The 72,089-nt window shown below is 33.7% G+C and overlaps 1 protein-coding gene and 2 pseudogenes across 1 annotated transcript; all 3 read left to right on the forward strand.

The window, feature by feature from the left end:
* Positions 1-7,480: 7,480 nt before the first annotated feature.
* On the forward strand, positions 7,481-8,026 carry LOC120129939 (ethylene-responsive transcription factor ERF021-like). Its single transcript, XM_039147323.1, has one exon. It carries the CDS (start codon positions 7,481-7,483, stop codon positions 8,024-8,026), a length of 546 nt encoding a protein of 181 aa, XP_039003254.1.
* A 1,367-nt stretch (positions 8,027-9,393) lies between these two features.
* Positions 9,394-11,171, forward strand: LOC120130020 (annotated as a pseudogene).
* A 32,145-nt stretch (positions 11,172-43,316) lies between these two features.
* Positions 43,317-43,884, forward strand: LOC120129945 (annotated as a pseudogene).
* Positions 43,885-72,089: the final 28,205 nt, after the last annotated feature.

A 72,089-nucleotide genomic window follows, 5' to 3' on the forward strand; every position in this document is an offset into this window, starting at 1 on the left:
TCTCTGCGACTAAGTAAGCCTTACCCAAGCCTAGTGAAAATGCAAACTCACAAAGGTTGGAACCAAGCACTCAAAGCTTCTAGGATTGCGGAAGCTTTAACACCAACGTGGCTACTCCAAGCCACCAAGGTTGGACTATCGTGTGGAAGTACAAACACAAGTGTGGCTACTTCTGGCAACCAAGATAGGCAACAACACAAAGAAACTTAGGAACAAAGAACACTGAAAGTATAGAGTAAATGCCTCAGAGCTTTATTACTCTCTCAAAGAGAATAAATGGAATGGATTATACAAATGAGGAGAAGAGGCTCTCTATCTCCCTCTCAATCAATGGACCAGATTATTTTACATCAACGCTAAGATCTGCCCAATTAATAACAAATCCCATAAATCAAGGAATTACAACCAAATCCTACCTAATTACATCCATTAGTAGGTTTCTTTCCTTGGATAGGTGTTCATACTGGATATGGTAATATTCTCCCACAATATCTTCCTTATTTTGTTGCTCTTGCCATATTTACCAAGCTTCTGTGATCATCTTCATATATGATGTCACTTTCCTTTTCTGCAAGACCAATGTGGACGGGCTCCACAGCATTCTCCAAGTGATGGGCCAAGTCTGGTGGCCTTGGCAAGCTTGATACTCTATCTTGAGCCTCTCTGTCGAAAATTTGCACCAATGTCTTAGCAAGCCCGATACTCTGTCTAGAACCTCCCTATCGGACACTTGCACCAATGTCTCAGACCCAAGTTCATAGCCCGTGACATTCTCCCCACCAAACTTAATGACGCCCTCGTCGCTGCATTTAACGATCCTGGGCAACATCACCTTCGATACTTTCGACGGCTTGGCTTGTTTCGATCTTCCCATACGAATTGCTTGCCTTGGCTTTTACTGCATGTAACTTCACGATCCCTCGCACCATACTAAACATCAACTTGGTTTCTTTCGGCGCCTCCACTTGCTCACATCCCCTTATAAGAACTCGACCTCCCATAAAGGTTGTGCTTGCTTCAGCTCTTACAGATAAGTGATGAAATAGGCTAACACGCCCACAAGTGCATATCTACCGTAGGAACCCTTTCCTACAAGTCTTGATTTACCTCGGCTTGGACCCTCCTGGTCCTGCGGTAAAGTCTTGGATCCCCTCCAAACTTTGTTTCCTCCGTGTTAAAGGTTAGGTCTTGCTCGACCTACACTCACTTAAAACAGCAAATCAAACTTAAAAGAACACAAGAATTGTGTTGAGATGTACCATCTCCTCTGATTTCGTTGGAATTTACTCAAAATTGTGCAAAGTCTGATGCCCCTTCTTGCCTCCTCCCTTCTAACACGAAGGTTGGAACTCACTTTCCACCTAGCAAATGGGTAGCTTCTCCATGGTTGCCTTGTCCCTCAACGTCTTGGCCCCTTTGACTCTTGTCTACCAGTCTTTGAATGATTGTTCTTCACCTGAACATCCTCGGTAAGCACCTCCTTCGACCCTTCTCTTATGATGGTCTTTGAAGCCATATTCTCTACATGAACATGCTCGGTAAACTCCTTGGACACGGACAACGCTTCCTGAACTTGGCTCCCCTTCGCCTTGGTAGAAACAAACCTTATTGAGCCAAGTCTCAACGCCTCTTAGACCCTGGGTTTTTCCTCTTCTCTAGACAACTCAATCATGGGCTCATCCATTACCTTGGATGACTCGGCTCCCCTCGGGTAATCTTGCAACACTTCTGGCATCTTAAGTTGGTTCTCATTCATTTGCTCGACTCTTACCCTCAGCTTAGCATCTTTGACACTTGAACTTGTGCCAAGTCTGCACATATATTCCCTAGACTCACCATCTGGTTCATCATTGAGTGGACTTTCTCTGTCACTCGAGGAACAACATTCTTCATCCTTTGACTTGCCTTCATCACAGATTCTCTTACCGTTACCCTCGACTTTCGATTTTGCTTTGGAAGTCTTGCTCTTCTTGACTCCAAATTCTTTGATGGACTCAGCGGTTGTCAAGGCTTTAGAAAACTCTTTGACTTCCCTTCGCTATATCACTTTCTTCGTCCATGGCTTCAATCCGAATATGAAGGTAAAGAACTCATCTTCTTCAATCAAACTCAGGACTTTGAGCATTAGCTTTCTGAATCGGCTCACATACTCTTTAAGTGTCATTTATGCCTGAGACGCCTCAAATTAGACCACGCCTCCATCCTGGTATATTGTGAATGAACTTGTTCACTTTATACCCTCAACTTGACGACTTTATATCTTACTATAGCACTGGGTCCCTTCTTGTGCTCGACTTCTTTGACACCTATAGTCTCATCACGTCTCGATCTTGGATTGACTACTTGAGAACTTATTGTCACACCATGTTTGCTCATTGATTTGGTTACTTTGGAACATGTAGCCTCACCAAGTCATTCTCCTGACTTGATTGCTTTGACATTCGCAATCACATCGGACTTTTCTCTGGGTTCAGCTGCCTCAACATCAACAGTCGCACCTCGTATTATTCATTGCTTGACCGCATTGACCCCATCAATCGAACCAAGTCTTTTTCCTGGTTTGGTAGCTTTAACACTTGCAACCACACCAATTCCCACTATTTCTCATTCTCCCGTCATCTTCATGATGGTTGTAAGGCGACACTTCTCAGAACATCCTCTAATTAAATGAGGACCATCACAGAAGTAGCACTTCAACTTTTCCTTGTGTGCCTTCTTCTTCGCACTGGACTTAGCTTGTCATTCTTTCTCGATGGATTTCCTTGGTTACGAACAGTCGATGGCTCACCTTGGCCATTCGAAGAGCCTTTCTCTACTATCTCCCAGCTGCACCTTTTCCCGATCTCCCCCACTATTGCCACTATTCTTGGGCATGGGCCTCGATGACACAACGCTAGCTGGCTTGTCTTCCGCAAGCTCGGCCAACTTTTCGGCTATAGCTATGGCCTTCGAAAGTCTCTGGGCATCATATTGCTCTCCCCCGAGCATCAACCTTGGTCTAAGTCCTTTTAAGAATGTCTTAAGTGTACCCCATTCACTCATTGCTCCCTTGGATATGAGTAGCTCCTTATTGAGCTCATCCACCTCGCTTCTCAAATTCATCACCTCAGCTTCATGGGTATTACTCCCTCGAGCCATCTCCAACTCATTGAGAACTCGTTGCATCTCATCCTTGAACTTATCCTCCATGGACTCCAATTTATCAAGGCGAGACTCCACAACACCTTGGGTCTCCTTGGCCTCATCCTCAGCTTTTTTAAGTCTCCCGACCCTCTTTTCCCACGAAGTTGAGATATGCTCCAACTTGTTGAGCCTCTCCGAGTAGAAAGCCAAACCTTCCATCAAATAAGCCCATTTCTCGTAGACTGCCAGTTCTTCTTCTTGTTCATCAAGACTCATCTCATCTTCATGAGTGAACGTGTTATCTCGCTCGAACATGCCATGAGCTCCACCATCAAGCCTCTCTACCTCGAGATCTAATTCCTCTTTGTGTTCTTTTATCGCCCTAAGGATTTCTTGCGAACCCATTACGACATCACTATGCTTGAACACTGACGATGCTCTCGAGCCCATTGGACTCTCTTATCGTTTCCCACCATGGCACTATTTGCCTTTGCGCGCGGAAACTCCTTTTCTCTTGCGTCCCATCTCGACTAACTTTGCCCCGAACTAGCTCAATTCACCATTGAATAGCTCGAGCGTAAATCTTTGCCAAATCAATTATCAAAGTAAATTGATTGAACAATATGTAAATAAAACTTACCCGGTTTCGCACCTTCCACCAAAAACAGACAAAACGATCGTTGTCTACCCACAACGACTTGCTCTGATACTATTTATCACGTCCTCAGAACCTTAAAGCCCAAATCGTCGGATATCGGATTTAAGGTCTGACAGGTCGTGCGACCTTAGACGCTTCTTGACGCTTATTGATATTCTCTGCAACTAAGTAAACCTTACCCAAGCTTAGTTAGCATTCAAACTCACAAAGGTTAGAACCAAGCCCTCAAGGCTTCTAGGATTGCGGAAGCTTTAACACCAACGTGGCTACTCCAAGCCACCGAGGTTGGACTATCGTGTGGAAGTGCAAACACAAGTGTGGCTACTCCTGGCCACCAAGATAGGCAACAACACAAAGAAACTTAGGAGCAAAGAACACTAAAAGTATAGAGTAAATGCCTCAGAGCTTCATTACTCTCTCAAAGAGAATGAATGGAATGGATTATACAAATGAGGAGAAGAGGCTCTCTATTTATAGTTGAGCTCCCTCTCAATCAATGGCCCAGATTGTTTTACATCAACAACTAAAATCTGCCCAATTAATAACAAATCCCCTAAATCAAGAAATTATAACCAAATCCTACCTAATTACATCCATTAGTAGGTTTCTTTCCTTGGATAGGTGTTCAGACCGGATATGGTAAGATTCTCCTACAATATCTTTATGATTTTGTTATCTCTTGTAATATTTACCGAGTTTCTGTGATCATCTTTAAATATGATGCCACTTTTCTTTTTTGCAAGGCCAATGTGAACGGGCTCCACAACATTCTCCAAGTAATGGGCCAAGTATGGTGGCTTTGGCAAGCCTGATACTCTATCTTGAGCCTCCCTGTCGGACACTTGCACCAATGTCTTGACAAGCCCGATATGTCTTGAACCTCCCTGTCGGACACTTGCACCAATGTCTCATCTATTGTTCCCTTTTATTTTGACCACTGATGTTTTGATTTCATCAATCAAACCATCCAACTATTTAAATGCTTCATTCAAGCCACTAACCTTAACTTTTATTAAAATTTTTAGTATAATCACACATTTGATCCTTGTTACTTACACAAGGTGTCAATTTGATCCTAATTTTAATTTAATTCAATAAATTTATTCCTCTTATTAGATTGTGAAAATAAATTTAATGAATTATATAAATTAAAAATAAATGTAACCATCTAATTAATATTAACACATGTCACAATCTAATTAGAGGATTAAATTTATTGAATTAAATTAAAATTAGGACCAAATTAACACCTTGTGTAAGTAACAGGGACCAAATATGTGATTATACTAAAACATTTAACTTCCATGTAATCTCCTCCATTAAAAGTCAATGGTCAGTGGTTTGATTTAAGCATTTAAATAGTTAGGTGGTTTGATTGAGGATATCAAAACATCAATGGTCAAAATGAAATGTGGCAATAATTAAGTGGTCACCCATGTAGTTTACTAATTTTATTAGGTTTACTGAAAAGTCAAATTAAAAATCATATTGATAGAAATTTTAAATATCAATGATAAAATTAAATTTATTGATTTATTTTTTTTATCAAATTGATAGAATTTTATATAAGTTTTAGGGACTAAAGTTGTTGCTATATTAGATCAAATTATAATTTCTATCAACAATCAAAATTAACAACGAGTGATTAAAATAAAAATAAAATATAACATTAAGTATAATTTTACTTATAAAATAATTAGATAATCAAAATAAAAATACAAAAATATGTGAGATACTAAATAAATAAATAATCTACCCAAAATTTTATTTCAACTTTAACTCCAAATATTGGTTTTAGCTTATTCTTCTTAATAATTATGAATATTTTTATTGACTCTTTTGTATTTAAAGAACTCATTAAATAATATCAGTAGTTAAAAGAAACATATATTTAAACAATTATATTTGTAAAATATATATACGTCATCAATAATTAAAAAAAGTAAAATATATTATCTTATAATTCTTTACTATTAAAAACATTTGAGTTTTCCCTTCATATTCCGACACTTTTATTAAGTTAAACATCCAAAAATGTCTTAAAGGGCAAATCCTTACGCCATCGACCTTAACATTGCGTAGCAAAAATCAATGTTTTGAAAATCAGACTAGACCGGCCGGTTCAACAGGGAACCGTTGTCTAGTCCGGTTTAATATACACCGGTACTAGTGAACTGGCCTGAACCGTTGAACCATTCGAACCGGACCGGTTGAAAATCGGAAAAAACCGAAAAAAAACCCGCTAATTTTGTTTTTTTTTAATTAAACCAAACGAAGTCGTTTGTTAAACGAGCCAAGTCAAACTCGAGTATTGCTGAGCTTGACTCAAACTCACGAGCTAAAAATTATAAAGTTCAACTCAAACTCAAAATATAATATTGAAACTTGAACTCGAAAAGGCTTGAACTCAAAAAAAAAATTAGAAGCTCGATTGAAGCCTAAAATTCGAGCTTGATTGAAGTGAAAGAATAATTCACTTAATGCTCATCAAAAGGCTCCATGATTTTGAATGTCAAATTACCTCTATTATTTATAGAATTTAGTTGAGATGCTCTTCTATGTTTCTTAGTCATGTGGATTGTTTTTAAAAAAAAATTAACCAAATAATATCATTTTGTTATGATTTTTGTAGCCCCAAATTTATTTTTTAATTATAGTTATATAATTATATTTATTATTTAATATGTTTTACTTTAAATATTATGTTGTAGTTAATTTGAATCATTTTGTTTCACTTGATTTTATGGTTTTTAACTTATATATGTTATGACATGCTTTGAATATAACTTGTGATATAAAAAATTATTTTTTATTAAATATTTTTGGTATTTTTATTTAATTTTTTAAATAATTATGACGTCGTCTGATTCTTCCGACCGATCGGACCGATTCGACCGGTTGAACCAATGAACCGATAGCATGATCGGTTCACTAACCGATCCAGTTCTAAAAATCATGGCAAGAATGTAGCTCGACCAACCTTATCTATCAACCAATAGAGCTTGGACAAAAATCAAGTGTTTTAGTCTCGATCAAAACATGTTCAAATCTCGGTTAGATTTGGTAACCTTTAAAGCTGGCTATTTATTTCAAGAAATTGCCTTACTAATTTAACAATTACACATATTATTAACATGAAATGATTATAAGATAATATTTATTAAAAATTTATTTTAATATAAATATTCAAACTCAAAACATAATAGGAGAATAATGTTCGCTTTCACCATTAAGACCACCATGGCAGAGGAAAAGAAAAACAATAAACAAATGAAGCATAGCATACGTAGAGATCATATAATATTTTCTGAGTAATGAAAGCAGAGTAGGATTCATTTTATCAGATTATGGATCAGTGGGTCCAAATCCCTCGCCACCATGGCTAGTCAAACCGCGTCTCGTACAGTAATTTTCTCTGTTAATTCTCTTAGGTTAATACTAAACAATTCCTCAACTATGTCACCTTCTGATTGGTTCCCTCCCACACAAAAAAAACACCTTTTTAAGTTCCAATTTTCAGTTTTCTAGATTCTTGACATGCAAATTTTCGAATTTTTTTTTTTTTTTGCTTTGCGCAGCTGCTTGGAACCTTACTTTGTTAACAGTGATCCCAGCATTTGTATAAATACCCTTGCACTGGATTACTACAATCACCATTCACGAACACGATCCACAAAGAAGAAACCAGTAGCACATAATATGGAAGGGAAGAAGAGTAGCGGCAGCAGCACTACACGGGGAGGCTTACCTTCGAGCTACAGGGGCGTTCGTAAGCGAAAATGGGGGAAATGGGTGTCTGAAATCCGCGAGCCGGGGAAAAAGACGAGAATCTGGTTAGGCAGCTTCGAGACACCCGAAATGGCTGCCGCCGCTTACGACGTAGCCGCGCTACACTTCAGGGGTCGCGAAGCACGTCTTAACTTCCCTGAATGGATCACTTCTCTTCCGAAGCCGGTGAGTTCCAATGCCGACGATATCCGAATGGCAGCCAACGAGGCGGCCTCGCTGGTAAAGACTAATGCGGCGCAGCCAGACGTCGGCAGTTCCAGTGCCGCCGTCGGGCCTGTGACAGTAAGGCTGAGTCAGAGCCAGATTCAGGCCATCAACGAGTCGCCTCTGGACTCTCCCACCATGTGGATGCAAATGTCGGAGGCGTTGATGGTGGATGAGTCGATGATGTTTCCTAATGAGAATGAGACTGATGATTGGGGTGATATGCACGGTGATTCCCTCTGGGATCCTTAGGTAAACCAATAGGCCAATAACATAACGCCATATAATTTTTTTAGATATTCACTAATTATATATTATTGAATTTAAGTATAAATATATAATTTTTTTAAATATAAAAAATGAAATATCACATAATTTGTTACAATATTTTACAAAATGGGTTTTTTTACAAAATAAATTTGATTTGATTTATAAACAGTTTAATATCATTTAACTATTTAAAGTTTAAATCTTTATATATTTAAAAAAATATCCATTAGATTCACTTATCAAAGAACCCGAATAGTCTGGATTAATCAGAACCAACCATATAACATAGAGGAAAAAAAACAACGGTAAGTGGAGACTTAAGTTAGTTTTGGAGATTTGTTGAGGGAAGGCCACGTGTGATACAATAGAGAGGTTTTGGCGGGTCCCATTGTGTCTTACAAAATATCTTTCGTGGCTGAAATTTGTGAAAGAGCCGCCATCTGACAAATATACTACTTTTTTATGACCTATGGATGTCTTTATTGTGATTTGTTTTTATGACCTATGGATGTCTTTGTTGTGATTTGTTTTTATAAATTATAGTATATAATATTCAACTCATGTGACTGAATTGTATTTCTTATTTAACTCAATGTACAATAAAGTTTCATTATTATTTATTTTATTGTAAGTTCAATATTTTTATGTTTTGCTTTATCAAAATAATATGTTTAATTTCCTTTTTGTATTATAATTTCGGTATAACTTAAATAAGGTTAAAACTATTATAACAATAAATTTAATTTTTAATATCTATATATTTTTTAAATTATTTTGTTAAATTAATAATAAAAATTTCAAATAATTTAATCATTTTTAATAAAAATATTTATTAAATTTTAAAATTTTAATGATGTTTATAGCTTAATACGACAATTTTATTCAACTATTCATATGAGTATATATCGTACATAACATGTCAATAATTAATTTAAATTTTATAAAATTATTCAAAATATAAAATAATTTTAAAAAGCATGAAGTACATATAGAATATCATATTGACACGCCATTGTTGTTAAAATTTTAATATTTGAAGTCTTATTTATGTTAATAATAATCCTAATAATTATACTCTTTAAAAGAATTCATAGATAAATTTATTTTTAAAAAAGTTTAAGATTAAATTTAATTAAATTAATAAAAATGACGATTAAATTTATTATTAGTTAATGTTTTTTATGTAAAATTAAATCAATTAATTTTTTAAATTGAAGAAATATAATAAGTAAACCAACCATAGCTCTAATACTAAACCTAATAGTATAACAAGTCACCGATCAGGTATTCGCCCCAATTATAAAAGAAAAGAACAAGAGGCGGTGGTAAAAATATATATCTAGGGTTGAGATCGATTTAAGAGAAGATTTCAGTCTCGGTCTAGCGATCAATGGCGTGCGTGTATATACCGGTTCAAAACTCAGAGGAGGAGGTGCGGGTGGCCCTGGATCATCTTCCCGAATGCTTCTGATATTCTTGATATCCTCAAAGCCGAGCAAGCTCCTCTCGATCTTTGGCTTATCATCGCGAGGGAATACTTTAAGCAAGGGAAGGTCGAACAGTTCCGACAAATTCTGGATGAAGGATTCACTCTTGAAATCGATGAGTATTATGCCGATGTTAGATACGAGAGGATTGCTTTCCTAATTGCTTTAGGGGCTTATCACAGCTACCTCGGAAAAATCGAGACGAGACAAAGAGAAAAAGAGGAACAACTTATTTTGGCTACTTAGTATTACAATAAAGCATCGAGAATCGATATGCACGAGCCTTCAACTTGGGTTAGAAAAGGTCAGCTTCTCCTGGCAAAAGGTGAAGTAGAACAGACATTTTCCGCGTTTAAGATTGTATTGGAAGTAGATGACAATAATGTTCCTGCTCTTCTTGGTCAGGCATGTGTCGGGTTCAATCGTGGTCGTTATTCTGATTCGTTGGAGTTATATAAAAAGACTTTGCAACTGTATCCTAATTGTCCTGGAGCTGTGAGACTCGGGATTGGTCTCTGTCGATATAAATTGGGTCAATTTCAGAAGGCTAGACAGGCATTTCATCGAGTTTTGGAGTTAGCAGAGAATGTTGAAGCTCTTGTTGCATTGGCAATCATGGATTTACAAGCAAATGACGCTGCTGGGATTGAGAAAGGCATGGACAAAATGCTTAGAGCTTCTGAGATATATCCCTATTGTGCAATGGCACTGAACTATCTAGCAAATCACTTTTTCTTCACTGGACAACACTTTTTAGTCGAGCAACCGACTGAAACAGCTCTCGGTGTCACCGATCATGGTCCAATGAAATCGCATTCTTCTACAATCTAGCACGCTCTTATCACAGCAAAGGGGACTTTGAGAAAGCTGGATACTATTACATGGTATCTATTGAGGAAATCAATAATAAGCCTATTGAATTTGTGTTTCCTTACTATGGTTTGGGACAAGTGAAACTTAAGTCGGAAGATTTTAGGAGTGCACTTTCGAACTTTGAAAAAGTTTTAGAGGTTTATCCTGATAGTTGCGAGACATTGAATGCTCTTAGGCTCATATATCTTCAGCTTGGTCAGGTTTAAAAGGCCCAAGAATTTCTCAGAAAGGCTGCGAAAATCGATCCTCGGGATGCTCAGGCATTTCTTGATCCAGGGGAGTTGTTAATTTCATCTGACTCAGGTGCTTCCCTTGATGCCTTCAAAACGGCACGTAATCTTCTGGAAAAGGGAGGTCAAGGCGTCAAGCTGTGCCAGTAGAAGTGCTCAACAATATTGGCGTTCTGCATTTCGAAAGCTCGAGCTCGAGCTCGCCCTGGCAAGTTTCAACAAGGCTCTGGGAGATGGTGTATGACTTGCTTTAACAGGAAATAAGCTAGAGTACTATGTTATTGAAGCTAGTGCATCTATCCTGGACAACAAGGATATGCAAGTATTTCATAGGCTCATAGGCTTGAGGAAAACGGTATTCCTGTGGAACTACCGTTACCGTGGAATAAAGTAACAGTTATATTTAACCTTGCCAGATTACATGAGAAGATTACCTTTGATTTAGGAATTAATTATTTTATTTACTTAGAACTCTTGTGTTATAAATACCTCTTAGATTTAACCTTTAAACTTATAGTAGAATTTATATTTCTTTAGTTATTTATGGAAGTTCTACTTTTCTTTCATTATTTTCTTTTCATTAGGTTAAGCATGATTCAATCCATATTTAGTTAAACTCCACTTAGTTTAAAGCTTTGCGAAGCTCAATTCTAAATCGTGAGAATTGAGTCTTGTTCTTCGTAACTTTGGATAACATTCGTCAGTTCTCTAAAAAGTGGGAGTGACAATAGACCATCCCCTTAAAAGTTACATCTTCACTTCAGACAGTGCATGTTCATTTGAATGTTGCTTTGGCTTACGATGGGAGACAGATCGATTGGTCGTAATTCGGCTTCCTATAAACAAACTTAGTGGTGGCCTATTAAGGGGAATCAAGATTGAGTTTGATTCTCAGAGACACTATAATCCAAGTTGAGCTCTTCCAAAACTCAAGGTTGTTTTGGTGCTAACGGTGATAGACGTGGTTAGACCAATAAAGATCAAATTTCAAAGATAGGCTTGAAAATTTTGATTAACGAGAGAGAAGAGTTAGCTGTGTAGGTTGGGTTCTGCTGATTGTAACCTGCGTGCATCCAGAAGAGAAAATCTATTTCGATGATCGATCGAAATTGAGATTGAACAAAACCTAAGGCTATATCATCTCCATTTAATTCTTCTATTTTATTTACTTATTTACTTTCTCATCATTTATTTTTATTATTTTATTATTTTTATTATTTCTAAATCCCTCGTCTTTATTTTTGTATTTTAAACCAAAAGATCGAAACAAGCTGATTAATCACTTATTCCTTGAGGATCAACCTCTACTTTTCTATATCACTTCCATTATTTATTTATTTGAAAAATTCGATGATTGTCAATAATGAAGCTTTTGATTAACTTCTTTCGAGGGGGCGATGAATATTTCATGGCATCCAACCAACCATTGGACAGAACATCATCGAACTTTGAAGGTTTCTTTCCAGAAATCATCTTATGCTTGTCAGAGGACAAAGATACACCCGATTGTGGATATGAAAGCATATTTGAATGGATGCCTAATCTTGACTTGCTTATCGGAATAGGATCGGTAAGAACAGGAGACGAATGATTGGACTTCAAACCCATTAGCTTCAGATAAATGTTTTTTTAAGAACAAAACCTCAAATCTCCAATCCAATGAACTTATTATCCACCCCTTTTGTCTAGAAAAAACACCTCTTCAATGTTTTCTTATCGTTGATGTTGGCCGATGTGTAGTCCATCAATCGCAGGTTTCCTGAAAATTGATAATCACAAACGCAATGTATCAGAAAAATGCAATAATTGTACAATTTCATGCCATTTTCCTATTTGATATTAACTTTGCTGTTGCTATATCCTTGCAAAGATTTTGAAATTTCGATTATTACTATTAGGTACGATGCAATAACTTTTGGGTATTAAAGTTTCTGCATATTTTTATAATACGAAAATTATTTTTCAATAATCATCTTAATTTATTAATCCAATGCTAACGTGTTTTATATTTGGGTAAAAGATTGGAATTTCTTGGATTGATTATCGTGTCAATTTTTGTGTTTCTCCATCACTATGGTTTCGATGGTTTTGATGAATCCATCATTAAAATAACTTTGGACATAATTTATATTGAAGTTCTTTCTACGACACAAATTTACTTTGTGTTTTTAGTTTTATGAATGTCATAATTCTTATTGGATTATTCATACCGTAGTTGTAATGTTAATCACCATTAGTATATATTTTTTAATTTAGTTTTGGTTTTAGTTTCTTGTATCATGTTTTGGTTTAATAAAGTGAATGCATGATTAAGAAATTTTTGAAAAATAGTTAAAGATTTAGGTTTTCGGTTTTTAATTACGTCATTTAGACAATCTTATTATGGGTTACTTCAAAATCTATGACGTGATTAGAAAATTCAGTTTTTATTTTTGTCTATTATGGATTATAGAATATATATTTAGCATTGATATATTCAATTCAATTTGATTAAAGATTTAATTTATTAGTATGTACTTTGATTTTGACTTTTGGTTAAATATTGATTTTTTGTGATTTATGAAGTTATGAATTAAATGCATGTTTAAGGAATTTTCAGAAACAATCAAATACTTGAGTTTTTCGGTTTCTGATAACATCATTTATGTAACCTCGTTTTGGGTTATTTCGGATATTGTAGTGTAATAAGAAATTTCAATTTTCACCTTTGATTGTTACAGAAATATTAAATTTGAACACTACTATTTATTTTGAGACGACTTAAGTAAAGTAATAAGTCGTTAAAGTGACATCGATTATGGAAAATATTTAATTTTGAAAATATAAAAGTTATGTACATGTAACTAAAGATATGCTGATAGATCCAAAGGAAGAATAATATTTGACATAATTATACGTGCAACTTTGGTAATAAGCATGTGATAATTATTCGGTTTGACATGCGAATAATAAATCAGCTCAAAGGATAATTTTTCTTGACATGTTCTTATTATCAGTGTTTGGTTATCACATCAGTGTTATGCGTATAAACTCCACCAAGTGCAGACAAGGTTGTTGTGTTGCACTGGTATTTTCTGTTATGGTAGTTGGTGCAGTTGAGTTTGCTAGGAGATTGTTAGCGGCCTCAGTTGTGCATTAATTCCATCTCTCTTGCATATATATTGCATGGTTCCTTTTGGAATATTACAGGTTCTATCAATTGGTTTATTTAGTTACTATTTTATCTTTAATTACTCATTGTTTATTAGTTTATGTTACTGATTTGGGCGTTTTAATTCATTTTCTGTCCAGGACGTCGGATTATAGAAATTGCACTAAAAGGGCAAAATTAAAAAGTTTTTTTTTAATTTTGAAGTCAAGTCTAGAATAATGGCATTGACTCTGGGCATGAACGTTTGACGTTGCATCCATTCAGTAGTTTCCAAAAGGTTCAGTCAGCACTTCTAGAAGGACGAATGACTCAGTCTCATTTTAAAATTTGAATTAGGAATTATCTTTTGTTTTTAGGATTTAATTTTAATATTTTCCAAGAATTATCTTTTATCATTTCCATGTCATTTTTAAGGTTTTAGAAAGTTATAAATACGATCTCAGGGTAAGCTTGGAAGACATTCAGAATTACCTTTATTCTTTGCTTTGTTATTTTATAAAGTTTTCTTTTTTTTCTCTCATTTTAATTTTAAAGTTTTTTTTTATTTTAGTTTTTAAAAATGCTAAGTATGATTTCTTTCATACTTAGCTAATTTTTCAATAAGCCAAAGGCTAAAACAATGACTCAATTCCGATCGTGAGAATTGAAAAACACTTAATACTTTGGGTTATATTCTCAATTTTTTGCAAACTAGGATTGACAATCGACATTTCCTTTAAAAATCAAAACGCTTTCATTTCAAAGAGAGCTCATTAGCTTGATTGTTGTTACGATTTAAAATTGAGATGAAGAATCGGCCAGTAGCAAGTTCGACTTCCTGGGAACGCACTTAGCGGCGGTCCGCTAAGTGAAATTGGGATCGATTCGATTCTCATTGAGACAATATAGTCCGAGTCAGGTTTTTCTAGATCTTAAAATTTGAGTTGCCACTAGCGTTGATAGTCGTAGTTAGTCCAAATAAGGACTAAAATTCAAAGATTGATTTTGGATTGTTGGTTTACTAGAGAGAAAAACAAGTCACAGGGGTTGGGCCATTTATACTGTAATCATCATTAATATGAAGTAAAAATATTATTCAATGATCAATTGGAATTGAGGCAAAGCGAAGTCTGAAGTTGTTTTTACCATAGTTGAATTTTCATCTCAATTTACTTTCTTTTTTTTTAAATTAAATTATTTATTTACTTTACAATCTTTCAAACAAATCCCCTATTTTTAGTTACAATTTTACCACACCAGAATCAAAAGCCTTCTATATCAGTAGCTCCAAAGTTTGTAACACCCCCAACCCGTATCCGACCCGGATCCGAATCTGAGGTGTCACATTGACTTTTCAAATCATTTGCTTTTACAAGATAACTGAAAATTCAATTTCATATTTAAAATAAAATCGAATAATTTATATTAAAAAGATATAGTTTTACAAAACCTATCAGAGCATATCCGATTCAAATCTTTAATTACATGCCAACTACATTCAGTATAACAAAATACATACGATTAAATTCTTTTCTGGTCTTCAGAAATGAGATGTTATCCATCCTTGCCCAGCTTTCTCTTCTTCCCACATTGAACCTATGTGTGAAACACTCACACGCTAAGTCATTGACTTAGTGAGACATATAAAGTATATAATAAAACCTTAAATACTTAACACTTGAGCATTTCATACAATAATATTATACAAAAATCATAGAACATTTCATATAACAAAATACATACATGTACATATACCCTCATTATCATCATCAATATCCTTATCTACATCATTATCATTAATCCCTTTAAAATATATTTTTGTACTTAATCTTTGTAAAACATTATATAATACAAAAATCACAATACATTTCACAAAGCAAATCATATAACATTACACCCTTTTTATTCATATTATTTCTTTTAATAGCCCATAGTACATTTCTGAGAACTAAAGATATGTGAGTGCATTGAGGTTGTGCACAAATGCTATCACCATAGCTCGTATAAAATGCACCGAAGTACCACGTAGAAATTACACCGAAGTGTCACATAGAATGTCCCGAAAGACCGCGTGAAATGTCCCGAAGGACCACATAGAACCCTCGAATCTTGGCATGCCAACTATACCCTCAGCTCTCATATCAAATACTATGGGCTTTTCCATTTATATTATTTGTTATATCGTATTTCACATAGACAAGTAATCACGTAGGTTATATCACATAGCTTATATCTTATGTTCATGTAATCACATAGACCATGCCACATAGCTTATACCTTATTCTCATATGTTCACATAGATCACATATCACATAGAATAACATATAACACATAGCTTATGTATAACAATGCATATAACATATAAACTTATGCATGTACTCATGTACACATTTTCATATAGTCTCGTAGATCAATGCCATATAACTTATCTCACATTTTCACATAATCACTTATATTAAATGACATCACTTATATGCTAGTTTCATATATTCACTTAGTTCAGTTTCACATAACTTGTCACATAGGCATATATTCACATATATCATATTCACATAACTTATGTCTTATTTTCATATATCCACACAGATCATGGTCACATAGGATAACATGTCACACATAGCTCATGTATAATGATGCATATAACACGTAGACATATAATTGTATTCATGGAATCATGCAATGAAACATTGGAAATAGACTCGTCAAAAGTCTCATTTCTATAAAACACCATATACGTATTAGTATGCACTCACCTTAGCCTCACTAGTCAAAGCAATACACTTATCTCTCTCTTGATCGATTCTAACTCGTCGATTCTTCCGGAACTTGCTTGTGTTCAATATCTACACAATTATACGATTGGTATAAATATGTAACATCCTCAATACCGGGTTAGTGATTAAAATGTAAGATTTTAAAATTCAATAACCATATTAAATAAATTGAAAAGTGAAGGAACTAATTGAAATGTATTGTGTAGGATGATTTAACAAAGGAATGAGAAGTAAAATGGTAAATGGGTCTTTGAACAAGGAAAATAATTAAAAATTTGGTTGAGGATATTATAATACCCATGTGGAGCATATGTTTGGGAAATCAAGTTTCCAGACTTATCTTCTTCATCTTCTTCTTCTTCTCCAACGTGAAGCCCCAAGTCAATGTGAGTTTGATTTCTTTTAGTTAATCCTTAAAATTTAAGTATGGTTTTGTTTAAGGAATACTTAGGAAACATGAGGGAGATAGAAAAGGTCATAGAAACTCAAGATTTGTAAGTTATAAAGGATTAAAGATAAGAAATGGATAAGTGAAATTTTGAATAAGGATTTATAAATGAATTTAGAAGTTGAATTTGACTTGTCATAGGTGTGAATAAGAAGTTATAAGTGTTAGAAGTAAGTTTGGATTACAAGGAAAATTTAGTATGATTCTTAGTTTTAAGAATCTGAATAAGATTTGGGAGATAATAAGGTGTTGGAATGATATACGTTAGTTAGAATGGTTGTAGTTGAGTTGGGTGATATAAAAAAAAGTTTTATATAAGGAAATTCAGTGAAGAGTTGATGAATTTTGTGGTGAAAAAGCCTATTTTGGGCAGAGTGTATTGGTACCCTATGTATGTGTACCGATACCCTCTTGAACGAAAAATCACATAATGTAATAAGGGTACTGATACCCTAAGGAGTGTATCGATACCCCCTAAAAAAATTGAACATTGTTTTATTAAATTCGTTTAAGCTATTAGTATCAAATTACAAGGTTTAGGCATCTGATAATCATCTTGAAAATTATATTTATGTAGATATTGAGCCTAAACAAGTTCCGGAACAAGTGACAAGTAAGATCGATCTGGGGAAAGACAAAGAGATCTAGGTAAGTGCATATGCATAGCATGATTATAGTAGCATATTCAGTTCTAGACTTGTCATAAGTCTAGTTCCAATATCATTGGTACATGATTACATTCCATCTTATGATACATGACATGAATTCATATTATATGCATTATTTGACAATGTTCTAAGTGAATATGTTTGAAAAGTTATACGAGCCATGTGATAAAGGTAAGAATTTACACTTCTACGAAATATAAACTATGTGAATTATGAAAGCCCGTGTTATGTAGATGAGAACTATATGTATAGTTGGCATGCCAAGAGTAGAGGGTCTATGCGGTCCTTCGTGACAATTCTACGTGGTCCTTCGGGACATATATGTATTCTTTGGAACATGTATGAGGTCTTTTGAGACACCTACTTGATCCTTGGTATATGTATATGATTCTTAAGGAATTTCTATGTGGTCCTTATAGACAATCTTATATAACACTACGGTGCATTTCTACGTGGCACTTCGGTGTATTTCTACGCGGTCCTTTGGGACAAATTCTTCGTGGCACTTCGGTGAAAATTTATACGAGCTATGGTGACAGCATAATGCACAACCTCGCAATACTCACATACCTCAGGTTCTCAGTATTGTATCATGGACTATTGAACTTATTGATGTGAATTCATGATGGATAATTTAATAAGATCATGGGTAAGATACATGGTTATGAGACTTGCATGGACTGAATATATGATTTCATGATAATGCATCTCATTATGACATTCTCAGTATATTTCATTATAATTGTTATTATGCATCACTAAGTCATGACTTAGCGTGTAAGCGTTTTACAATATGTATCGAAAAGCAGAAAGATCCAATATAAGCTCAGTAGAATAACATATCTCCACTTGAAGATCAGATCAGAAGTAAATTATACAGTATGTATTGTTATGTGATAAATAGGTTGGCATGTAAACAAAGTCGTTAAATTAAGTATGTGTGCTCTGATCGAGTTTTGGAATGTTTTAAACGTATCTATGTAAATGGTAAATGTATAGTTATGAAAGTTTAAATTTTAAAAGTTTTATATAAGTGGACCGAAATTACTGTAGCAAGGTATCGGTACCCCTGTAGCATTCTGGAAAATTTGTAGCATCGGTATTATTCACGGTACTGTTCATTACTGTTCACTGTACTATTCATATAATATAGTACTATTCATACAATATAATACTATTCATAAAAACATTTTTTCTTTAAATTTGTTATATCGAACATAATACAACAATATATTATTGTATTTTCTTAATATAAGTCTAAATGCCCTGTTATTTTGTAAGAATATTGTTTTAAAAAATCAATGTGACATCTCGGACTCGTATCCGGGTCGGGTACAGGTTGGGGTGCTACAAAATATTAGAATTCGAATTACTAGAATAGATCCTTGATAACATAATTTAAACAAAGCACTAAATTCACCAATTCTATATGAATAATATCGATACCCAAAGTACAATACCTATACTTTCTTACTATGGTATCAATACTACACTTCAGTATCGATACCCTCTTAACATTTTGGAATTCAGATCTTAAAATGGTACCGATAATTAAACATTTGTATCGATACCCCTGGTACTAATACTACTATTTCAGTATTGATATTGTTTGAAGGATTCATCCACTTTTACCTTATGGTATCAATATTGTTCAACCGGTATCGATACCTAGACCCAATTATCACATATTTTTGCTTTGAAGTATCAGTATTGTTCATCTAGTACAGATACCCCTTGCCCATAATACACTCATTTAACCTGAAAATTTACCAAAATTATATAAACTCCATACTTTGAACTCCTCTCAGTACTTCAAACTCAATTATTCTCACTCAAACCATCTTATATCATTTTAACTCATCTTAACATTCAATAATTAACTAGAACACTTGAAACTAAAAATCTTACCAAATATTCAACTTTGTTATTAACTCTCTCACACCTCTTAAATCTCTTATTCTGACAAATTACAAGTCAAATATGACTTAAAAATCCATTTACAAACTCTCTCTCAACAATTCACATAAAAACCCTTAATTTCAATCTCTCATAACATGCAAATCTTTTAGTTTTTACTTCTCTTTAAACTTCCTTAAGCTTTCCTAACACTTCTAGAATCAAAACCAACTTAAAAATGAAATGAAACATTAACTTGAGACCAATTTACCTTACCAATGGAGTCACAAGAAGAGAAGTAGAGAGCTGAACCAAAGTCTTTAGATATTTCTTTTCCCATTAGTTATTCAATCATGCTCCAAAAAATTCCAAATTAACTCCTTGAACTTTTCAATTTTTTGAAATTAGATATGAAGTTTTAAAATCTTATAATTTGGTCACTAACCCATTATTTGGGATGTTACAAAGATTCTTCTAGATAATTATTTGGCAGTAAAACAACGCTTGTTAAATTGGCACCGTTCTTGGGGACTTCTGGAAAAGTTATTGATAAAGTTTGTTTTTGATTTATGAACAAGAAAAATCTGGGAGCATAAGTAGAATTTTACACTGGAATTCGAAGCCCAAGTTAGGCTAATTCATGGAAAAATACTTCGAGAGAAAAGAAGACGACAACAACAGCATGAACAATCAGATCCAGAATCCAATCCCAAAGCATCATTAGCACCGACACCAATGAGGAACCAATACCCGAAACTATATCAAACACCGATTTCACGCTAGAACTGATGGGTGATCAAATAATTCTCTAGTTGGCCACTTTCCATTCAACAACCATTTGACATCACTTTGTCTCAAAGTGAAACTTCGTATCAACTTAAAATGGGGCTTATTCGTCTTCGCTCTACATTCTATGGACTTTCTAGTAAGAATCCGCATAAAAATCTCACAGAGTTCCATATGGTTTGTTCAAGCATGAAAGCATGAAGAGTATCTGAAGACCAAATTAAATTATGAGCTTTTCCTTTTTCCTTATCTGGTTTAGCTAAATTGTGGTTATTTTACTTACCTCCCAACTCAAATTTTTTTGAAAGGTTTTTCCCAACAGCAAAGGCGAGCGAATTGAGAAGAAGAATCATGGGAATCAAACAAAAAGATGGAGAGTTACTTTACGACTACTGGGAGTGATTTAAGAAGCTTTACGCAAGTTGTTCGCAGCACGGATTATCTAAGCAAACACTTCTCTAGTATTTCTACGAAATATTGATTCTCATGGAAATTAAAATTATTGATGCTGCTAGCGTAGGAGCTCTCGTTAACAAAACCTCGACTATAACTAGAGAATTAATTTCTACAATAGTTAAAAACTCTCAACAGTTTGGCTCTTAAAGTGAACCCAGTTGATGATTTCACGAGTTACTTGAAAACAAAATTGATAAGTTAATTGACGTATTTAATTCACTTGTCACATGAAAAATTGGAGCAGTGATAGCACATGGAATATGCATGATGTCAGATCATCCAACGGACTATTGTTTGATGTTACATGAAGAAATTGCCACACAAGTGAATATTGTGGGGAATTTTTCGAGACCTCCTCAGAGTCCCTACAACCCACACGCTAATATTTATAATCCGAGATGGAGAGACCATCATAACTTAAGCTATGGACAAAACCGAGGCTGAATCAAACCTATCAGTCGAGACTCCCACAACTGTATGAACTATTAAAATCCTCTTTGGAATCTATTATCAAGTTGTTGGCCTTGTCATAAGAGAAGTTTCAGAATTGAAATGAGGCCCATCTATAAGAACTGGATAAGCAAATGAGCCAACTGGCTCAAACCGTGGAAAGATTGGAGTCACAAAGGAAGTTACCTTCTGAAACGGAGTTAAATCTGAGAGAAAATGTTAGTTCCATCACCCTCCAGAGTGGTACAATTATTGCACAACAAATCCTAGAGGATGTTCACGCAAGTTCCCAAAAGAAAGAATAATCAAAATCTCGAAAAGGAGAAGCACGAGTTGACGCAGAATCCCAAAGAGGAAGAGGAATTGACGCAAGATTCCAAAAAAAAAAGGATGAATCACAATCCGATCCCACACCATCTCTCTTTTTCATTACACCTCCTTCCACGAGGTTAGTAAAAAGAGATAAACAAGTTGAGAAAAAGGAAATATCCGAAGTATTTCAAAAAGTGGAAATCAACATACTTCTCCTTGAAATTTTCTGAAAGGTCTCGAGGTATGCTCGATTTTTTAAGGACCTTTGCACAATAAAACGAAGACTTACTAGGAACGAGAAAGTCAATGTTGGAAGTTTCCGCTGTTTTTCAGCGATGGCTTCCACCAAAGTTGAAAGAACAAGGTATGTTTGATATACCTTGTAAAATTGGTAAGGTTTACCTAAAACATCCAATGTGTGATTTAGGCGCTTCTATTAATGTAATGCCACTTTCTGTATACAACTTACTTTCTGTTGAGCCTTTGAAGGATACGAGAGTGACAATATAGATGTATGATCAGTCCGTAATCTATCTAGAAGGATTTTTCGAGAATGTTTTAGTAAAGGTAAACAAACTTATTTTTTGGTGGATTTCTATGTCTTGACAAGGAAAACAACCGAACGAATACTTCTTCAGAAATCCTTCTTGATCGTATCTTTCTTAGTACGGTACATACGAAAATTGATATAAGAATTGAAATTCTTACAATGGAGTTTAACGGTGAGGTTGTTAATTTTAATGTCTACAAAGCAATGAATATCCTGACAATGTTGCTAGTATTAATTTTATTGATATTATTGAATATGTCGTTAATGAAAATATGAAATCTAACTTTGTTGATGATTTATGCATGGATTTGAAAGACTTCGACGAATAAATCAAGGAGTTTGAAAAAATCTTTTCAATTTATTCTGATTCACATCTGGTTCACTCAAAATCTAAAATCCTACATTTTGTTTTGTAGGCTCCTCAAATAGAATTGAAGTAGTTACTGAAACACTTAAAATGTACGTTTATGGGTGAAAGAGATACTTCATCGGTTATTATTTCGGTCAAGCTTTCAAATCTAAAAAATATCTGAAGAAAAGCCTATGAGAATGCCAAATTCTACAAGGAAAAAATAAAAAAAATATGATCATAGAATTTCTCATAAGGAAGTTCTTAGTTGGAAAAATGTATGAAATGGAGAAAGTATTTCTTTCAGAACCTATAACCTAAACTAGGTCATCGAGCTAACTGACGTTAAACAAAGAGCCTTAATGGGAAACAACCCATTTTATTTTATTTTTCGTTCATCTCTTACCTTTTCTCGGGCATATCTCGTCGCGGTCGCGACTGTCATTAGAACGGGGAGTATTTTTATTCCATCTCTTTTTCTTTTATTGACATATTGGGACAATTTGATTAAAGTGAGTGGGTAAAACCTTCATTCATCGAACTTTCTCGTGCTTATTTTTGTTTGAATTTAAGTTCCCTCAGTTGACACATTGAAATATCTCAGTGCTTATCCTGACTCTCACATTATCTTTTTGGTTGCCTTGTGATTTATGATTTTGCTTTTGTTGAACTTAGGATGCATGATAATTATTGACATAACTAGTGATTTTATTTAAAATTTACTTGATATCTCATGCATTTGTTAATTGATATGTTCTTGAGTCAATATATTTTACCCATTCTTGTGAGATTTGAGCTTAACGAGCATATATTTTCATTATTTCTCATTGTTTGATTGAGTGTGCCGAACTCATTTTTGAAATTCTAGAACTCATAATTTAAATGCATATCGAGACTACATGTTGGACTTAATATTTTACTATGATAGGGGCACTTAGGATTAACCACTCTTGTACCCAAATAGACTACCCATTTATATATCCATTAGTGGATCAATTCTGAGCCTTTGTCATTTTCTTTGTTTTCACCACATTATTAAACCCGAGCCTTTTTATTTTTACCTCTCTTTTCTACCATTATTAGGACAAGAATATTAGTTACTTGATGTGTTTTCTTTAGTTTTCTTTTATTTTTTTAAAAAACTAGTTCAAACAGTGCAAAAATCAGAATAGTACAGTGCAGGAAATATAAAAAATAACGAAAAAATAAAAATTATTGGAGAAAAAATGTGATTGATGTTTATTTTATATGTTTCTTGTGGTATTTATTTCATGAAGTTAGGATTTATTTGTAAATATCTTGTCTTGGTATCTAAACCCATGATTATGGCATTTTCCCTACCTTAACCAAAGCCCCACTACACCTTATTTTAAAGACCCCTTGTTATTGCATTATGTTCACTTTTAGTAGTGGAGACTTGATTATTTATGTTGATTAGTTATATTGATTAGTTATGGCTTGAGCAATTTTCTTTTACCCTAAAAATAATTGGGATATCTTGCTTTGCTTAAAATTGTTCCTAGTTGTCCCTCTACTTGATTGTATCTTAATTTCAGCAATTGTTATGATCTTAATTTATTCAGAAGTTTGAGGAATAAAGTAAGATTGAAGATGACAACTTGTGGTTTTGATGTATTGATTGAGGAATACTTGAGGACGGGCATTAAATAAGGGGGAATTTTATAGGTGGTTTATTTGAATACTATTTTATCTTTAATTACTCCTAGTTTATTACTTTATGTTGCCGATTTGGGTGTTTTAATTCATTTTTGTGTAAGACATCGGATTCTAGAAATTGTACTAAAAAAGTGAAGTTCTGCTGTTAATTTATTTATTTTAGAGTCAAGGCTAGAATAGTGGGCATGACTGTGGGCATGAAGCGTTTGACGTGGCACAGTCAACATCTTCTAGAAGGTCCAATTAGCACTTCTAGAAGGACGAACGACTTAGCCGCATTTTAAAATTCAATTTAGGAGTTATCTTTTGCTTTTAGGATATAATTTGAATATTTTCCAAGAATTATACTTTATCATTTCTATGTCATTTTTAGGGTTTTAGAAAGCTATAAATACCCTCTCAGGGTAAGCTTGAAAGACATTTAGTGTAATACCCTCAACTCGTATCTAACCCGGATATGAATCCAAGGTGTCATTGACTTTTCAAATCATTGACTTCTAGACAGTAATTGAAAATTTAAAATTTTTATTTGAAATAAAATGGTGGAACCCTTTCATGAAAGTAAATAGGAAAACTTCAAACTCAAATTGAAAATAAAAACTTAATAATTTACATAAGTACAATAAAGTATGTTTACAAAAACTGATCAGAGCATATGCGATTTAAACATTTAATTACATGCCAACATAATTCAATGTAACAAAATAACATCATGCTTAAATCGTTTCTACTATGATCTTCGGTAGTGATATGTTGTCTTGACTTGTCCTAGCCTTGCTCTTCTGGCTTCTTTGAACCTATGTGTGAAACACTCACATGCTAAGTATTTGACTTAGTGAGGCATAATGTGCATAAATAAAACATTGAAAACAAATAATTTGATTTTAGGCTTTTATAAAAATCATAGAATACAAAAACCATAGTACATTTCATAAAACAAAAACATGTATTACAATGCACTGTTCATTCATGTCATTTCTTTTAATAGCCCATTGTATATTACTGAGAACTCAAGGTACATGAGTACATTGAGGTTGTGCACTGTGTTGCAGTCGAAGCTACCACATATAATTGCACCGAAGTGCCGCGTAGAATATTTACCGAGGTGCCATGTAGAAATTGTCTAAAGGACCACATAGAAATGTCCCGAAAGACCGCGTAGATATGTCACAAAGGACCACGTAGAATTGTCCCAAAGAACTGCGTAGAACCCTCGACTCTTAGCATGCCAATTATACCTTTAGCTCTCATATCACATACTTTTGGGCTTTATCGTTTATACATTTCATAGCTTATATCACATTTTCATATAATCACATGGATCAATAACACATAGTATACAATGTAAACAATGCATGTACTCGTAGTAATAGGATCAAAACCATGTTTATATTCATGTAAACATGTATTCAAAACATTTTTAGCTTTCAAAATATTATTTCAATCAAAACATTGAAAATAGACTCCTCGCAAGTCTTCTTTCCATATAACAATATATTATAGTAGTTTGCACTCACCTTGGCCTCACTCAGTCAAAGCAAAACCTTTATCTCTCCTAGTCAATCTTATAATGCCAAACTGTTCGAAACTTGTCTTCTTTCAATATCTACACAATAATACGATCGAGATGAATACAGAGTTTGTATTACTATTACTCAATCATAACTAACTTAAGCTAAACGAAACACCTAATTCATAATTTCAAGTTGAATAGTATGATACTCCATATCCAGTACAGATACTTCCTCACCATGGTATCGATACTATACTTCAGTATCGATACCCAATCTACATTCTGGAATTTAGTCTCTAAAAATGGTACTGGTACTTATCCATTAGTATCGATACCCTCAGTATCGATGCTACTCCCTCGGTATCCATATTGTTCTATTGATTCATACAATTTCACTTTATGGTATCGATACTGCTCTTCCAGTATTGATACCCAACTTATATTTCATTTATTTTGCTTTGGAGTATCGATACTGTTCATCCAGTACCGATACATTTGCCTAGAAATTACCCATTTTAACTCAAAAATGGATAAAACTCAGCTAAATCTCTCGTTTTAATTTCTTTCAAGCCTTTAAACTCAACTACTCTTATTAAAACCAACTTATATCACTTAAATAAACCTAGACATCAAAAAATCCCACTAAAACACTTAAAACTCAAAATCATACTAATAAATCAACATATCCCAAATCTATTTCCAACACCTTAAACTTCTTATTCTAGCTTATAACAAGTCAAATATAGTTTCAAAATCCATTTATTAATCATTTCTCATAAATTCTCTCAAAAACCCCTTTACTTAATTTTCAATAACTTATCTATCCTTTAGTTTCTACTTCTCTTTAAACTTTCTCAAGCTTCCTAATACCCCAAGAATCAAAACCAATCAAAATTTATAAGAAATAACTTAGTTAAAAATTTATTACCTTAAGTATGAAGACACGGTGGAGAGGAGGAAGAAAAGATGAAGAGAATTCTAGATTTCCTTTTTCTTCATTCATCACGTGTACATAATAAACCACTAAGAAATTTTAAATTTATTTCTTGTCTAAAGACCATTATGCCCTTCCATATTTCAATCATTGCTAAACAAACCTATACCAATAATTTCCAATTAACTCCCTGAACTTTTCAATTTATCAAAATTTAATCACAAAGTTTTAAAATCTTACACTTTAGTCACCAGCCCATTGTTTGGGATGTTACAAATCTCTCCCTTAGAAAATTCGTCCTCGAATTTTCACTGTACAAAGAGATGGGGAAATTGTCTACACATATCATCCTCACATTCCTATGTTTCTTCTGCTACTTTGTGATTCCTCCACAAAACTTTGACTAGTGAAATCGTCTAATTCCTTAGTTGTTTAACTTCATATGCCAAAATCTGCACCATTTCTTTCTATAGGTCAGGTCAGGTTGAACTTCTATTTCTTCTGGTGCTATGATATGATAAGGATCATATATATATCTTCTAAACATGAAAACATGAAAATCATTATGAAATATTCTTTATTTCCGGTGGCAAAGCTAACTGATATGCCATTGGTCCCATTTTTTTAACAATCTCGTATGGGCCAATAAATCTAGGGCTAAGTTTTCGCTTCCGACCAAAATGTAACACTTTCTTCAAAGGAGAGACTTTTAAAAATACTTTATATCCAACTTCGAACTCAATCTCCTTTCTCTTTAAATAAGCATATAACTTATGTCTATCGGCTGCCACTTTAAGATTATGCTGAATCACTTGAACTTTCTCTTCTACCTCCTTGATCAAGTCAAGACAAAGAACGTCATGATCCTTGAGCTCATACCAATTCAATGGTGTACGACACTTTCTCCCGTATAAAGCTTCATAGGGAGCTCGACTGGTAGCTGTTGTTGTAGGCAAATTCTGCAAGTGGCAAATACTTCTCCCAAGATCCTTTGAACTCGATAACACATGCTCTTAGCATATCTTCAAGGATTTAGATAGTCCGCTCGGACTGTCCATCTGTCTGAGGGTGAAAAGCTATACTAAAGTTCAATCGAGTCCCTAAAGCTCCATGTAAAGTCTTCCAAAATCTTGGAGTGAATCATGGATCTCGATCAAAAATTATCGAAGAAGGCACAACATGCAGTCAAACTATCTCTTTAATGTATAATTCTACATACTTGTCATAGAGATATCAGCTCGGACGAAAATAAAATGTGTTGTCTTGGTCAATCGGTCAACTATCACCCAAATTGAGTCTCTTTTGTTTGGAGTTAAAGATAACCCAGTTAAAAATCCATCGTAATACTCTCAATTTCCACTGAGGAATGGAGATTGGTTGCAACAATCCCGAAGGAACCTGATGTTCAACTTTTACTTACTGACACAAACACTTGGACACAAATTTTGTGATCATTCTTTTCATTCCTGGCCACTAATAAAGACTTTTAAGATCAATGTACATCTGTTTCCACCTGGGTGAATAGTCAACGGACTATAATGAGATTCTGACGACAAATCATTCTTCGACTCTTTATCATCTGGAGTAACAAGCATCCCACAATAATACAAATTACCATCGAGCTTAATTTCAAAATCCTTATTCCCTTCATTTTTCACTTGTTCCATTCTTTTTAAATATTTCTAGTATTTATTTTGTAAATATTTAATTCGATCTAGTAACGTCAGTTTAAGCTTTAACTCCGCAAGTAATGCACCATCTCCACTTAATGGCAATCTCGCATCTAAGGCTCGCAAAGCTGAGAACGTCTTCCGACTCAGAGCATCAGCTACCATATTTTCTTTCCAGTGTGAAGATCAATTACCACATCATAATCCTTAAGAAGCTTAATCCATATTCAATGTCTCAAGTTTAGCTATTTTTGAGTCATTAAATACTTCAAACTCTTCTTATTTGTGTAAATGTAGCAACGTTCACATATAAGTAGTGACGCCATATCTTCAGAGCAAACACTACTGCAATCAATTTCAAATCATGTGTCGGATAGTTCTTCTTATGCAGTTTCAATTACATCGATGAATATGCCACTACTTTACCTTCTTACATTAAAACACATCCCAAGACATTATAGGATACGTCACTATAAACCACATAATCCTTACTAGATTTTGGTTGGACTAATACCAGAGCTTCTGTCAAAATTCTCTTCAATGCTTCAAAACTCTTTTGACATTCAGGGGTCCAAGAAAAAGACATGTCTTTCCTTAGCAACTTGGTCAAAGGTAAAGTTATCATCGAAAAGCTATTAACAAACCTTTGATAATAACTTGCAAGACCTAGGAAACTCTGAACTTCTGACACATTCTTAGGAATTCCCAATATAATATAGCTTTTATCTTCTGAGGATCTACCCAAATCCCCCTGCAAATACCACATGTCCTAAAATGCCACTTCAATTAACCAAAACTCACTTCGATAGTTTAGCATAAAGTTTCTTGTCTCAAAGTGTTTGAAGAATCACTCACAAATGAGCGTCATGCTCCTCAATGGACTTTGAATACACCAAGATATCATCAATGAAGACGACCACGAATTGATCAAGATAAAGCTGAAAACACTCTATTCATGAGGTTTATAAACGCATCATGTGCATTAATTAACACAAACGGCATAACTAAAAATTCATAAAGACCATATCTAGTCCAAAAAATCGTCTTTGGAATGTCCATCTCTTGAATCTTCAACTGATGATACCCAGAGCACAAATTAATCTTGGAAAATACCGAAGCTCCCTTTAACTGGTCAAACAAATCGTCAATTCTTGGGAGAGGATATTTGTTCTTTATTTCCACCTTGTTGAGTTGTCGATAATCAATATAAAGACGCATGGAGCCATCTTTTTTCTTTACAAATAACATTAGAGCTCCCCATGGTGACACGCTAGGTCTGATGAATCCTTTATTAACAACTCTTGTAATTGAGTCTTAAACTCATTTAATTCTTTCAGAGCCATTCGATAAGGATCCATTGAAATATGTGTCGTTCCGGGAATTACCTCAATTTGAAACTCGACCTCTCTATTAGGAGGTAATCCTGGAACTTAGCTGAAAATACATATGAAAATTCTCGGACTGTCGGAATATCTTCTAGTCCTCTCTCCTTAACTTGAGTATATATCACATTGGCAATGAAAGCTGACATCCTTGTAACATCAACTTCTTAGCTGATATCACCGATATAACATTATCTAATGGATTAAATCTTTCACTGATCACATTCACTTCTAATCCATCGAGACTTATCAAAGTTACTCTCTTTAGTCTACAGTTGACATTGGCATGATAATGGTACAATTAATCCATTCCCAAGATTACTTCAAACTCATCAAAGGGTAACTCTATCAGATTAGAAGGGAATTCAATTCCCTGAATCTTTATGGGACAACCTTGACACAACTGATTCACCCGAGCACTATGCCCTAATGGTTTAGTCATTATTACATTGTTACTTTTGCTTTAATTGGATTTTCAATTCTCTTACTAATTTACGACTAATATAAGAATAGGTTGATCCCAGATCAATCAAAACCAAAACAATTTTATCAAATAACTGAAACGTACCTGCAATGATTTCTAGATCATCGCGGTCTTTATTGGTCTTAATATTGTAAACACGAGCTGTTGAACGCATCTCAGGTTGAGTGGACAACTCAGAATGATTCTTTACTCGACCTCTTTCTCTACTTCTCAGAGGTATCGTAGCAGATCGCTCAGACTGTGCAACCTCTCCCGTCATCAATGGACAATCCCGGATAAAATGTCCAGTGTCCCCACATTGAAACATCCTCTAGAGACCACTCGACATACTCTGATATGGTTCTTCCCACAATGCTAACACTGCCTCGATTGACATTGATTTGATCTTCCAGCTCCAGACCCTACTGATTGAGTCTATTTTGCTCTTATTGGATTTGATCCTCTGGCAGAGGATGCAGCTGACTTGAATCTAGTATGAGGTAGAAAACCATAACCTCTACCTCTCTTTGATGGTGCTGAGCTTTTTGCTATCCAAACCTCTCATTTTGAGCTCTATCTAGAGCTTTAGCATGATTGACCACTTCTTAAAACGAGGACATATTCAAAACTATTAACAACTCTTTCAATCTAGGGCGCAGCCCTCTATAAACCAATCACATGCATCATTTTCAGTCATAACTAATTCGACAGCAAATCTACTCACCTTATTAAACTCACACTCATACTCATACACAGTGTGATTCCCTTACTTCAAACTCATAAATTCTTGCTTCATTTACCTAATAAACTGATCACCAATGTACTTATTCTTAAACTCTTCTAGAAAAAACAACTATGTCACTTGGTCACTTGATATTCTCATGGTGACATTAGTTCACCATACCCGAGCTTACCCTTGTAGCAACGAGACTACTCCATCTAACTTATCCACTTTCAAACAGTGGAGACCTTCCAACATGATCTTTACATCATTCAGCCAAAGGTATGCAGCAACATGACCTTCCTCAGCTTCACCCTTGAACTCTGGTGCTTCTAACCCTTTCAACTCTTTTGCTATATTTATTCTAGGAGTTGAGGGAGTAGGCGATTGGAAAGGCATTAGAATAACGTCCAACATCCTGAAAAACACTCCCTGATCTTGTAAAGTCACTTCTTGAGGCGCATGTTCTTCACCTTGCCTGGCCAGGGCAGGTGAATTGCTACTATCCTCATGTCCTTCATCTCCCGCTTCACATCAGCAACCCTCGTAGTCAGACATCTAATAAGATATAACCATTTAACTCTATTAGAAATGATAGCATACTCATTACACTATCAAATCAAAAAGTTTCACTTTTTGTTGGCATATATACTTTTTAAAACATAATTGACTTCAGTTTAAGCCTATAATCGACTAAACCATAGCTCTGATACCAACAAATCTAACACCCCCAACCCGTATCCGACCCGGATACGAATCTGAGGTGTCACATTGACTTTTCAAATCATTGACTTCTAACGAGTAGTTGAAAATTTAAAACTTTTATTTAAAATAAAATGGTGGAACCCTTTCATGAAAGTAAATAAGAAAAATTCAAACTCAAATTGAAAATAAAAACTTAATAATTTACATAAATACAATAAATTATGTTTACAAAAAATTATCAGAGCATATGCGATTTAAACATTTAATTGCATGCCAACATAATTCAATGTAACAAAAGAACATACATGCTTAAATAGTTTCTGATCTTATCTTCGGTAGTGATATGATTTGAACATACGCACTAAGTCTTTGACTTACTGAGGCATAATGTGCATAAATAAAACATTGAAAACAAATAATCTTTTCTTAGGATTTTATAAAAATCATAGAATACAGAAACCATAGTACATTTCATTAAAAAAAATATGTATTACCATGCACTATTCATTCATGTCATTTCTTTTAATTGTCCATGGTATATTACTGAGAACACAAGGTATGTGAGTACATTGAGGTTGTGCACTGGGTTGCTGTCGAAACTACCACATAGAATTACACCGAAGTGCCGAGTAGAATATGCACCAAAGTAGAAATTGTCCCGAATGACCACATAGAAATGTCTTGAATGACCGCATAGAACCCTTGACTCTTGGTATGCCAATTATAATTTTAGCTCTCATAGCACATACTTTTGGACTTTATCATTTATACATTTCTATAGCTTATATCGCATTTTCATATAATCACATGGATCAATAACACATAGTATACAATGTAAACAATGCATGTACTCATAGTAATAGGATCAAAACCATGTTTATATTCATGTAAACATGTATTCAAAACATTTAATAGCTTTCAAAATATTATTTCAATAAAAACATTGGAAATAGACTCATCGCAAGTCTTCTTTCCATATAACAATATATTATAATAGTATGCACTCACCTTGGCCTCACTCAATCAAAGCAAAACCTTTATTTCTCTTGGTCAATCTTATAACGTTGAATCATCTAAAACTTACCTTCTTTCAATATCTACACATAATATGATCGAGATGAATATCGGAGTTCGTAATACTATTACTCAATCATCACTAACTTAAGCTAAACGAAACACCTAATTCACAATTTCAAGCTGAATAATATCGCTACTCCATGTCCAATACCGATACTTCCTTACCATGGTATTGATTCTATACTTCAGTATCGATACCCAATCTACATTCTGGAATTTCTTCTTTAAAAATGGCACCGATACTTATCCATTAGTATCGATACCCTCAGTATCAATGTTGATCCCTCAGTATCGATATTGTTCTACTAATTCATACAATTTCACCTTATGGTATCGATACTGCTCTTCCAGTATCGATACCCAACCCATATTTCACTTATTATTGCTTTGGAGTATCAGTATTGTTCATCCAGTACTGATACCCTTCCCATGAATTACCCATTTTAACTCAAAAATGGACTAAAACTTAGTTAAATCTCTTATTTTAATTCCTTTCAAGCCTTTAAACTCAACTACTCTTATTAAAACCAACTTATATCACTTTAACACACCTAAACATCCAAAAATCCCACTAAAATACTTGAAACTCAAAATCATACCAATAAATCAACATATACCAAATCCATTTCCAACACCTTAAACTTCTTATTCTAGCTTATTGTTGGGACCGTCGGCGCACCCCATGGCGCAGCAGAAACAAAACTCGACGGTCTCACTAGCGATCCAAGTACGAAAAATCGAAATCGGGATGAAGAGATGCGAATACTTACAGTGGGTTCCTTGAAAACAGCAAGAACAATAGTGAATACGGTGGTGTAGATCGATTCGAATCGAAAGCCTCCACAAAATCACGTCTCGGCCTCTACTCAGTTCACCCGATTGAGAGCAATATTTGCTTTCCCCAAAACTATTTTGAGAGAAAACGGCTGAAGGGTTTGTGTGTTTCTTAAACGGCTGCTAGACCTAACACACCCTTTTATAGCCAAGTTACCCTAATCATATTAGGGTTTTATTATTTCAAATTAAATAAATCTATATTTAATTAATTGGAATTTAATAATCCTCTTATATCCAAGTTACCCTAATCATATTGGGGATTTTATTATTTCAAATTAATTAAATTTATATTTAATTAATTGAATTAAATATTCGGGATTATTAAAACATATATTTAATTAACTCTATATATATATTTTAGTAAAATACAACAAATTGTACATCTTTTCTCGTTTCAATCCTAGGGTGTGACCTTGTAGGTTCTTGTAACGTTAGCAATAATTATTAGAACAATTCTAATATTACATACAATGAGTGACATCTAGCAATATATCATTGTCACCTAAGTTACAAGAAAATATGATTCGACATATCATCTTGGTGACTACTCTTTTATGTATTACATCCTTATGTCTTTTATATCTAGAATAGGCACAAGTCTTGAAATAGTCACACTTGTATAGCCCATCTATTGTTTCTTGATATCTAGAGTAGACTTTAATTAACGAATAGTTTATGATATCTCATATTAACTTATTCGAGCATGACCATGCGTTTCTAGTCTTACTCAATCAAGTGGCATGTGATATATTTCCTATTATGTAAGAAGGACAAATCTTATCTTAATCATACACACCTACTACATATATTGAGATATATTCAATAACAATCTTTATAGAGCAACCAATTACAGAGCTTGTTTAGCTGCATCAAAACATACAACAATATATGTTGGGATAGGAAGCTAGAAGTTTGTTAAGGGAATCATTTCAAGATCAGAGAATGTTCGTGAAAGCAATTAATCATAGGATCTCTAATTTATAATTATTTTCGTTAAGAGTTAATATCGAAATTATCTGGTTAAAAAATTATGAAAATGTCCTTTAGAGGTAAAATAGTCCGAGTTTACTCTGATGAGAAAGTACTTTAAGGATTCATACTTAACTCAATAAATTACAGATTTAATTATTAAGATCCTGTATTTATACAAAAAATTCCTGATAACATATTAGTAACTTCTGAGAAGACAATTGACCTGAAAATCTCCGAGTTAAGAATAAATTATCGAGGGTGTTCTTCTGTCAAAATTGTTCGAAAGGTCTAGAAAAGATGATACGTTTGAATTAAATAATAAGATCATATGGAAGAAAAGGATTGGAATACACCAGATCTATAAAATGACCAAAATACCCCTAGAATGGAAATAACCCAAGAATATTACCAAGCTCAGGAATGATTGGATATCTTCAAGCTCTGAAATGAATGGAATAAAACGGAGCACCAGAATTACCAAAATACCCTTATGGCCTAGACTAAGTAGATGTTTTGAATTAATTAAGGAATCCAAGTAAATATGGGTGTAGTACTACCCTTAAAAGTTATGGAACACAACTTAAGTGAGCTGATCAACCTTAATCATATGCCAGTACCTGAACAACATAGATATTATTTGAATGTGTGTTCGTCTTCTCAAGTTTGGTTCGATGATAATTTTGGAAATATTCAGCTCAGCAACTCTAGATCGCATTCAGTACTAAGAATTTTATATTTTGTCTACAAATCAACCACGAGACCGAACTGAACTAAAAGGAAGTACAATATGTATCCGAAATTCAGAAACGTCCGGAATTACTCTGGAAAATTCCAAAGTATTGGAATAGACTTGACTGCTAAATGAACTGGGTAACCTCAAGGACTGAGGATTAAGTAAGAGATTGGAATAAGCAAAAACTCGATGAACTTACGTGATGTATTATCCCTATGGATTATAAACCACAAATTAAGTATGTCGGTATTTCCTGATATAGTTGAAACATTAAAATGAAATAAAGACCATTAGAATATCTGTTCGTCTCCTTAAGTTCTGTTCAGTGATAACTCAGAAGGTGATCTATGGATAAGAATATTTGGTATTAAAGAGTAAATACCCTGGAAGGTTAATGAATTTGATAAGTTGACAAGTATTAGTTCTGGGAGCTATTCATATGGAGTTGTTCGATAATCTGATCAATCGACATAGATTGTAAAGGACCTGAATCTTCGCTATTCCTTATCAGCTCAAATCACTCTGGTCATGTATGAAAACATAAGTAACTCATATGTAAAGGATTTTGAATACCCTTCTGATTACGTAGAGCTTCCGATAAATGTCCGAATAAGGTGATAATGATAAGCATATTATGAATAACTGATGATTTTGTCAGTTAACAAACTCTTCTAATAGTGATTCTAATTTCCGTCATTCTATCGGTAAACTGAAGATTTGTGTTTCTCTACCCGATAAGATTATCTTGTATCTCTAAATAATATCTGAAAACTCTAGTGTGTTCCCTACTTATATGAATATTTTATCTGATTTTTTATTTGAATTCTGTTTTGACATCTGATCTGAAATATGTTATGATTCCTAACCTGGATTCTGTTATGATATATGATCTGAATTATGTTTTGATTTCTGATATATCCATTTACCGACGGAGAAATGTTTTATCTGGGGGTTTATTGTTGGAGGAAGATTATCTGGAGACTCCTTGGCTTTGTGCTCAGGGTCTAAATGGCATGTGCGGTTGGGTGTATGGTTCTGGGGAACCTACACATTTATGATGTGAACGGATGGGGGTATATATATATATATATATATATATATATATATTAAAAGATCTGTATCTTTTTACTGGTTTTACGGGAACACACTAGAAAACCTATTCTGATCTCCTGAACCTAGACATCCGAAATATTTCCATCTGAAATGAATATTATCTGTTACTACCTGCAATATCAATGGACCTAAGCTCAGCCTAAAAATTTGTAGATATATGAACCAATAAGGAAATGTATGTTTATCTGTATCTACAAGTTCTTCAGCATCACTGGTAGTTCTGTATTACTGAGCTTTCCGAAGCTCACTCTATTACGCAACTTTGCAGGTTAAAAGAATTGTACAAGTTCAGCTATCGACATCAGTAAGGGAGTTCTTCCAGCGTTGTTGCAGAGTATGGTACATGTGATTAGGGGGCATGTAATTGTATTTTGATTTATATACTAGTCTAAAAATCTGTTTTATTTCTGCATACTGATAAATCATTTTGTAAGTTACATGTTTTGATAAAAAGTTTTAAATTTTCTCTATTTTTACAGTGGGTCGCTCCGGTGGCCCTAATGTGACACTCAAGATCGGATCGGGTTACCGCATCGGTCTGAGGGGGTTACAAAAATCCTCAGGATCTTCTTGCTGCGGCCGGATTAGAAGATTCCAATCTGGAGGATGATTAGGCCGCTGCGCCCTCATCAACTGCAGGAAGACGGAGGCAGGCATGGTCGGAATCTGATGACGATGAACCGTCACAAAGGAGGGTTGAGTCCCGTAAGGGACAACTCGATCGAGCAACAAAAGAGTGAAGGTAATCGTAAGCGAAACGCCGGTGATGCGCTCGATGACGAGGAGGATTGAGATCAAACGGACACGGATTCAAAGCTCATTTTAGTTTGTATTGTGGAAATGTTTGTCATAGACGATGCATGCCTTTTTATTTAAAATCCATGGCCATGTTAGAACACTTATTTGATGTTAAGTGAAACCTTAATCTAACATAAAAATGCATAATGATAAATTTATTTATGTATATTCTTTTTTTTTATCAATTTAACTCTTATTCTTTTTCCAAGTTAAATTTAGCCATCAGTCTTCAAAAATAAAATTTATTTAATATAAGCATTAATTAAAACATCAAATTTGTTAACCATGTTATGATGTTAATGTATCAAGTATCAACCTACATTATAATCCATATATATTTTATATTGATAGATGATTATTTTGTATGTCGCCTCAATTAATTTAAGAACTATAAAAATATTTTAACAACTTAAAAAAATAAAAGTTACTAAAAGAATAAAAAAAATAACTTGAAGCACATATGTACTATACATGAACACTGTGATGTCAATAATATTAAAATTTTAATATTTTTAGTCAACATTTAATTTACAAAATTGAATTGGATATAAAATGTAAATTCAATTAAAAATTACATCAGATTAAATTTATAACTCACGATTTGGGTAGTTATGTTTCAGACGAATTTGATAAATATACTAAATGGATAGAAATCATAGAATGAATTATTAAATCTCTTAATGAGTATATATATCAGACCTTGAGTAGTTATTATGGATGAATTTGTTGAATTTACGGAATCTTAAAAATTGTGAGGTTGAGCTTCCTAATACTCTTAATGATTTCATAGCATTGATTTGAATGGTATATATCAAGATAGACTTAATGAAATAACATACATAAGTGTGAATAACTAACCATCTTTTATGAAAGATGATGGATTATCTTTTAAGAGTACTTGTCATCATCTCAATGTGTATTAGCTAAATTAATTGATCTATCACGGGACTCGACTAGTCGTGTGTTAGAAGCTCACTCATATTTTAACATGCTCAAGATTCCTAAACTTGTTAGGAGAAAATTACTAATTTTACTATTTACTAAGTTAAATATAATAGATAATACTGCTTATGCGGTTAATTTCGTTGCAGCTCTTTTATAGTCTTTAAAATTCTCTAATTAATTAATTAGTGGAAATTGTTAGTAATGAAAATAAAAAAGATGAAAAAGATCTTGTCATATTAGTTCAAATAAGATTTACTTTTAAATTAAGTAGATATTGATGAGAGCTTTAGATTTTTATGGTAATTGTTTCATCTTATTTACAGATTCGTTCCAATTTTTCTATTACAGATATCAAGTTTCAATTCATTATTTTACACGCATGCAATCATATGTTTCTTAATGTTTTTTCTCATATCGTTTTTTTTTCGTCTAAATATTTAAAAGAGCAATCTAAGTGAGTTTCACTTCCTTATTTTAGCTGCACGAAATCTAAAAGAATGTATTAATCTGGAGAACAATTACATTTTCAGAATTACAATAATCAAAATAAAATTACTTCTAAAATAGTGTCACACACTATACAATAAAATTACTTCTAAAATAGTGACCCACACTGTACAATAACTTTATCACACTATTTTTATATATTTATTAGCATTAATATTTTTATTATACAATAATATTTTTTACTAAGAAAATTAAGGCAAAAATAAAATCAGAAACATTAAAGAAAAAAACAAAGAATTGTTGAAATGAAAAAAAGGAGAAAGAAGATGGATAATAATATATGTTAATCTATTTTTAAATCATCATATACTAAAAAATATATTTTATTTTTAACCGTAAAATTATTTATTAATTTATATGGATAATAATATTCACTATTCAACCTTGTACCGTTAGTGCTAAATATTTTCAACCAGAAACGTTAAAATTAAATACATATAATTATTAAAAAAATACATTAAAAGTTGGAGTAAGATTAGGGGATGAGTATGGTCAGATTGAGTTGGATTTTTTGTCAACTTTACTCGATTTAATAAATATATATCCTCCACCGATTCGAAAAATAAACACCGTCACTCGACTTAAACTGATTATTTTTTGAGATAAAATCCGAACTCGACCTGAAATAATATATTTATAAAAATATTATTTTTATTTAATAAAAAATAGATATTTAATTGAAAAAATATATAGATGGCTATTTTTGCAATCACCTCTAAATATATAGATAAAATCATATTTTTGAGTTGTGTCAAATATTTTTCACCATAAATTCAAACTCAACCCAACTCAAATATAATATCTAAAAAACTTGATCTAATCTAACTCGAATTTAATTTTTTTTTAAACTGAACCGATAAAATCAAATCGAATAAGAAGACATCTTATTCTATCTCGTGTCCATCCCCAAGTAATACGCCAAATATGACGAATTAAGGGCTCTACTCTCTAGGGTGCTTCCAAACTCTAAAATATGAAAGTTGTTTCCCGTACCTCATGTATGGACGACAGCGGGCTTTTTCTTTTCCTTCCATATTATATATATGGCGGTGTTTATAAACACAGCCACGTATTTAGCTGTGCTTGCAAAAGGAAAACTGTCGCTTAAAAGTATTTTATTGAATTTAGCAGTCTAAAATTGGTTAATTTATAGTCCAATTAGACCTTTTCTTAAATCTTTAAAAACAAGGAATGCCGCTATGGCGCTAACCCTAGAGAAAGTGTCCACTTGTGTCACAACTTAGCTCATGAATATCGTTCGAGCAAACATATTTAATCGATTAATTAAGTTATTTATTATTTTATATTTTTAAGTTATAACATTTATTTTTTTCTCCTACAATCTTTCATTCCCATCTCTTATAATAAGATTAAGGTTAGATTTAACATTTATTAAAAAAATAAACAAATACAATTGAATTAGCCAACTAATTAATATGTCTAAAATATAAAATATAAACATGGTAAAACTTATCAATAGTATTTTAAAATAAAACATACAAATGAAACAGAAACATTGTATTATCAAAATCGAAATTAAATCACTATAAAACCTAGTAAATATTAGGTATGTAAATGAACTGAACGTTCAGCGAACCGTTCATGAACCGTACGGTGGGAAGTTCGTTTATGTTCGTTTATTTATTAAATGAACGAACATGAACAAGATTTTGTGTCGTTTAATTAAATAAACGAACACAAACAAAGGGTTAGTTCGTTCATTTACGTTCGTGAACGTTCGATTATATGTTCGTTTATTTATGTTCATTTATGTTTGTTCATTTATGTTCGAATATAGGGCAAGTTGAATTTGTTATGAAGATTATTGAAGTTGTTTGGATTTCAAGAATATTGTTTTGTTGAACAAATTAACTTTAAGACTTTATTATGATCATATAACTTATTTATTATTTATGTATGTTTTTGTCGTATTCGAACAAATTAACTCTAAAGTTGCAGGTTATATAATGAATTTTAAATTGTTATTATTGTTGTTTACTTTTTTACATTCATTTGTTCTGTTCGAATAAGTTTATTTTTTGTGGTTGTGTTGTTCGTTTATGTTCGTTCGTTTGTGTTCGTTTATGTTCGTTTATCATTTAAATGAACGAACATGAACCAACATGAACAAGTTATATTCCTTAATGAACGAACATGAACAACAATTTTTTTGTTCGTTTATGTTCGTATTCGTTTATGTTCGTTTATTTATTAAATGAACAAACATGAACATACTTCCGTTCGTGTGTGTTCGATTGGTTTATAGGCCTAGTAAATATAAAGTAATAAAAAATTAATGTTTCCATAACGTGAATACACTAACATGTTAAACATTACAAAAATGAGTTATTAATCTATATAAATTATATATAATTTTATATTGTGAATATAATAAGGCATAATACACACCAATATATATATTTAGATGATAAATAAATTGAAGAACACACTTATAAATCACACTAATATTGAGGAAGGTCAAATAATAATGGGTTTGGAAGTAAGAAGCAAGTGACACGAATGGTAATGGATGACAGTGGGGGCTTTGAAGGATCCAGCCGTTTCACTTAACTGTTTGACTTCCGGTTCGTTTGGTGGTCTGTTACAGTCAATCTCAGGGTTCAATCTGATAGAAAATATATAAGTAAACAAGAAAATAATGTTGTTCCTTTCTAATTTCACAATTGTTTTTTTAAGATTTCTTAGAATCTATCGTTTGCATGCATCCAGTCATCCACATTAAATATGCTTTCAGTTCCTTTCTTACTCTAAAAGCTGACGTGTTTCATTTGGAGATGCCAAAAGCTCATTTGCTTTAAAATAATAAACATCAGAAAAAAAATATTAACCCCTTTTTAATATTTGGATTACTGAAATCTGCTCCTAAAGGATCCGTTTGTTGTAGAAATAAACAAATAGTTATTAAATAATTAAATTGAGCTATAATAATTTAAAAATTCATTATATAAATTGAATATGTGAGTTATTCAAATATAAAATAAAAAAGTTGATAATAAATTTCGAAACACAATAATTATTTTAATTTATAATAAAAATATAATGTTGATGCATATTGAACATCAATTAGATTTAAAAATAAACAAAAAAAAAATCATTGTAAGCAAGAGCACACAAAAACGTCATTAAAAGAAAAATATATGTTTAGTGGTAATTTAGGTCCTCAAACTTTTGGGGAAAAATTAGTGTAGCCCTTAAACGATTTTTGCACTAAATGCAACTCTTAAATTGAAGGAAAAAATAATCTAACCTTTTAACCAACAGAATCAAGTGTTGACCATTACACCGCTTACATGACAATTCACGAAACTTATATGACAATCTACAATATTGATGTTATAGTTCATGATATTGTTATGATATTACACCGTGGACGATTATGTGATAAACGATCTTAGTTATTTTTTGGCTAAGTTTTAAGGCATAATTGTTTTTTTTTAGAAAATTTGAGGACATATTTAATTTAATTTTAAAAAAATAAAATAAAAATTTAATTTTAAAATATAAAATATAAATGATTATTAAGATATTTAATACGTTAAAATATATAAATTATTAAAAGTTCAATTTAAGGATCATATTAAGTGTAAACAAATTAGTGACTATATTGATTTTTTTACAAAAATTTGAGGGTTTTAGATACTACTAAGTCAAAAAAAATTATTAGAAAGATTTGAACTGATGTAAATTAAATTAAAAATTTATATCTCATATTTTTTTATAATCTAAATTTTCAAAACAATTTTAATGAAAACATTGAAAACATATTTTTTATATTTTTATATTTTCACTCATTTTTATTTTCATTCTCCAAAAATTATCTTTTAATTTTACAACCACATACATTTTTTTCTAGGTAAAGAAAAATAAATATATCTTATATTTTCTAAAACCAAATCACAATAATACTTTATTTCCTTTATTTTCTTGTTTCAAATTTAATATATATAAAAAAGCAATAAATCAGTTTTTACTTTACTAACTCCGTAACTCCCCAGTTTCTGTATATGCTTTGGAAAGAGGGATTGGTCAGACAAGTGTCAGTCTAACGCCACGTTTGAGTAAACCGCGTTGTCAACAGAAGCCATTTTATTTATCGAAATTGTTGGCCTTTTTATCTCAATAATAATAATCTTTATAATCATTAACTTATTGATTTAAGATTTAAGAAGATAATATATTAATTTTTTAAAATAAAATTAAAGTTAAATAAATTTAAAGGATCACTCTTCTACCGAATATCTACAATATCAAATCTAAATTAATGGATATTAAACCAGCTCTTCTTAAGATATGGCCACCATGCAAAAATATAAATCTCTCTCCGTATCTTTTGGATTTTTAGTCTTTGATTAATTAAACTCCTAAGTACATTTTAAAGACTATAAATTCCAAGATCCAGTAGGTCTAAAGGCTAAACACAGCTAACTAGGGTTTAGCATTAAAATCATTTTCAAACATTATATACAAATCTATATATGAAAACATAATATACACCTACCATGAAAAGCCATCAAACCTTTAAATATATATTATCGAAAAATAAAATAATAAAAATATATGAAAATAAATAGAGGAAATTTGGATATGATTGCATCATTCGAAACTCAAAACTTTGCCACATGCACGCATGACAGCCTCTGCGCACTCACGTAGCTACTCGGAACCTCGCTTCCTCCATAATATTAATTCAATTCCCCACCCTTCACCGTCACTTCCCTATATATATATATATATATATATATGTATGTATGTATCGACAGCATCAATTCAAACATCACTCTTCTCTCAACTTTGATCAATTCCTTTGTTCTGCAAAAATGGAACATGAGGCAAGAGTTAATCCATCAAGTTACAGAGGTGTGCACCAACGGAAATGGGGAAAATGGGTGTCCGAAATCCGGGAGCCTGGGAAGAGGACCCGAATATGGCTCGGGAGTTACGAGACATCCGAAATGGCAGCGGCGGCCTATGATACCGCGGCATTACACTTCCGAGGACGAGCTGCTCGGCTTAACTTACCGGAGTTGGTCGATACTTGATAGCCTTCCGCGTCCGGCTAGCTCCAGTGCGGAAGACGTTCAAATGGCGGCACAAGAGGCAGCATTGAGGCTCGGTCGAAGACCAAAGTTGAGCTCGGAGGTGGGTACCGAGCTAGCTGGTGGTGGGAAGAGCCTTGGTCCTATTAGGACCGGACTGTCGCCGAGCCAAATTCAGGCTATCAATGAGTTCCCGCTGGATTCTCCCAAGATATGGATGGAACTGGCCGGTGCAGTGTTGTTGGCCGATCCGATGATGTGTGGGGTTGATGATGCCCTGTTTTTCGTGACTACGAAGAAATTCTGGTTGAACCCATATGGGATTAAATATTCTTTTACCAAGTATAGTAAAATACATCCGTAACCTAAAGATTATAACATAACGATTTTTTAAGATAATTATTAAAAATATTATAAAAAATTAACGAATTGCTCGTGAATTTATCGAATAGAGTGAAACTTTGTTACACTCAACTCGTTACGATTTCAAGTCGAATCAACTTAAATCGAACTTTGACCGAGTTTTAATAGAATCAAATTTGAGCTGTACAACTTATTAAATACCTTTAATTTGATATTTTATAAAGATGTGGTATTTGTAATTGTTGTTTGGGAATTAATGCATATTCAAGGCATATTCAAGGCCTGACTAGGGCCTGAATATAATTATACCTTACGGTCATATTCAAGGCATTGGGGTTTCCAGATTTTCTTTTCCTTTTCCTTTGCACGTATAAAATATTTTATAGCACATGCCGCCTCTTTTTTAGGCCGGTAAATAAACTGAATGTTAACCGAACCGTTCATGAATCGTGCGGCGGGAAGTTTGTTTATATTCGTTTATTTATTAAACGAACGAACATGAACAATATTTTGCGTTCGTTTAATTAAATGAACGAACATGAACAAAGGGCTCGTTCGTTCATTTACGTTCGTGAATGTTCGATTATATGTTCGTTTATGTTCGTTCATTTATGTTCATTTATGTTCGAAAAGATGGTAAGTTGAATATGCTACAAAGATTATTGAAGTTGTTTAATTTCAAGAAGATTGTTTTGTTGAACAAATTAACTTTAAGACTTTATTATGTTCATATAGTTTATTTATGATTTATGTATGTTTTTGTCGTATTCGAACAAATTAACTCTAAAGTTTCAGGTTATATTAATGAATTTTAAGTTGTTATTCTTGTTGTTTACTTTTTTTACATTCATTTGTTGTGTTCGAATAAATTTTTTTTTGTGTTTGTGTTGTTCGTTTATATTCGTTTATTGTGTTCGTTTATGTTCGTTTATTATGTTCGTTTATTATGTTCGTTTATGTTTGTTCGTTTGTGTTCGTTTATGTTCGTTTATCATTTAAATGAACGAACATGAACAAGCTATATTCCTTAATGAACGAACATGAACAAAAAAAAATTTGTTAGTTTATGTTCGTGTTCGTTTATGTCTGTTTATTTATTAAATGAACGAACATGAACATACCTCCGTTCGTGCGTTCGGTTCGTTTATAGACCTACTCTTATTCTCCACACGCATATTAACATGTGACCATTTTCTAACTTTAAAAGATTTCATCATTTATATATTAAACAACTCAACAAATATTATAGAAATGGTCATCGATTCAAATCAATTAAGTAAATTCAGTAGTTAAAATGAGTGTTGTTTTCCTTAAGGATCTTAGGTTTAAACAGTTATATTTGTAGGATATGTATGCATTGTCAATGGTTAAAAAAGATTATAAACATATTCACCTCATACTATTCAAAAGAAAAAAAATATTTGATTCTCAAATACTATTTATGATTATTTTATTTAAATATTATATAAAATAATGAAAGGTTTATAATATCATTATAATTATCTCTTTATTAATATTTAAAGAATGTATTGAAGAATTAAATTTATTGAATTAAAGTAAAATTATAACTAAATTAATAGGATGTATAAGTAATGAGAACTAAATATATAATAATATCAATTTTGTAAGTTATCACGTTAGTTCCTCCATCATATGTTAACGTAATGTGGTTTAATTGATATAATTTAAATAGTTAAGTGATTTGATTGACAAAATTAAAAGATCGATGATCATATTAATTTTCTATATAATAATAGTTTTTGAATAATCTAGGGTAATTACAAGATAGCATATATTTAGAATCTTTCTTAATTATTGACAACGCGCACACACCTGTAGACGTAGCTACTCGAGCCTTGAACCTCTAGGGAGAACAACATTCCCTTTAACCACTAATATCATTTAATGGATTCTACATAATTGTAATTTAAATCCAATAATAAATAAACCAAATAATGTCCATCTTAAAATTTAATTTTAAATATTTAATAAATCTTTATAATGTTGAAATTAAATAATTTAATCCTCTTAAGATTTTATATTAATTCTATTAATTGTATGAATCTGAATTCGAATATTTACTTTAAATATAATATTTCTTTACCTAATAAAAATAAAAATATTAAACACATTTAAATAAATAATAAATATAGATACATCTACACATAAGACTCAAATCAAAATCAGAATTAATAAGGGTTGGAGCAAAACAATATACCATTCTATCCTACTGTTGAAATGATGAAAACTCGTTGAATTCTGTAATGGTTTTAGTAGATTGAGAAGAAAATAGACGATAGAAGAGAGGAAGAGATTTCAGAAAAGAAACTTTCATTCATCAAAATGTATAAAAAAATATTATACGGAAGTACATTGTTTTATTTGATTACAGGTACTAAATCTATCATTTTACCAGCTGGTTGTCCTTTCTTATAACAACCTCAACGTCTCTATTCATGTATTTTAGGCTCTGAGTAATAGGTTGTTTGGCAGTTATTTGGACTTTTGCTGGACTCCTTAGTGCGCCTCACGTGCGGGGTAAGTCAAAATTAGCAATTCATCAAACATAATCCCTAACCCTTTTCTTTCAATTCCCAAATTCTTCTCATCGAACCGCCCTTCCTCTTCTCTAACCTTGACAATATCCTCCCTTCGAAATGATCATCGACCCCAAGGATCAAATTCTGCAAACTTAGCTTGAAGGACAGTGAAGCCTTCTTAGGTGTCGTGAGAAGCATCAAAATTCATCCATTGCAACAACAACTTAGTGACTGGTTTGTTCTGTCTTTTAATAATTCTCTTACCCATTATCATCGAGGGAAATATCTTGAATTGACCATTATCTTGTAGTACAGGAGGTGCATTGGAAGGAACAATGGAGTCCCTGATTCTCTTCTTCACCAAACTCACATGAAATACAAGGTGCAGACGAGACACGACTCATAAGTCTAATCGATAAACAACTTCACCAATTTTCTCTAATATTTTATAAGGCTCGTAGTATTTAGATGCTAAATTGAGGTTCTTTCTGAGTGCAAGGGAGGTTTGAGGATAGGGATGAAGCTTCAAGTAAACCTCTTCGCCCTCTTGAAAATTCCTTTCAGTCTGATGTTTTTCTACTTGTGGTTTCATTCTGTTATGAGCATGTTGTAATTATTCCTTAACAATCTGCCTTATCTTTTCATGCTTTTGCATCATGTCATTCACACTATTAACATTGGATTTTGTTTTCCATGTCATTGTTGGTGGTTTGTAGCCGTACAGGGCCTGAAAAGGGGTAATCTTTAGAGTTGTATGATAAGTGGTATTGTACCACTTCATCATGTGGTAATCATCTTGCCCACTGCTTAGGTCTTAGGAAACATAGGCCTCTTAGGTACTGTTCGAGGCATTGTGTTTAACTATATTTTGATATAACAAATTAAGGCAAAATATTTTTGGACTTGAATTGAATTTATTCAAATTTTTCAAAAATAATTCAAAGTCCATTAAAAGTGAATTTTAGCACAAAACAGTTTTTCATGCACAAGAAGTACCAATATTGTTATTACAATATCGATATTATATGAACAATATAGATATTGTTCATGTGGTACTGATACCAAAGGTAAGAGAAGTATCGATACTCTCTAGGTAGTATCAATACTACCAGCATTGCTCAAATTCCAGAATGCAAAAATGATACCGATACCCAAAGGGGTACCGATACTACTTTACATAGTAGTATCAATACCATAGGCTTAGTATCGATACCGTCAGGCCCAACGGCTAGTAACAAATAGTTTTATTTAAATATAAGAAAGGTAGTACTGATACTCCCTATAGGAGTATCGATACACTCTGTACTGGGCAGTTTTATTTTGCAGAGAAAACATCCCCAACGGCTCCAAATCACTCACAACTGCTAGAAATGGCCACAAACTCATTTCAACATATAAATATAAGTTCAAGACACTTGAAGAAGGGTTAGAACACGTATCCGAGCAATAAAACACAAGAGAAGAGTTTTTCATTCCTATTTTACTTTCTCTTATAAATATTTTGTTATTGTTAGCTTTAATTTGTAAACAACCTACCTTGTAGAGAATTTATTGTTTATTTCTTTTATCCTTTTGAAAAGGGGTTTTGGTTGTATCTTATCCAATTGAAAAGATAGTGAGTTGTAAATATTACTCTTGATACTTGAAAAAGAAAGAACAAATTAGTGGATTTGTTGGAAAATCCTAAGTGATGAACTTAGGTAGTGGATGCAAACTTCATTAAGGGAGTTGAACCACTATAAATCATTGTGTCAAATTGTATATACTTTTTTCTCCTTACTCCCTAAACACAATTTTCCAATTCACCCCCTTGTACATTTTTCGGTTATCCAAATTGAGCTTTAACAATCCTAACAATTGGGATCAGAGCTTGACTCGTTAGAAGGCTTCACATTCTTGAGATGATCCTCAAAGAAGCTCTACCGATTCCCGATGCAACCGACAAGAAGATGGCTTCAACCTCCGGTGCTTACTACATTGAAGATTCTTAACCGGTAAATAAGCCACCGTATTTCAATAGAGCTAATTATGTCTATTGGAAGAATAGGATGATGCTCTTCATTCAAGCCAATGATCTATGAGCTTGGAACTCTATCATGAAATGATACTCCATTCCAACCAGCGAGATGGACGATTGAAGTGATGGAGAGAAGAAGAAGTTCCAACTTAATGCGATGCACATTCTATTTTGTGCATTAGGCCCGGATGAATATGGAAAAGTCTCATCTTGTTCCAATACCATTGAGATTTGGGACAAGCTCCAAGTCACTCATGAAGGAACCAACGAATTGAGAGAAACCAAAATCAGTTCTCAACCATAGCTACGAGAATTTCAAGATGAAACCGGATAAAGACATCAAAGCTATGACGGATATATTTTTCGTGTTTGTCAACAGTCTCAAGGGATTTAGAAAAGTAATCCCTAATGAGAAGCTATTTAGGAAGATGATTTACTCTCTTCCATAGTCTTGGCAATCGAAGAAGACTACGATTATCGAAGCTAAGAACCTTAAGTCACTCACTCTTGATGAGCTTATCGGTTCTCTTCTCACTCATGAGTTGATGGTGAAGGAAGAATAAGATGATGAAGAAAAAAAGGACAAGAAGAAGGGGTAGGCATTGTCTTCAAATCCACCAATGAGAGAAATCAAGAATCAAATGAAGAGGTGGATGAAGACGATGATGATGCAGAATAGATGGCCAGTCTCTTTAAAAGATTTAAGAGATTCATGACTTCCAAGGAAGTGAAACATGAATCGAGCAAGAATAAGAGTCCCCCGGTGTGCTTCAATTGTCAAAGAACGGGGCATGTCAAGTATGAATGTCCCCCACTAAAGAAGAAGGGATTAAGTAAGAAAAAGACATTTGTGACAGCTTGGAGTGATGAAGATGACTCCAATAATGAAGATAAAGTAGTCAATCTATGCCTCGTGGGCATCGAAGAAGATTCAATGGTAACTTCTAACTCTAGTTAATTAGATTCTTATTCTTTTGATGAGTTACAAGTTGCTTATAAAGAGTTGTATTTGTAATTTGATACCATGAATTCCAAATAATTTCAAAACTTAAAGTTGAAAATGATTTGGTTTTGAAAGCAAAAGTTGATTTTGAAAAACAAAATGAATCTTTGAAAAATGATTTAGAGATTTCAAAAGTCAAAATTAATGATTTAGAAAAAGAAAATTTTGATTTGAAAGTTAAGCTTGAGAGCTTAACAAAAGAAAAAGAATTAATTTCTAAAACAACTCATTATGTTTAAAAATGGCAAAATGCCCACATTGCCATTTTCATGGTCACATGGAACATGCTTGTCCTATAAAGAAAAAAAATCTTTCAAAATTATACAAGTATGGGTTCCTAAGGGAACAAGGGGCATTGAAACTAACATCCAAGGATCCAAAGAAATTTGGATACCAAAATAAACTTGAATATCTCTTGTAGGTGCGTGGGAGCAATGGTGAAGAAAGTGAAGATATTCAAATGCTTTAGCCACACTTGAAAAGGAATGGGTAACCTCTATGCTAAATGCATTTATTTTGATTAATTGCTTGCATATTTGTGTTAAGCATGAATGAGTTTTGATCTTAAGTGATTATGCATTGTTTTTCATCTCATGTATATTAAAAAAGGTGTTATGATGAACATTTTAGAGTTTCAATCATTTTTCATAATTTTTAGTTCATCATAATGAATTTTGGTCAAAATTGGTTTTTAATGCAAAAGATAACTCTCTAACAATTTATATCTATTTTTCAAATGCTTTGCTTTTTCAAATTTTAATTTTTAACCTAAATTTAAATGTTTATGCATGTAGTTTAAAATGAAAATGATATCTCTTTTACAATTGATATCAAAATTTTCAAATGCATAACATTTTTATATATCTTTATGCACATGTACTTAATTTCAACAATTGGTATTGCATAAAGTTTATTAGACTTGGTTATATTGACTTTCATGTTCTACTAACATGTTTGTTATTCTTTGTGAAATTCAATTTTGTTTAAGTGTCAAGCTTTTAAAGTCAATCAATTTTTTGTTTGGAATGCACTTTTTGAGGGGGAGCTTTTGATTTTTCAAATGCTTTTAATGTAACATTTATCACTTCTCCATTGTTACTTTTGAACCTTAAAGTTGAATTATTTTTTCATATAACAAAAAGGGGAGAAGTATAGGTTCGAAAAATTCAATTTCTCAATGAAAAAGGGGAGCTGAACATTTTCCAACAATTGATATCTTTTTTATATTTTTCATTAAATATTTTATTAAGGGGGAGTTTTGTCAAAAACAATTTTCAAATGTTTTGTTATATCAAAAAGGGGGAGATTGTTGAACTATATTTTGATATAACAAATTAAGACAAAATGTTTTTGGACTTGAATTGAATTTATTCAAAGTTTTCAAAAATAATTCAAAGTCCATTAAAAGTGAATTTGAGCACAAAATAGTTTTTCACATACAAGAAGTATCGATATTGTTCTTACATTATCGATACTATATGAATGATATTGATAATGTTCATGTGGTACCGATACCAATGGTAAGAGAAGTATCGATACTCTCTAGGTAGTATCGATACTACCAGCATTGCTCAAATTCCATAATGTGAAAATGGTATCGATAACATAGGCTTAGTATCGATACCGTTAGGCCAAACAGCTATTTTTATTTAAATATAACAAAGGTAGTACCTATACTCCCTATAAGAGTATCGATACCCTCTGTACTGGGCAGTTTTATTTTGCAGAGAAAATATCCCCAACGGTTCCAAATCACTCCCAATGGCTAGAAACAACCACAAACTCATTCCAACATATAAATACAACTTCAAGACACTTGAAGAAGGGTTAGAACACCTATCTAAGCAATCAAACACAAGAGAAGAGTTTTCCATTCCTATTTTACTTTCTCTTATAAATATTTTGTTCTTGTGAGCTTTAATTTGTAAACACTCTACCTTGTAGAGGTTTTATTGTTTAATTGTTTTATCCTTTTGAAAAAGGGTTTTGGTTCTATCTTAGCCAATTGAAAATATAGAGAGTTGTAAAGGTTACTCTTGATCCACGAAAAAGAAAGAACAAATTAGTGGATTTGTTGGAAAATCCTAAGTGAGGAGCTTAGGTAGTGGATGTAAACTTCATTAAGGGAGTTGAACCACTATAAATCATTGTGTCAAATTGTCTATACTTTTTTTCTCTTTACTCCCTAAACACAATTTTCCAATTCACCCCCTTTTTCTTTTTCGATTGTCCAAATTGAGCTTCAACAATCCTAAAACACTGATTTACTTGTTTGGTCTGGCCATCAGTTTTAGGGTGATAAGAAGTACTATACAAAATACTAGTGCCCAATTGCTTCATTAATTCCTTCAAAAAAATGCTAGTAAAAGTCTTGTCGCTGACAGAAATTGCCATTTTAGGTTGGCCATGCAGCTTGTAAACATGGTCATGGACTTTAGTTGGATCAGTAAATACCCCTGCAGCTGAAATGAGATGCCCCAAATATTGTACTTGTCTTTACAAAAGAAATACTTAGTCCACTTGGCAAACAGTTGGTTTGTTTGAAGTGTTTGTAAGACCATTTTCAAATATTGTACAGGTCCTCCATAGTGGGATTATACACCAAAATATTATAAAAAAAACTAATACAAATTTTCGAAGATAAGAGTTAAATAATTCATTCATAAGAGCTTGAAATGTAGCAAGGACATTGGTAAGGTGAAGGACATTACCTTAAATTCCAAATGTCATTGATAGTTTGGAAGGCTATATTGTAGATGTCCTCAAGTTTGATTCTAATATGCCAATAGCCTGAACACAGGTCAATTTTGGGAAAATAAACTATTCTATGTAATTCGTCTAGTAGGTCCTCTAGCATAGGAATTGGATACTTTTTTTTATTGTCTTATTGTTTAGTTGGCGATAACCCACAAAAAATGCTACGTGCCATCATTTTTTAAATAAGGAGGAAAGGGGAAGTAAAATGACTTTTGCCTTCCTGAATAACTAATGAGGATAACATGCTAGCAATTTGTTTTTCCACCTTCGCCTTTTGATTGCGAGAAAATCTATAGGGTCTCAGGTTCACTGGTGAAGAACCTGGTTTCAAGGTAATAGAATGGTCATGTGTTCTATTTGGGGGTAACCCTTTAGGTTCTTCAAAAATACCATTGTATTCTTCCAAAATAGGTTTTAATTTTGGTGGAATCTCATATTGAGTCATTTCTATACTAATCATGAAAATATGCCCAATGAGATTAGGATTTGTGATAGTCATCACGAAATGTAGCCCCAAAATCTTTCTACAAGAACTCAGAATTATTTTGGACTTGTATCACAATATACTCCTCTCCTTTTGCAAAACTCTGAGTCATGTTATTAAAGTCCATCAAAATAGGGCTAGAAATTTTTATCCAGTCTACCCCAAGCACAATGTCACTGCCACTTAAATTCATAATTCGAAATCATGAGTAAATGGGAGTCCTTGCATTAGCCAAGTCACCAAATTACTTCTTGCTGAACTAAAAAGTTTTTCTCCATTAGCAACAATAATAGCTAAAGGATAAGCAATGACTATGTTAGCTCCTTCACTAGCCCATTTTGGAGTAAAAAAATGGGTACTGGCACTGTCAATCAATATATTCAATGGCTTCTCTCTAAGAAAACCTTGAATCCTTAGTGTATTATGGTCAATCCAGCTAGTAATTGCATTTATAGAGATTTCTAAATTCTCCTCATCTTGAATTACATGTTGCTCAGTGTCTCCCCCTGAAATTTCTGTGTTCTCACTAACCTCTCATTCTTCCATCATATTGAGTTGTCTTGGTTTACATTGATGACATGAAACAAACTTCTCTCCACATCTAAACATAAATTGTTTTGTATGCTATACTCCATTAGGTTAGGTTTATTTTGAGAAGTAGAATTTGGTTTCTAATTCAGTATGTTAGGGGCTTGTTTACAAAAAGTAAATGGGGTAGGGTGGGGTGGGCTTCTCAAACTTGTTCTTTGTCGTCTATTCTTAAATTTCACAGAAAGTTCATAAAGTTTGGTCTATCTGTATGCTTTCGTAAGACTTTTAGGTTTAGATTTTTAACCCTATATTTTAATTCTTCTGTTAAACTACTCACAAACAGAGAAACAAAGAATTCCTCGCCCAAGGTCATATTTTGCAGTAGCATATAGGGCTTCAACTCCTCAAATCTATCTTGATACTCCTCTACTGATCCTTTCTGCATGAGTTTTGTAAATTTCTCAATAATATCAGGGAATGACTTATTATGAAGTCTGTGACACAAATCAACTTTAAATTCATGCCAGTTCACATGATGTTTCTGCATGATTTAACCATCAAACCATGTCTCTGCTCATCCCACTAAATGCATTGCTGCTACTTCAACCTTCTATTCATCTGAAACCCCATAAAGATAAAAAAAATGTGGCATTTTTGTATCCATCCTCTTGGATTAATGCCATCAAAAGCTAGTAACTCAATTTTTATCCTAGGTATCAGAGATCTGAGTTATAATACCCTCCTAGTCCTTTTCGTTCATCAACATAACCCCTTAGAGTAGGTTTAAAACTACTATTTTACCCTGATTTTGTTTTGATTTAAGACTATGTGAGTTTGACTAAAACACCTCGGGCTTAGATTTAAGAATACCCAGTTGCTCATGTTTATATTAAACCTTGTCTTATCATTTATCACCATCATAGTCACTGATTTTTTCATCAGATTTAGGAAGAATAGAAGTATTTACCTGCTCTCTTTCTGGGTTACTTTTCACATATTCCCCATTCCTTTCAGTCAAAATCTTTAAAATATTCTCCGCAAATCCTTGGTTCGTTGCCATTCTTGACTCCAATGTACTTATGTTGTTATCTTGTGACTCCCACCATTTGGGAGGATTAATTTAATCGGTTATCTACTTCAGTATTTTTGCTAAATTCTATATGAAGTTTGATTCAGTTGAGTCTAATGATTTGATATGAGAGGAATAGATGGTAGAAGAGAGAAAGAGATTTCAGAAAAGAAACTTTCATTCATCAATATGCATAAAAAACATTCTATGACAGTACATTGTTTTATTTGATTACACGTATTGAATCTATCATTTTGCCAGTTGTTTGTCCTTTTTTCTAACAACCTCAACGTCTCTATGCAGGTATTTTGGGCTCTGGATAATGGGTTGTTTGGCAGTCATCTGGACCTTTACCGAACTCTTTAGTAATGCTCATGTGCGCCTCACGTGCGGGGTAAGTCAAAATTCCCAATTCATCAGACACAATCTCTAACCCTTTTCTTTCAATTTCCAAATTCTTCTCACCGAATCGCCCTTCCTCTTCTCCAACTGTGACAAATTCACTCAATTGTTACGTCAAATTATGTAAAGTTTTATTTGGTTAAATTATCTAAATATTATTTTTTTAATATTTATTTATCAAAATAACATAAAAAACTTTAATTTCTAAAATAGCATATATTTATGCCACATAAAACAAAATCGTGTCCATGTAACAGCCAGGAACGGAACCAGGATTAAATATTGATATGGGCCGAAATATTAGACTATTTAAGAAAAATAAAATGACTTATTAGGTATTCATACTCAAAATTCAGTACGAACCAAGTAACCTTAGTGATTAAGAGATTCTTGTTATCCTTGAGATCCCAAGTTTGAGCATTGCGTATGTAAGAGTATGATCTTTCATTATCAAATGATTTAAAGTCTTTGCACAGTTAGTACCTTAACCCCAGATTTATATATAAAAACAAACTCAAAATTCACAAGACAACACCTAATTTGTCTAATATTTAAACTTACAATGACATGAATTGTTACTAGACCAAATTTGAGAACATGAGGTTATCATTCTTAGTTCGGTCCCTACTCAATTAAATATTTAATAAATTCTTATATTTTGTTTAATTTAAATATTTATTTTTACATGAACCAAAATACTATTAGACCAAAATTATATTGAATATACTATATTTTTAACAGGGGTCAGAGCCCTTTGGACCCCAACATAGCTCCGTCCCTAATGACAGCGTCTTTTGAAAGGTTATTCTTCAAAGAAGAGTCTATACTTAAGTGACATACTGACAGGTACTAGATGATGTCAACATTGATTCTAGGCTCGTCACGTAAGTAAAGACACTTCTTCCGAAGAAGAGATTTCTAAGAAGTGTTGTCACGTAGAAGTGCCTTCGTTCTATGTGACATAAATAAATGTTTTTAAGTGTTATTTTTATAAATAAATACTAGAGTAAACTACATGTTTAATATCTAAACTATAACTTTGTTTCATTTTGATACCTAAATTTTCAAAATAAAATTTAAAATCATACATAATGTTTAGTTTTTGCTTCATTTTGGTATCTCGCCATTAAAAACTTAATATACTGTTGTATGTGGAACTTTTTATGGGAAAATTACATCATTCATCACTCTACTATCTTCTCATTCACATTTTGGTCATTGAAGTTTAATTTTTTAATTTTAATTACTTCTATTTTAATCACTCTAAATTTCAATTTTTATTTTTTGTACTTATTTATTAATAAAATAATAATAAAAACGTCATGTCAAAAAATTATTAATAAAATAAATTAGAGTGAACAAAACATGAGCTATTTGAAAGTTGATTAGTTAAATTGAAAAATTTTAAACTTTAATGACCAAAATAGGAGTGAGAAAATAGTTGAGTGATGAATGATGTAATTTACCCCCGAAAAATGACAAGTTCATCAGTTCTGATAAGTTTTTAACGGTGGAGTACCAAAATAAAATCTAAACTAAATATTATGTACGATTTTAAAATAAAATAATATTTAAATATCAAAACGAAACAAAAGTAATAGTTTAGTTGCTAAACGTATAGTTTACCCTAAATATTAAAAGAATATTATTTTAATAATTTAACCGTTTTATTTACTCTCCATCTCATTAAAAAAACAGTCTAAAGTGATGTGAAAAAGAAGTTAAGATTTAGGGTGTGCCGCCCAAATCTAAATGGTCCAATCTTATTGGAACATAGCAACAATAAAAAAAATAGTGTATCAGTTGCAGTTTTTATTCTTTTAAAAGTTTATTTGTTACTAATCATGTGTCGACTGAGATCAGACCCAAAACATTTTACTTTTATATATATATATATATTGAATGAATTTCAATAAAAAATCAACTTGAGAAAAAAAACTTTATGCTAGTATATCGTGAGCAGAGTGATGACGAACGATGTTCATACGATAACTATAAGTGGGAGGTTATAGTTTTTTGAAACATGAGAAATGATTAGTCTTCTGAAAAATGAGAGAAATTATCGTATTATTATGGGATAAGTCTAGAGCGAACGTTGCACATTAAAACATATCACTAATATGATGCATCAATGTACATCACTAATTAAATTGTCCTTATTAAATAAATAAAAAAGAATATAATGAACTAACCACAATTAATCCTTTATTATTATTTAGTTTAATTTTTTATAGGAATACAATTAAATTATATTTAATTTATGAATTTTTTTATTGAAACACTTAATCTATATAAGTTTGTAAATGCATCCCATCGACGACCATTGTTTATCACCGAAAAATTACAGCCGGGGACCATTGTTTATCAGCAGAAAATTATTTTCTTCAAATATTAAAATTTATTTTTTTCCCCATTGCAACTTTATCTTCTGCAAATTTTCAAATGGAAAGCACTATTACCCATTTTAAATTCATTAACACCCAATGTTAATACTTTTCTCTTGTTATGATTTTTGTTTTTCTGGTTCCCCACAGTCGTCGATGATTATGTTTCCACCAACTAGATCCTGCTAAGCTTTTTCAATTTGTTTGGACTTGGAATTATATTTTAACATTGGTCGTTAATGAATCTGAAAGGATAATATTGTTTCCAAGTTGAAAATTTGTTGCAGTGAGAAAAAATAAATTTAAGTATTTGAAGAAAACAATCTTTCTATGATGAACTATGGTCACCGAAGACAATTTTTCGATAATAAAAAATGGTCGTCGATGGGTGATTTTTGATAGTTAGTGGGATGCATTTGCAAACTTATATAGATTAAGTGATTCAATAAAAAATTATAAATTAATTATAATTTTTAATAAAAAATATTATTTAATTATATCCTATTAAATTTTATATTAAAATAAAAGATTAATTATGGATAGGTCATTATATTCTTTCATATTTATTTAATAAATATAATTTAATTAGTAGTATGAATCGGTGTATCACATTAGTGGTATGTTTCGATGTGCGACGCGTGTTCTAGAATTTTTTTATTATTAGGATATTTTTTGAATAATTTGAGGTGATCACAAAGTAATATCATTATATCATTAAAGATTAAAAATCGAGCGACTAAAAGAATAAATTTAAAATTTTTAATGTTATAGTTATAGTAATTTTTTTATAGTTCAATGACTGAAATTAAAAAATAAAAATAAAAGTTCACTGACTAATGATGATTTACCCAAATATAACTTTACGATTTTATTATTCTAGATAATAAAATTAACCAATGGATCAATGGCGTTCTTACTGAAATATCACCCTTACATGGAATAATTATCTGTCAGGTACCCTTTCCCTAATATTACCGATTTAGCACTCTTTTTGATTTGGTGGCAATAAAGCACATATCATCATCCGTGCCTTCGCGGGGTTCTGTCCAAGTTGACGCCACGTAAGGGGAAATCCCCGCCTTCACGGGGTTCTGACACTTACGAAAGGCGCAGATCATGATCCGCGCCTTTCCTTTATTTCCTTAACTGTCTGTTTCCACATTAATTACCATTCGTCTCACCCCTTCCTTCTCCCTGTAAATACCACACCCAACACAACCTTCAAACCACACTCAGATCTCAAATTCTCTCGTTCTTCCTATTATCAATCTTTATATTAATAAGGTAAAATATTTTTCTATTATATTATAATTATGTAATAATTTATTTTATTGTACTAATTTTTTATTACTTTTTGCAGTTATAAAATGGAAGGTTGGTTGCTACATTTAGATGAGAATCATATCTCGGCATTTTACTGATACGATAATAATTTTAAATTGTGTTATTATTTTAATTATTGTGAATGTTTTATTTATTTAATTTTTTAGTATTAGTTTATATTTTAATTTGTAAACTATTTATTAAATTATGAGAGAGGTCGTATATTAGATCCATTCATTCGTAACTTTAAGTTAGAGATACCTACTCGTGTCTGGCCATATTTAGTCGAGGCTGAATTTGGTTACGTAGCGAAATATGAATGGCATTGTAACCTTGAATCCAACCTTATTTCTGCACTAGTTGATAGGTGGAGACCAGAGACACACACATTTCATCTTCTATGTGAAGAGGACACGGTTATGCTGGAGGATGTTTCCATACATTTGGGGCTTTTGGTAGATGGGGATGTGATTTCTGGGGTGGTAGATGGTGACTGACATTCCTTGTGTGATAAGTATCTTGGAGGTATCCCACCTAATTTCAATGATGGTCAAATATCGTTAAATTGGTTGGATACAACTTTTAAACATTTGAGTCGCGACTCCTCCAAGGAACAGGTTAAAATGTATGCATGGGCTTGCATATTACAACTCATAGGAGGGATCTTGATGCCCGACAAATTGCGCAACAAAGTTCATTGTATATAGTTGCGTCAACTCGTAGATTTTCACGTTAACGACACACTCAGTTGAGGCTATGCAATTTTGGCATTTTTGTATAGGGAAATGTGTCGAACACTGATTATTGAAAAAATGCTATTGACGGATGTCTCTTTCTTCTACACTCTTGGGTGTGGTATCACATGCCCTTTTTATGTCTGGTCATGAAAAACCCGTTGGTCTTCCCTCTATTGTTAAGGTAATTTCAATATTGAATTCGTATATAAATAATTTTGTTGAGTATATAATGAATTTTTTTCATTGAATAGGTAGTCAAGTGCAAGAAAAGATAATTGGGATTTTCCGAATGAATTGGAAGAAATTCAGTTACTCATTTGATCAGAAGACTGGTACAGAGGTATGTATTTAAATTTTATTATTTACTTTTAATTATCATTATATAATTAAAATATTATTTTGATAAGAATTATATATGTATTTTTTTAATTTCAATGGACTCCTTATTCTATCGAAGAAATGAAGATTTGCATCCCACATCACTTGAGAGAGATATTATATGTCTAGATGCGGTGGTCCCTCTAATATGTTATGCTATTATCGAGTGGCATCATACTGATCGCATGCTCCGCCAATTTGGTTTCGTACAATATATTCCTAGAGTACCTAAGAATCTCAACGACATGCATATCATTGATAGACGAGGCTAAAAAGAAGTCGACTAGCTGCTGAAGCACATCGAGTGGGTGATGATATGGGACGACCAACGTGGACGTATTCCCCGTACGGAACCCATTTATGTGGATCATTATTCGGTTGCGAATAATTATTATGAGTGGTTCAACACGAACGGGAAATCGTTCCTACTTTCTGGTGAAGCACGAGGCGGGAGCATCCATCGACACTGACAAAGACGTCCATCGTCACAACATCATCATCCCCAGACTCGTGGACAGAGAGTAGGCGCTTTCGGCTCGTCCTCAGCTATAACACCGGAGCCATTACAGCAGCCACCATCTACACTGGTGTACATTTTGTAGCTGTTTCAGATGGCACCGTAGCTGTATCAAATGGTACCACATCTATTTCAGATACCACCATAGCCGAGTCAGACACCACCACTTTCATATCAAATGCCACCACAGTCGGGTCAGATACCATCGCCAGTGGGTTTTATGACACCTCGTGGAGGATATTATACTTCTATGCTTGTAGATCCAGTGTGGGGTTCATATGCTGCTTATTTGGCGGGTGAAGGTTGACCACATACACAGACACCTCCGGCGTAATTTTCACACTTATCGATGTCGGTGTTTTCGCAGATTTATAATTTTCTATGAGCGGTGGGATAGTTAATCATACACCTATAAGGACCTTATTCTGTGAAGGTGCTACATCGTCATTCGTCCCTCATCAACAAGATGTAGCTTCTCTTAATGATGATGATAAGAGAAGATGAAAAACAAGTTATACGAAGAAATCCTTATCGACACAGACAACCACCGTCCTGTAAAACACATTCAAAATGTAAGCATCGATAGGGTTGTTTAGTTTGTAATGTTTTTATTTAATTTTGTTTGTTTAACAACAATTGTAAAGTTTTTATTAATTATGGACTTTTTATTTATTTTTTTGTTAATGTTTTTATTATTTAATTGTTCGAATTGTATCGTCTGCATTTAATGTTTATATTTAGTTGTTCATATTATTTGAATTGTATCATTTTCTTGTATTTAGTTTGTAATGTTTTTATTTAATTTTCACTTGAGTAGCCCATTACTCGGTGATGCTCAAATGAAATTAATTGAAAGTAAATGAAAATTAAATAACACAAACTTAGATTTCATAAACAATTATTACATCATCACAGTATCAACGGTTACTTGATGACAAAAGAGATAGACATTTTTGCCTATTGTGTCCTAGGTATTTGCAATGCCCACGTCTTTTGTTTCTTCTAGATGTCTCTTGAATATCCATATCACAATGAATTTGAGTGGATTTTAGACGATCGGGCTCTCTTAATAAGGACATATCTGGTACATTCAGAAGCTAATTTTAAACCTCATCAGGGTTTTTCTCTTTACCTATGGGGAAACTCAAATTCATATACCTTAAATACTTCTGAAAGTTTGTATAGGGGATCCATGTCCGCTCGGTATGAGTACTATAAATGGATGCGGATATATGTGCAAGTATACACAATCGAACAAGTAATACAGTGATAAGTTGAGTATCGTCTCCACAGGGAATTGGGGAAATCAAATAGGTTTGTCAAGGCACTTTACTTTGTCACCTAAGTAAAGTTAGTGATGGTATGTACAAATGAGAATGTTGTGACAAAATGGAATGAATGATGTGAAAATGGAATGGTGGTAGTGTGGTCGCAATTAAATATGTCGTGGCAAGTTGGATGAAATATCGTGGCAAATTCAATTGTGATAAGTGCAAACAAATGGAAATGTCAAGGCAAAATAAAATATAAATGTACGATTTGATTAATAAGACTTTAGCTTTCTCACACGACAAGCTACTATGGAAGTGAGTGATAGGAGTCACTAGGAAAATCTAAATCTATTTCTCCTAATGATATTTCTTCTTTGCCTAGCCTTCCCGACAGAGTCTACTAAAGTTCCCTATGCTATCTCTAGTAAGGGACTCGATAGATTAAAGATGCCCTGGCATAACCGATTGGCGTAAACCCCTGCAGTGATCTTATTGGTCCAGATAACAGGATATGTCTTGGCAATACCTTTTTGTGGCAGCATTAACATCTAACATATCGTTTTTGCACAACTTCTTTTAGTCGAATGAAATCCTAACCTTATCTCTAAGGTGGATTAGGACTAGTTACTACCTAGAACTCCTTGTTTATATAGTTCCTCCCTAGTTTCTCTCGAACACTAAGAATAATTTACCAAGGCATTCTCTCAAACCCTCAAGACCTCCTAAGAAAAGTCTACTCTCGTAGCTCCTACAACCTTAAGGCATTAAGTTTCATAAACAAAACAGGTTAAAGCATAGAAAAACAACCATTCATTGAAATATAAGCTTAAACATCCATGCAAACTCCCACGAAATAGGATTAGTTCATGGTGGGGTTCGAAATAAACAAGCACAAAACAAGTTTCATTCATTCCTTACAACCCAATAACAAAATATGAAAGCAAAGAACTAAGGGGAGGAGAAAAAGCCTTTAACGTGCACTGCCAAATGCTTTCCTCGTCCACTAAGAACTGCTCCCAACGATCTAGCTCCTCTCGGATGTTTAGAACGCCACTCCCTTAGGCTTTTCAAGGAGAAATGTCACGACAAGTAGGATTAACTGAGAAAAGTAAGACCTTCTCTCTCTAACTTTTAAGCTCAAATTGGCGTAAGACCAAAAGTCTTTTTCATTGTGGCTTCATCCTCTATATATAAGGGGAGAAAAAACTTAGGAATTGGTATTGAAATTCCTAGGATACCCCCAACTTTGCTTGATTCTCGTGAGGATTGGGCAATGGTCCAGTATGGGGCAGTGGTACACATGGGCATCTGGAAATGGCCCATACTGCGTTGTTGGCTGAGCACCTGACATCTGCAGCATGGTCGACATGGTGCAGCATGGCTTGTGCAGTGCTAATCCAGGTGGATTTCTCGCTCTTGGTGAAAATGGGGGACAACTGGCTTCAAAAATATCTTCTCGCACTTTGCTCATTTTCGAAATGCCAATCCAACTCGGCATTTTCATTCTACTCAGCGGTCTCCTAATGTCATGCATTTCCTTTTCTCTTTTCCTTGCTCTTAATTTCTGCACATCATTAGACAAACACCTTCCCCATAAAGCAGCACTAATGAAAAAATAAAATGCCGCGACAAAACGAATTCCACCACATGCAAATATATGTTCCTAAATGCATCTACATGGTCCTAAATGAGATCGTATACATTCAATAACTTAAGTGAAAAGGTTCCAAAATACAACCTTTTTACGGAGTTATCACACCCCTAAACTTAAGCTATTGCTTGTCCTCAAGCAATGGATAGTATTAAGCAAAATAAAAAAAAATACCATGGCAAGTTCAGAAGCAGAATAGTTATATGGGATAAAATTTCAGCCCTCAATATTTAACTTCAACATGCTAGACTAGTTCGAGAAATCAAGTACTGTCCCCTAGGGTAAGATCCTTTGTGTGGGTGTGGTGTGTGCGTTTGTATCTAGCCCATGCTTAACAAACTTAAAAATTTTCTAAGCAAGCTTTCTTAATTTTCCATGACATTTACAAATTTTTACTCTACATTGTTTTCTTTTCTTTCATTAACTCTGCTACGAGAGTAATCAGCCCATCACTCCTACCATCCCACACTCTAAGTGAAATGGAGCATACCTTCCACCCTGAGCTAGTCAGGTAGTGTCATCCCGTGACTTCTTTCATTCACTCATATGCCATAGTTGCCATATATTTAACTGCAGTTTCCAGGAAATATCGTGGCATAGCGAAGTGTCTCTCTACAGATATGCTGAGGCATTTATTCACAACTTCATTCATTTTTTATGGGGTTTTCATCATTCAAAGTTTTATGCCACGACATTTAAGAATTCTCTTATAAAAAATTTCTAAGTTTCTCAAGCATGGAAAGCATACAAACGTGTACTCAAGGGTTTCAAAGAAGCAAGTCCTAGAGTTAGTTTTTTCATCCTCAATAGTCATGTACATTCAATCCTAGCCATAAAAAATTCATCATCATCGGGCATCCTTAATTTACTCCAGAAAACTAATTCTATATTTACTAATGTCGTGGCATATTTATTTTACTAATAATATCAGGTAATGATTTGAGAACCCTTCATCCCCAAACTTAAGAGAAACATTATCCTCAATGCTTACTAAAACTAAGGAAAATAAAACTACATGTTATGAAATGCAATGTAATGCAAGGTACCTTGACTTTATGCTTGTGGTGGTGCGGCGATCGTGCGACGTGTGCGCTTCCAAAATTGTGTGGGGCTGAAGTGTTCAGAATCTGATGTTGGTATGGTTGAAAGTTGTATGTACCCTAACCTTGCAAAGAAAAATAAAATAGTCAATTAAAAAGAAGAGAAATAAACATTTATTTATGCACAAGAGTAATTTTAAAATGTCACGGCATCCTTAAGATGTTGGGCCAGTATCAACTTCATGCAAGAGAAGTGCAGTCTTGTCAAGCAATGGTGGGACTTCTTTTTATGCCTTCAGGCGCTGGCCATTGACTTTAAAGACGGACCCATCGTCCATGTTCTTGATATCCACAGCTCCATACGGGTAAACATTATGGACTTCGAATGGTCCCGACCATCGTGACTTCAGTTTTCCAGGGAAGAGTTTGAGCCTAGAGTTAAAAAGGAGCACTTTCTGGCCAACATGAAAATGTCGTGGCAAAAGCATTTTGTCATGCCACTTCTTCGTTTTTTCCTTGTAGAGCTTGGCATTTTCATATGTTTGTGCTCGAAACTCTTCTATTTCATTCAGATCGAGCAGCCGTTTCTCCCCAGCTAGTTGTGCGTCGAAGTTCAGCTTCTTGATTGCCCAATATGCCTTATGTTCTAGCTCAACTGGTAGGTGACAGGCTTTTCCAAATACCATCTTGAAGGGCGATATTCCCAAAGGTGTTTTAAATGTCGTCCGGTATGCCCAAAGAATTTTATCGAGTTTTGGGGACTAGTCTTTCCTTCGAGGGTTCACCACCTTCTCAAGAATCTGCTTGAATTCACGGTTGGACACTTCAGCTTGCCCATTTGTTTGTGGGTGATATGTCGTGGCAATTTTATGTCGCACTCCGTATTTCTGTAATGCCTTGGCAATTAGCTTGTTGTCAAAGTGGGTGCCCTCGTCACTGATAATGGCTCTTGGTGCTCCAAATCGAGTGAAAATGTTCTTGTGAAGAAACTTGAGCACCATCTTCGAGTCATTCATTGGTATCGCGATCTCTTTAACCCACTTGGATACGTAGTCCACCGCGAGTAAAATGTATAAATTTCCAAAAGAAGATGGGAACAGACCCATAAAATCAATGCCCCAAACATCAAATAGCTTTATCTCTAAAATATTTTGCAGTGGCATTTCGTGTCGTCTGGAAATATTCCCAGTATGTTGGCATCTATCGCAGGCCTTGCAAAATTCGTGGGCATCCTTAAATAATAGCGATGGCCAGTAGAAGCCTGATTGGAGGACCTTGGCAGCAGTCCTCGCACCTCCAAAATGCCCTCCACATTGTACTGTGTGGCAATGGTGTAAGATATTGCGTTGCTCCTCTTCGGGGACACACCGTTGAATCATTTGATCGGCACATTGCTTGAACAAGTACGGCTCGTCCCAAAAATAGAACTTGGCATCATGCAAAAACCTCTTTTTGCCCTGGTTATTCAATTCATATGGAAAAACACCACTAACAAGAAAATTAACGAGGTCAGCGTACCACAGAATTATTGTGGCATATAAGATTTTCTCATCAGGAAATTCTTCCTTAATATAAAAAATGTCATGGCATTCTGAAATGTTTTCTAGCCTAGACAAATTATCTGCAACCTAGTTTCATTACATTTCCTATCGATTACCTCTAAGTCGAACTCTTGCAATAGTAATATACACCTAATAAGTCTAGGCTTGGCATCTTTCTTGTTCACTAAATATTTTATAGTTGAGTGATCAGTGTGAACTATGACTTTGGTGCCTATCAAGTATGACCTAAACTTGTTAAATGCAAATACCACGGCAAGTAATTCTTTCTCAGTAGTAGTATATTTTAATTATGCCTCATTCAAGGTACAAATAGCATAATAAATAACATGAAAGATTTTACCTCTACGTTGCCCAAGCACAACCCCCACGGAAAAACCACTTGCATCACACATTAACTCGAACGGTGTCGTTCAATCTGGGGGAACCACGATCTGTGCAGAGATAAGTCTTTGCTTCAGCTCTTTGAATGCGCCATGGCATTTTTGATCGAACACGAACAACTGGTTCTGTTTTAGCAGGGTGCACAAGGGCTTGGATATCGTGGAGAAGTCCTTGATGAATCGTCTATAAAATCCAGCATGTCCAAGGAAACTCCGAATGCCCTTGACAGAAGTTGGTGGGGTAGCTTCTCAATCACCTCAATCTTGGCTTTGTCTACCTCAATGCCCCTTGTAGAGATTTTATGGCCTAAAATAATGCCTTCAGTCACCATGAAGTGGCCTTTTTCTCAATTCAGCACAAGATCGGCATCCTCACATCGCTTCAGCAAGTCGATCCAGTATTTGATCGATGAACGACAAAGGGAAATGATCATTCTTGGTGGCCTTGTTGAGCTTGCGGTAGTCCATGCAGATTCACTACCCGGTGATTGTGCGTATAGGTAACAACTCGTTATCTTCACTTGTCACCACTGTTGTGCCTCCCTTCTTCGGCACACATTGGACGGGGCTTACCCAAGAACTATCAGAAATGGGGTAAATCACTCCCGCATCAAGCCATTTGAGAATATCTTTCATCACAACTTGCTTCATGATTGGGTTCAATCTTCGATGTGGCTCTATGGATTTGTCGTGGCATTCTTCTAGCAGGATCTTGTGCATGCAGATAGTTGGACTTATTCCTTTCAGATCTGTCATCGTCCATCCCAACGCTTTCTTATGCTGTGACAAAACACTTAATAAACTAGATTCTTGGTTAGGAGTAAGGGTAGAGGAAATAATCACAGGAAAAGTTTCATTACTACCCAGATAAGCATATTTAAGATGTTGTGGCAAATTCTTAAGTTCTAGGGTAGGTGCATGTTGTAATGAGGGCTTAGGAGGAACAAACTCGTCAAAGTTAAGAGGTTCAAAATGCTTACTTGGGATAGCTTTGAGGAAGCTAGCTTGTTGTTCCTCTATAGAAAAATCATTAGGCACTTCAGCCTTTAAGTCTTCGAATAGCCTCTCATCAGGGTCCAGCTGAATGAAATTGTCTTGGAAAAATTGATCTGATTCCTTTACAATTGTTGTATATACTTCAAAAATGCTTTGACATTATTCAGAATCATCTATGTACTTGAGAGATCGGAAGACATTCACAATGACATGTTGATCGACCACTCGCATGGTCAGCTCTCCCCTCTCACAGTCGATGAGAATACGACCGATATCTAGGAATGGTCTCCCCAAGATTATGGGTGTTGTGGCGTCAACCTCACAGTCCAGAATCAGAAAATCGATAGGAAAAACAAATTTTCCAACCCGCACGATGACATCTTCAATCCGCCCTTTAGGACGCACATGTGAACGATCGGCTAATTGCAAGATGACAGATGTGGGTCTCGCATTTCCTATCCCAAGCTTAATGAATATTGATTAGGCATCAAGTTTACGCTTGAGCCAAGGTCACATAGTGCCTTCCCAACAAATTTGCCTCCTATCGAACATGGGATGATAAAACTGCCCGAATCATTTCTCTTTGGTGGCAGCTTACTTAATGAAGAGCAAAATTCTTTTGTCGTGGGAATTGTCTCGTACTGCTCTACTTTTCTCTTCTTGGTAACAATTTCCTTGAGAAACTTAGCATATGTTGGCATTTGTTCTATGGCCTCCAAAAAAGGAACATTGATTTGCAGTTGACTCAAAATGTCAACGAACTTCTTAAACCGGATATATTCGTTATGCTTCTTCAGTATTTGTGGAAAAAGAGGTGGGGGTCTGGCTTCCTGTACTGACGGGGTGCGAACAGAAGTTGTCTTGGCATTTTTATTTGCCCCCTCAGTTTCTTTACTTGACGAACCCTCATCCTTATCCTCTTCTATTGGTGCTTCTTCCAGCACTACTCGATCAGGTTGCACAGTTATAGGGGGTGAATCATCTTTCGATCTTCCCCCAAACTTATCTTCAACATTAATTTGTGTACCACTTCGGAGGGTTAGCACACTGCAGCTCTCCTTGCCATGAGGTTTGGTGACTTCAGTGTCACTCAGTAAATGTCCTGGTATGTGTTCTTGTAATGCCACAACAATTTGACCAACCTGACTCTCCAGCGCCCACAGCGACGAACTATGGCTCTGAAGCAGGGCCCCTTGATTTTTGATGGAGGTCGCATAATCTTGTAGCATTGTCTTCGTTGTAGCAATAAACTCTTGCATTGTGGCTTCCAAAGAACTAGTGTTTGATGAAGATGGCCCTCCCTTGTTAGAATTATGCCATGGCATATTCGATTGATAATTCTGGGAGTCATTGTAATTATGCTATCAAGCTGGTTGATGAGCATTGTTGTTTCCTTGATTTCCCCATGAAAAGTTTGGATGTTGACGCCATCCAGGATTATATGTGTTGGAATAAGGGTTGTTGTTACCTCGATTGAATTTGCCTATAGAGTTGATGGATTCTTGATTGGTTGGGCAGTCACTCTCATTGTGATTGTCGTGGCATAATAAACATGATGAATTAGTTGCCTTCACTTCTCTCACCTCACTTGGCCTTTGCAAATTCTTCAACATGTTGGTGAAAGCAGCAAGTTGGGCGAACACGTTATCTTTAGAATCTAGCTCGAAAGCTACGTGTGACTTGCGCCCAACTCAATGCCGTGTGGATGGAAACTGATAATCATTAGTGGCAATCTTATCCAGAATGTCAAATGCCTCTGCTGGTGATTTGTCAAGTAGCGTCCCATTTCCGAGGCATCTAGCATCATCCTCATGCGTGCTTTTACTCCATTGTAGAACATCACCACTTGTGTCCAATCTTGAAAACCATGATTTGAACACTTGCGAAGTAATGCCTTGTATCGATCCCAGCCATCATACATCGACTCGTCATCAGTTTGACGAAAGGAAGCAATGTCGTTCCTCCGTTGGGTGTTCATTTCGGAGGATTATACCGCAGTAATTTTTTTTTACACAGATCAGTCCACGACTCCATTCAACCCGTGGGAACGCCACTCAACCAAGCCCTTGCTCGGTCACACAAAGAATATGGAGATAATTTTAGCTTCATAACATCTTCGTGCACCCCTTGTTGGAGAAATGAATCATACACCTCCAAGAAGTTACGAATATGTTGCATGGCATCTTCCTTTGGCATGCCCCCAAACTATCATATGAAGTTCAGCATATTGAACATGGCCGGTTTGAGCTCGAAGTAGGCTGCCTGAATCTCTGGTGCCACAATTCTAGGATTTAAATCGTCTAAAACCGGGTTTAAGTGATCGCGAATGGCACGAGGTCTGGGTGCATACCCTACAAATGGATTTGCCTTGGCATTCTGATCCTCCTCATGACCAATGCCTGGATTTCTGATTTGGTACATATTTGCACGTTGAGCAGGTCTTCTTCTTCTAAAGAGCCTCTCGATCTCCGATTCAATTGGTTCTAATGGCTCGTCAGGGTAACTTCTAGTCATACACCACAAAATCCTGAAGAAGATAAGAAAAATAAAGGGTAAAACTATATAAAAGAAATATAAACAAGTAAAATAAAAATGCTATGACAAAACAATTTAACTTCCAGTTGCCAATTCCCTGGCAACGGCGCCAAAAACTTGTCCGTTCGGTATGAGTACTATAAATGGGTGCGGATATATGTGCAAGTATACACAATCGAACAAGTAATACAGTGATAAGTTGAGTATCATCTCCACAGGGATTGGGGAAATCAAATAGGTTTGCCAAGGCACTTTACTTTGTCACCTAAGTAAAGTTAGTGATGGTATGTACAAATGAGAATGTTGTGGCAAAATTGAATGAATGATGTGAAAATGGAATGGTGGTAGTGTGGTCGCAATTGAATATGTCGTGGCTAGTTGGATGAAATGTCGTGGAAAATTCAATTGTGATAAGTGCAAAGAAATGGAAATGTCAAGGCAAAATAAAATATAAATATACAATTTGATTAATAAGACTTTAGCTTTCTCACACGATAAGCTACTATGGAAGTGAGTGATAGGAGTCACTGGGAAAATCTAAGTCTATTTCTCCTAATGATATTTCTTCTTTTCCTAGCCTACCCGACAGAGTCTACTAAAGTACCCTATGCTATCTCTAGTAAGGGACTCGATAGATTAAAGATGCCCTGGCATAACCGATTGGCATAAACCCCTGCAGTGATCTTATTGGTCCAAATAACAGGATATGTCTCGGCAATACCTTTTTGTGGCAGCATTAACATCTAACCTATCATTTTTGCACAACTCCTTTTAGTCGAATGAATCCAACATATCTCTAAGGTGGATTAGGCCTAGTTACTACCTAGAACCCCTTGTTTATGTAGTTCCTCCCTAGTTTCTCTGAACACTAAGGATAATTTGCCAAGGCATTCTCTCGAACCCTCAATACCTCCTAAGGAAAGGCTACTCTTGTAGCTCCTACAACCTTAAGGCATTAAGTTTCATAAACAAAACAGGTTAAAGCATAGTAATGAAAAATGTTGGTGTTGGATTTAATAACAAAGTTTGGAAGTAATAAGGGTATTATGGTCATTTCTCAGGAAAGATTTTATTTCCCTTTATAAAGGGTAATAAGAACGTGGGAAATGAGAGAATTCTCCAGAGCTTTCTTTCTTTCTTCTTCTTCTCCAGCCGTGAGCTTCAAGAGAAAAGGTGAGTTTTATGAATTCTTGATTATTTTTGGAATTAAAGGTTGGGTTTTGATCATTAGATAATAACTAAGCTTAAGGAAGCTTAAGTTATCTTAAAATAAAAACATAAAGGAGTTACGAAGATTAAAGAAATGAGTTTCAAAGTGAATTTCTGAAAAAGAGTTAATAAATGAATGTGGAGATGGAATTTGACTTGTCATAGGTGTGAATAAGAAGTTATAAGTTTTAAATTAAAGTTTGGATAACATGGAAAATTGGGAATGATTCTTAATTTTAAGAATCATGAAGAGATATGAAAGTTAAAGATAGCTTATATGGATATAAGTTGGTTATAAGTGGTAGTTAAGTTTAATGACATGTTAAGGGCTTAAAATAGAAGAATTGAGTGAAGAGTTGATGATTTTTGGGCTTGAATACAATTTCTGGGCATGATGCATCGGTACACATTCAATATGTACTGATGCACTCTTAAAAGAACAACCGAATGCCGGAATGCATCGATGCAGTTTGAGTGTGCACTGATGCACAAGACAAATTTTGAAGGTGCATCGATGCATTAAGGGGATGCATGCATGAATTCGAAGCTATTTTGTGTATCGATGCACCTATAGTGCATCGATGCACCCCTAAGGAAAAATGTGAATATGGGTTTATTAAGTTCGTTAAGTTGCTAGTATCAAATTACAAGGTGTAGGTATCTAATAATTGTATTAAAATGTATAATTATGTGATTCAGAGCCTAATCAAGTTCCGGAATCATTGACAAGTATGATCGATCAAGGGGAAAGATAAAAGATTGGAATTGACTAGTGAGGCCAGGTGAGTGCATACAAGTTAGTTTATGATGTTTAATGGAAATAAGACTTGCGACAAGTCTACTTTTTATATTAGAAGGCATGAATGTATGATCATATAAATATGTTTGATTTGGGTATATTGATAATATGTATATATTAAATGATTTGTGTGAATACTGTAGTGTGATAAGTTAGGAATTATGATTGATCTATATGATTACATGGGATGTGAAATAGGTTATATGATAGTGACCATACTGTTACCTAGTAAATGTGATTAAAAGAATCAATATAAAGATTTATGACTACATGAAGGGATGAGTTAAATAAGATTATATTATAGATATATTAGTGAAGGGAATTATAAATGATGATGCCAACTATAAGATAAGTGTATAGAGAAGAAGTATACTTAAGAAAATTATGGTATAGGTTATGTAAAATTTAACTAAACAAATAGATTAAACTGGTATAAATGGAAAATGAGATAATTAGGTAGCATTTACCTATGAGATAAAATAAGATTATACGAATAAGTACATAAATGACATAAGGAAAACTTATGTGTTATATTTAAGCATTGAATGAACATAAGATATATATCATTTGAATTTATTCGGTAA

Source organism: Hibiscus syriacus, unplaced genomic scaffold (genome assembly GCF_006381635.1).
Source record: "Hibiscus syriacus cultivar Baekdansim isolate YM2019G1 unplaced genomic scaffold, ASM638163v2 tig00110505_pilon, whole genome shotgun sequence".
NCBI classification, from domain to species: Eukaryota; Viridiplantae; Streptophyta; class Magnoliopsida; order Malvales; family Malvaceae; genus Hibiscus; species Hibiscus syriacus.

Excerpts from the sequence above, each read along its gene's own strand:
- LOC120129939 (XM_039147323.1), top strand. The coding sequence starts at position 7,481 with ATGGAAGGGAAGAAGAGTAGCGGCAGCAGCACTACACGGGGAGGCTTA.